A 72089-nucleotide genomic window follows, 5' to 3' on the forward strand; every position below is an offset into this window, starting at 1 on the left:
AAAAATGAAAATAGTGACTAAGGCTCAGATCCATCTGACCCTTGTAGGACCCCATCTTCAGTTGTTATGTCTATATTGTGTCTGTTTTAGATTCTGTTCTAGTGCTGCCCATAGCCAAGGTAACTAACTCTTGTTTAATTGGGGGCTCGCTGACGGTTTTAGAGATTTAGTACATTGTCATCATGGTAGGTAACATGGCAAAATGCAGGCAGACACTGGAGCACTAGTAGAGAGCTACATCTGATCTGTAGGCATAGAGGCAGGTATAGAACTGTGCCTAGAATGGGCTTCTGAAACCTCAAATTCCATGGTCCAGCAGGGCTTTACCTCCTAATCCTTTTCAAATAGTGCCATTCTCCAAGGTCTAAGCATTCAGGTACATGAGACTACAAGGGCCATTCTTATTCAAACCACCATATAGTTTATTACCAAACAAGGTCACTGTTCTAGGAGACTGGGGCTTCAGTTCAGGATATAGCTGGTAGAATAAAAACCAAAGTCATTAAAAACATCAACATAAAAAATGGCCCTTCTGTAAATCAGAGGAGAATCTTTCTTTAAAAAAAAAATGTCATCTTCTGGATGAACTGCAGTGTCATAGTCAATTTGTTTGACTATCATAAGAAAGTTACAAGGAAGGATTCGTTAACTTCCCATCTCTATTTAAAAAATTGTTTTTTAAAACTATTATTAATGTTAATTAAATCATTTATTTTATACCCAGATCTCATCTTCCCCCCATTCTGTTCCCAGTAACTCCTTCCACTGCCCCCCTGCTATCCACCCTTCCTTCCCTTCTCCTATGAAAAGATGAGGCCTCCTACAAATTTCAACAAGCTTCAGCATATCAAGTTGCAGTAAGACTAGGTGCATCTTCTTTTTTTCAAGCTAGATGAAACATTACAGTCAGGGGAAGAAGACCCAAAGGTAGGCAATATATTCAGCTAGCGTCTCTACTCCTGATTTTGCAGTACCACATGAAGACCAAGCTATGTGACTGTTACATGTTTAGAGAGGGCCTAGGACCATCCTATAAGACTGGCTGATAGCTCAGTCTGTAAGAGCAATTTTAGGCTAATATAGTTGAATCTGTAGGTTATCTTGTGATACCCTTGACCACTGAGGCTCCTTCAACCCTGACTCCCTCTTCCACAGAATTGCCCAAGTTCCACGACACTTCCAGAGGACCCTGCTATACCACTCCTATACCCAGAGGATTCTCCAGCATACAATAAGGACACATGCTCCACTATGTTCATAGCAGCCTTATTTATAATAGCCAGAAGCTGGAAAGAACCCAAATGTCCTTCAATGGAGGAATGGATACAGAAAATATGATATATTTACACAATGGAATACTACTCAGCAATTAAAAACAATGAATTCATGAAATTCTTAGGCAAATGGTTGGAACTAGAAAATATCATACTAAGTGAGGTAACTCATTCACAAAAGAACACACGTGGAATGCAGTCACTGATAAGTGGGTAATAGCCCAGAAGCTCAGAATACCCAAAACACAAACTATATATCAAATCACTCCCAAGAAGAAGGAAGGAGAGGGCCTGGATCCTAGAAAGGCTTGATATAGCATTGTAGGGGATTGCAAGGACAAAGGAATGGGAAGGGGTTGATTGGGGAATGGGCAGAGGGAAGAGGGCTTATGAGACTTAGGGGGAGGGGGGAACCATGAAAGGGAAAATCATTTCGAATGTAAACAAAGAATATAGAAAATAATAATAATTAAAAAAATGAATTGCCCAAGTTCCACTTAATGTTTGCCTGTGGGTCTTTGAATCTGTTTCCATAAGCTGCTTGGTGAAGCCTATATCTCTAATGATAGCTATGCTAGGCCCCTGTCTGAAAGTGTAGAAGAATATCACTAATTATGTCAGAGGTGGGCTCCCTCTCATGGCATGGGTCCCAAACTGGTCTAGTCATTGGTTGTCCCTTTCCACAAATTCTACTTCATCTATTGCCCTTGCACATTTTAAACTCAGAATAAACTAAAGGTCAAAGGATTGGTAGCTGGGTTGTTGTTTCAATCCCTCCACTGGAAGTCTTGGTTAATTAATTGCAGGAGATGGCCAATCCAAGCTCCACATCTTACATTTCTAAGAGTCTTAGCTACAATCACCCTGAGAGATTCCTAGGATTTTCAAATATCCTAAGTTTCTAGCACTTTCCAGAGAGCCTCCCCATCCCTAATCCAGTTGCTGCTAATAACACAATTGAGTAAGTGTCATTGTGGTATGGTGAGGCATCCTTTAAATCAGGAACAGAAGAACTGGATCTTGAGATAGAAATATTTCCAATTTTCTTAGAAGCCACCAAGTTGATTCCCAATGTGGTTGTACAAATTTGCACTCCTACTTAGAGGAGTGTTCTCCTTGAAACACATTTACATCACCAAGAACTGTGCCTTAGTTTCTGACCTTAAGTAGTCTGAGGGATGTCAAATCTCAGAGTATTTTTATTTGATTTTCCCTATGATGATGACTAAGGATATTGAAATTTTCTTTAAGTAGTTCTTGGCCCAGTAAGATTCTCCTCTTAAGAATTCTCTGTTCATATCTGTGTCCCATTTTAAAATCTGCATAAAATTTTATTTAGTTTGTTGATACCTAGTTTGAGTTCTTTATATAATTTGTATATCAGCACTCTGCCAGATGTAGAGTTAATGAAGATCTTTTCCCATTCGTAGGCTGCAGTTTAGTCCGTTAATGTGTTCTGTGCCTTAGAGAAGCTTTTCAGTTTCATGAGGTCCCATTTATTAATTGTTGCTATTAGTGTCAGAGCTGTTGGTGTTCTGTTCACAAAGTTGCCTCCTGTGCCAATGTGTTCAAGATTATTCCTTTCTTTCTCTTCTTTCAGATATCATGTGTCAGGTTTGAAGTTGAGATTTTATGTTTGATCCACTTGGACTTGCCTTTTGTGCAGGGTGATAAATATGGGTCTCTTTTCATTCTTTGATATGCAGATATTCAATTAGATCAGAGCCATTTGTAAAAGATGCTTTCCTTTTTTCCCTGATAGTGTGTTTTGGTTTCTTTGTCAAAAATCATGTTCTTGTCAAGGAAAGTGGATTTACTTTTGGGACTTTAATTCAATTGCACCAAACATCCTGTCTGTTTTTGTGCCAGCACCACATGGTTTTTATTACTATTACTATGTAGTACAGCTTGAAATAAGAGATGGTGATACCTCCAGAAATTCCTTAATTGTAGAGTATTTTCTTGGTTCTCCTGTTTTATTTCTTTGCTTGCTTTGGCTTTCCATATTGTCATATCAAGGTCTTTAAATAATTGTGTTGGAAATTTAATGGAGGTTGTGCTGAATCTGTAGATTCCTCTTGGTAAGATGGCCATTTTTACTATGTTAATCCTACCAATCCATGAGCAGGGGAGATCTTTCCATCTTGTGATACCTTCTCCAGTTACTGTCTTCAAGATGTTGAAATTCTATTCACACAGGTCTTACACTTGGCTTGGTTAGAGTTACACCAAGATATTTAATATTATTTGTGGCCGTTGTGAAGGGTGCTATTTCCCAAATTTCTTTCTCATAAAAGACGGCCCCATAAAGATGGTATGCATCTTTCTGCTGGCCCACTTCTCTGTGCCATTGGGGAGGAGTTGCAGTAAAGCTCCTCCTTGGATGCTGAGGGCCACATTCCAGGCCTGCTCCTGTTTCCCAAAACTTCATTGATGCCACAGCCCCCTCTGTGGAACTTATCTAAGCTACTGACCCAACTATTATGCTGGCAGATGCCACTGTGCCCACTACCAGTCACCCTTTCAATGAATTTTTAATAACTCTCAAGTATGTGCCATTTACTGGTCTACTGTGTAAACAATGAATAACATTCCCTACCTGAAATATCTGATCTATCATGATCTTTAGAAGTGCCCAACGCATGTTAAATGTAGAAGTAATAAAATACCACTTTGTCAGTAACTTTTTTGCAAAAAGTATGAGTGGAATGTTTGAAGCCCTCTGTGAACAGAGTTGTTTGTACATGCTCAGTAGTTTGAAGGAGGTGCAGGGAGGCAATTACACAGGCCATACAGATGGGTTTATATGGACCTTTCAGATGCCATTTCTATCTATTTGTGTTTTGTTTTGCTCTGTATTACATAAACTTGAATCCTGGACTGAGAGAAACAGAAAAGGATATAGACCAGAACATTACTGTTAGGAAAGCATTTCTGATTCCAGGCTTTGTAAGGTATACAGTCTGCTAGAAGCAGTGTACATAGGCAACGGAAACTGAAGTGCTTATTGGAAACATCGAATCTCTATACTTGAAAGACACAACAGACTTTGGTGTGGTATTGAGTGTCTTTAATTACAGGCTCAGGAAGTTGTTTCCATATGTTCCAGGGCAGCCAGTGCTATAGACACTTTGCCTTAAAACAATAAAAAGTATGTGTATAATGTACTGGTGGGATGTCACAGCAGGTGAAGGTGCTTGCAGTCAAGGTGGTGACCAGAGTTTGACCTCCAGCAATTGAAAGAAAGAAGAAAATTGACTCAAGATTTGTCTTTTAGGCTCCACACAAGCAAGGTAGCACACAAGGGCAAAGATGGATTCAATAACTCACAATTGTATGAACAATACACAACATGATAAAAACACAGGGCAGATACCACCATTTATGGAATGTTATTTTGTAGAAACCATTACATTGGCAACTATGTGTCTGTCTAGAGAAGAGACCCCAGTCTTCATCGGACTCTCCTGTCCTTGGCCATAGGTCCTCCTTCCCCTTCCATTCCATCATACTAAAAGGGGCTCATCGAAATTCACCACTTTTTGCTAGGAGATAGTATTGATAGTGAAGGCACACAGCACAGAGCTAACCCGATGGAGGGCCTTTGTAATCAATGCATCCTGAATGGCTTAGAATTTACCCATCATAGAAACAGACCTCAAATTAGCTACAAATTTTACTACAATAACACTGTGTCAAGTACATGATTTTTTCCTCATGCTTAGAGCAGTCCCCTGAGTTCAAAGAAACCCCACAACCTATAGAAAGGACACTGAAAATTCTTTAAAAAATTAAAGTTGAAGTACTAAGCCAGAATCCTAAAGGTCCTGTGTAATTCCAAAGCTTGAACACTTCCAGAAATATGGTATGAAGTGCTGGTCAAATATTCATCTGAAGGCAGCTTCTCTGCACACCCTTCAGGATGAAGAGCTGTGCCTTGCCCTCTCCCATATCTGTCCATCACCATAGGTTGAGGAGTACTCCTAATGAAACTATTCATGCTAAGGAGTAATCTACTCCCTTACCTATTTTGGTCCAAATCATTCTTCTACAATTCAAGGCTGGAAACCATTTTCTCTCCCAGAATGTTAAGTGTTAAAGAAAGAGACTCTAATGACTTTTGTGTCCCATGGTATACAGGCTAGTCATTGCCAGAAAGTCGTATTTTCCAGTAGTCACAGAGCTGAACATTATGAATGCTCCCCAACAAGGCTAGCATGTTCTGGTTTCAAAATCCACATTGAAATGTGCAGCTACCTATGTGCTAAAAAACTCTTTCCTCAAAATAACTGGCTGGCATGCACTCTGGGAGGCAAAGGCAGGCAGATTTCTAAGTTCGAAGCCAGCCTGGTCTACAGAGTGAGTTCCAGGGCAGCCAGGGCTATACAGAGAAACCCTGTCTCGAAAAAACCAAAACCAAAACCAAAAAAACAAAACAAAACAAAACAAAACAAAAATCCAAAAAAAAAACTGGCTGGCAACAGCATATGCCTAGGACTTTTCAGGCACAGTCTATGGCAGGCCTCCATATTTTAAAGACACCAAGCAACCAGGACAAATGCTACTGTTTGTGAATCACACAAACAGTAACAATAGATCAAGGACTCATTCCAGGCTTGACAGCCTCACTTCACTTTACCATAGGACTGTCACCCTGAAACCACATCACTGCGGTTTCTGACACACAAATCAATGGCACCTCTTAGATGTTCCTGTGTAGACAGAGCTGGCCCTGAAATTAGGTCTGCCTCTCAGATAAAGGAGCCATGGAAGCAGACAGGAGTACTAAAGAAACACCTGATACTGGACTGACTCTGCCACTTCCAGAACCTGCCAGGTGAAGCAGATCCCCTAACTTCTCAACCACCCTGGTTGCTGAACTCATTGTTAATTTCCACCTTGTGGGACCTACAAAGAGTATTGGCTTCAAGCGGGGTGGACATCTTAGCCGTTTCTCGGCCTCCTTGCTTGAATTATCAGCTTAAATACAGTCTTAGGTATCTTATGAATACAGGATCATAGTTCAAAACCCAAAAGCTTCAAGCCTGGGACTGGGAACTCAGAAAGGTAGATAGTGGAGAAGGGAGAGCTAATAGAACTACCGAGCAGCAATCCAATGTTCCTGTTGACCTTTGCTCACAGAAGCCTACTTTGTCTGTGTGTATTGGAGAAAGGGAGAATGTAGGATTATATCTTTTCAAGAAGGGACATAAACTTTGCAATTTGATATTCCCTTGTACCTTAGTTTCTATATGGCCAAGGAAGATTTCATTGTAAAAAATAGGACTGTAAAACAGAGATTTCATGAAAACACTTATCTGTATAAACTGAAACAATGTCTCCCCTCTAGATATGTAGACAATAAAAATATAATCCATCCTGCATAAAATTAAAGGTACAGGAGAATAATTGTGGTCGCTGGGAAGCAAGGCATCCTGGGAACTTGGACTGTAAGTTATATGAATGGACTGCAGAAGTAGATTTATAATGTTGAATCTCCCTCATCAGAGGATCCTAGAGTTTTAGATCCTAACAAAGATGAGCTACCCATGCCAAAGCCCTGAGAATCTCTTCTCATCCAAAACACTTTACTTATAATGAAACAGAGAAAATTCCCTAGCTTTGGAACATGAAGGCTCCAAGAGCTATCACCAGAGTCAAAAGAAAGACTCCACAAAAGGGCTCCTCAGAAACTGGTCAATATGGGGTAAGCTCCTTAGCAGGTAGGCAATGGTACTTCCCCATGACATCAACAGTGGTAACTTCCCTGGACAATCCCCTGTATCCAGGAAAACCCTAGAATCTTCTGTGATGTGACCAGTGCTGTAGTGACACCAGCTTCCTGTGGGGTATTCCTTCAGAGCCTACTGGGTTCAGAAGCCGGCATGCTGTCCATGCTGTGCAGGATATTTCAGAGGGAGAATAGAATACAGACATAGACCAGGCCTAGGCAGAAGAGGCAGAAGGAGCCTGGCCTTATGCCATGTTGGGAAACAAGAAGGAGGAAAAGGTCATGGGGAAGGCACAGTGAGTCCTGGCAAGGGTCAGGGAGCTTCTTGGAGGAGGTGGGTTTAAGCTGGTCCTTCCAGGAGTAGGGCTTATGACCTGGATCCTCAATATTACTCAAAGGCAGACACAGAGTAAAGAATTTCAGATGATTAGTTTTGCAGAGACCCAGGAATTGACAAGCCTGCAGTTGCTTTGCTGAAAGTTCTTAATTTTCTCCTCAGTGGCAAATTATGCCTGGGGAAGCGCTATAAGAATAGCAAAATATTGCTGTCAAGATAGAGTGTTGAAGGTGTTCATCCTCAATAGTTTGCTGTAGATTACATGAGCATTTGATGCCAAGGACAGAGAGGAATATTCCCTGTTCATGAATCAAAATCTCAGTCATTTTTGTATTGAACATACAAGATGTGGCCTGATTCACAGTCTAGGTTAGTTTAGTAGAGTGTGAGCTCACATCACACATTGTAAGAAGCCTGGACAGGTGTTGGCTTGTGGAACATGCTAGTTGCTAGTGTTATGGTCAATCTTTTTTGTGCTAAGCAGTATGGACTAAATACGTTGTCAGATATGAGCTGACAATGCTCTTCATTTATTCTAGCCTGGGCCAGCTTATGCATTTCAGGGCTGGGGGAACTGCAGTAGTGAGTGAGGCATATGTTTAGGTTGGTGGGAACAGGGACATCGCTGAGGATTCCAGCTTGAAGATGATTTACTGTTCTTTCAGGGATTCACTGTGTCTCTAGAATTTCCTCTTCTTTGGGTTTATGTTTGGGACTAAGCATAGTTTCTTTATTCCCTGTCCTATCATCTCTACAAGTTTACTAGTGTTGATCTACCTACAGGGTCTGTTGGGAAGGCATCATCAGAACCCTCCACCATCAATGAGGACGAGCAGAGAGTGAAGAGGTTGGACAAGCTCAAAAGGGATCTCCAGAAGATGGAAAATGAGGGGGACGAACTCCGGGGAATCCTGGCCCATTACAGTAACAAAGATTTGAACAACAGGTAGTCATTGTGCCCAGTTCTTTGCTGACTCTCTTGGGCCCTCTCTGTTCACCCCAGAATTACTCTTATCACAGGCAGCTACAGCTCCAGACTAACTTCATGCCCAAATTCACTCTGCTGATTGGATTTTCAACACAGAACTTGAAGTTCAGGTAGGAGTGAGATGGGGTCACAGGCTCTTCTGATTCCTCCAAAAGCAGAGCAGAGGCGGTGACATGAATCACAGTCTGGGGGTCAGGGGAGTGGTGGGAGCTCTCATCCTGCACCTTAAGAAGCCTGGACAGGTGTTGGTTTGTGGGTGAGGCTAGGTACTGTGGGTTTATGGTAAATCATGTATGTAATTAGGATGGAGGTGCTTTGGGTACAATTGGTCCTGTCAACAGCTAGAGGGGCCTGGTCCCACGTGCAGCTTCTCATTGTGTCTGGATTGGCTGCAGGTCATCGCTGCTTTTCTAAAATTTTGTACATGCTACTGTAAGATGATGCCACATCATTGTATTTATGAGGCATCTGATTGTGTTTGAGTGTGTGTGTGTGTTCCAGTTATAATGTACAGTGTGTGGAGTATAATGGGGCCTGAGGTTTTGCCTGACTCAGTTTCCAGGTAATAATAGTGATGAGGCCAGGGACCCTCACATTGAGCAGCACAGCACGTGACCTCTGTGCTCACTTTGGGTGTGCACTGAAAAATCCTGGTGTGTGTTACAAGCCTTTCCTTGTAAATACTGATTACAACCTTAGGGAATTTATGCAGCAATAGAACCAAGGATTGACAATTCCTTATCTAAAAACTAGAGAAGAGTCATCACAGGATTAAGGTGGACCCAGCCCTGTGGCACAGGCTTCTGGAAATTTCTTGGAGAGCTAGTCTATTCCTTCAGGCCCTCTCAGGGGGCTAAAGCAGGTCAGCTCCCCTCCTTTACTTCTCTGGCTCTACTGGTCCCAGGCCAAGAGTAATAAATTTAATAAGTACCTAGAAGAACCAGTACCCAGGAGCAAGGGTGTAGCATATATGGGCAGGGGTAGTTCACAATTCAGCTTCAATTGACGTAATACTTGTATCCTTAGTTCGCATGCATAGCCTTAGAAGGACTTTTCCATCACCAATCCAACCCCCCAAAATGAGATATTCCTACTCTCATCTTGGAAAGGATACTTATTGTGATTGTCTGCCTTTGCACTATTTTTTCCAAGGCCAGCAACAGGCTGTAGAACTGTTCTTAAAATATGCAGCAGTAGAATGCTGCTTAGCATAATTATTATGTTTGGGTTTTGGTTAGAATTTTGACTGTTTGGGGAATTTGTTTTCTTTGCTTTTGTTTGACATTTTGGTATGTATTATCTTTTTGTTACTGTATTGAATTTGCTGTTTTGCTAAGTCTATATACTGTATATATTGCTCCCCACTTTAAGCTGGTACTGAATAAAATTAACATATTCTTATGAATGAAATATAATCTCTAATTTTTCTCTCATAAGAACCTACTGTATTCATGTGTGGTTCACAGTCCTCTAACACTAGAAGTATCAAGTGGGATTAGACATTTTTAAGTATCATGTGACCTAGGCTTCAAAATTAGCACAGGAAATTGGGCTTTTAATGTGGATAGTGTGTCAAACTCTGTGGATCCCAATGTCATGATGAAAAATGTATTCATGCTGTGTCTTTATAGTCATGAATTTTGCTACAGTTATAAAGTACTGCTCTGTGGATGATCATGCGGAACAACAATAGCTGAATCACAACAGTATTTCTCTAATACCTCCCAGGAAATAAAAATATTCACCTTGAGAACTTAGAAATCTTCTGCATCATAAATGGAGTGGTTTGAATAAAAATGGCCCTCAAAGGCTCATACAGTTGAATGCTTGCTACCTAGTTCATGGAACTGTTTTAGAAACACTAGGAGCTATGTCCTTGCTGGAGGAGGTATGTCACATAGGTGTGCTTTGGGGTTTCAAAAGCTCATGCCAGTCCAGGTCTCTGTCTCTGTCTTTGAATCTGTCTCCCTGTCTCTGTGTCTCTCACTGGCTGTTTTTTCACTCTGTGTCTGTCTCAGTCTCTCCCTCTCCCTTTCCCCCTCCCTCCCTCCCTACTCCCCCATCTCTCTCTCTCTCTCTCTCTCTCTCTCTCTCTCTCTCTCCTCTACCTCCACCATGTGCGTTCTTCTACTTCTCTATTGCCACGCCTGCCTGTATGCATGCCTGTCGGCCTGCTGCTTCTCTCCCCACCATGATGATCCTGGATCACCCTCTGAAAGTGTAAGCATCCAGCCCTAATTAAATACTTTGTTTATAAGATATTCTGGTAAAGGTGTCTCCTCAAAGCAATAGAATACAGCAAAAGAAACTCTTAATCACTTGAAGTGTCAGCCTACAGGATGGAAGAGAAATCTTCACCAAGAATACATGTAACAGAGAGTTTCTAAATAATATGATGGTGTAAAGGACTAAACTCCAGGAAACCTGCCATGTTAAACATTTAAACATTTTATGTTTAAACATGTCAAAATGTTCTACAGCTGGACACCTCTATAGCTACCTTAAATTCCAACTCGATAGCATCAATGCCAATCCCAATTACAATTCTAGTATTTGCTGCATGCGAAGCAGCAGTAGGATTAGCTCTTCTAGTAAAAGTATCAAACACATACGGAACCGATTATGTACAAAACCTAAGCTTACTACAATGTTAAAAATTATTATTCCATCATTAATACTTCTCCCATTAACTTGACTTTCTAGTGCAAAAAAAGTATGAACATATGTAACCTCCTACAGCTTTTTAATTAGTCTAATTAGCCTGTCAATTTTATGACAAACAGACGAAAACTATTTAAATTTCTCACCTATATTTTCCTCAGATCCACTATCTACCCTATTAATTATTTTAACAACTTGATTATTACCACTAATACTCATATCCAGCCAAAATCACCTAAAAAAAGAAAAAATAATATATCAAAAGCTCTACATTTCTTTACTTTCCAGCCTACAAATTCTACTAGTCATGACTTTTTCAGCAACCGAACTAATCATATTCTATATTCTATTCGAAGCCACCCTCATCCCCACATTAATCATTATTACACGATGAGGAAACCAAACAGAACGCTTAAATGTAGGACTTTACTTCTTATTTTATACATTAATTGGTTCAATTCCCCTACTAGTTGCTTTAGTCCATATTCAAAATTTCACAGGCACACTCAACTTTACAGTTTTATCATTAACTACTAACTCCCTCAATACCTCATGATCAAATAACATTATATGACTAGCATGCATAATAGCATTTCTCATTAAAATACCATTATATGGAATTCACCTATGACTCCCAAAAGCCCATGTTGAAGCTCCAATCGCAGGATCTATAATCCTAGCAGCTATTCTACAAAAATTAGGAAGCTATGGAATAATACAAATCTCCATTATCCTTGATCCTCTAACCAAATATATAGCCTATCCATTTATTCTCCTCTCTTTATGAGGTATAATTATAACAAGTTCAATCTGCCTACGTCAAACAGACCTGAAATCACTAATTGCATACTCCTCAGTAAGCCATATAGCCCTAGTTATTGCATCTATCATAATTCAAACCCCATGAAGCTTTATAGGAGCCACTATGTTAATAATTGCACACGGATTAACTTCATCATTATTATTCTGTCTAGCAAACTCAAACTATGAACGTATCCACAGCCGAACTATAATTATAGCCCGAGGCCTGCAAATAATCTTCCCACTTACAGCAACCTCATGACTAATTGCAAGTTTAGCTAACCTTGCTCTCCCTCCATCAATTAACCTAATTGGAGAATTATTTATTACAATATCACTTTTCTCATGATCTAATTTCTCTATTATCCTCATGGGAATCAATATTATTATTACAGGTATATACTCAATATACATAATTATTACAACCCAACGAGGAAAATTAACCAACCATATAAATAACCTTCAACCATCACACACACGAGAACTTACACTTATAAGTCTCCACATTATCCCCCTAGTCCTATTGACTATCAGCCCAAAACTTATTACAGGACTAACGATATGTAAATATAGTTTAATAAAACATTAGACTGTGAATCTAAAAATAAGAACTAACCCTCTTTATTTACCAAGAAAGTATGTAAGAACTGCTAATTCATGCCCCCATGCTTAAACTCATGGCTTTCTTACTTTTATAGGACAAAAGTAATCCATTGGTCTTAGGAACCAAAAATCTTGGTGCAAATCCAAATGAAAGTAATAAACACCATTACATCTTCTATCTTATCTATTTTTATGATGCTACTTACACCAATTTTAATATCTATAACTAGCCTATCTAAACATATTAATTTTCCCCTTCATGCAACGCTATCAATTAAATTCTCATTCTTTCTAAGCTTGCTTCCACTAATAATATTATTCTACTACAATGCAGAATATATAATTACTTCATGACATTGAACAACAATAAATTCTATTGAATTATCAATAAGCTTCAAGATAGATTATTTCTCAATTATATTTATATCCATAGCATTATTTGTTACATGATCAATTATCCAATTCTCATCATGATACATACACTCAGACCCTAACATCAACCAATTTATCAAGTACATATTACTTTTCCTTATTACTATACTAATTTTAACCTCAGCTAATAACCTATTCCAACTATTCATTGGATGGGAAGGAGTTGGAATCATGTCATTTCTACTTATTGGATGATGATTCGGACGAGCAGACGCAAATACAGCAGCCCTACAAGCAATTTTATATAATCGAATTGGAGATATTGGGTTCATTTTAGCCATAACATGATTCTGCCTAAATATAAATTCCTGAGAACTACAACAAATTATGCTTACAGACAATAACAGTATGATTCCCCTTCTAGGTTTATTAATTGCAGCAACAGGAAAATCAGCCCAATTTGGCCTCCACCCATGACTCCCATCCGCCATAGAGGGTCCAACACCAGTATCAGCCCTACTTCACTCCAGCACTATAGTAGTAGCAGGCATCTTCCTACTAGTTCGTTTTCACCCACTGACATCAAACAACCCTTCCATTCTAACAATAATACTATGCCTTGGAGCCCTAACCACCCTATTTACTGCCATCTGTGCCCTCACCCAAAACGACATTAAAAAAATTGTAGCATTCTCTACATCCAGTCAGCTAGGACTAATAATAGTAACCCTAGGAATTAACCAACCCTATTTAGCCTTCCTTCATATCTGTACTCACACATTCTTTAAAGCTATACTCTTTATATGCTCAGGATCAATTATTCATAGCCTAAACGATGAACAAGACATCCGAAAAATAGGAAACATGATCAAAACTATACCATTCACATCATCTTGCCTTACAATTGGAAGCCTAGCCTTAACAGGAATACCATTCCTCACAGGCTTTTATTCAAAAGACCTAATCAGTGAAGCTATAAACACCTGTAATACCAACGCCTGAGCCCTATTAATTACACTAATCGCTACATCAATAACAGCCATATACAGCATACGAATCATTTACTTTGTAGTTATATCAAAACCACGGTTCCCACCAATAATCTCAATTAACGAAAACAATCCAGACCTTATCAACCCAATTAAACGTCTGGCATTTGGAAGTATTCTAGCTGGATTTTTCATCTCTTACAACATCCCACCAACTAACATCCCAATTCTCACAATACCGTGATACCTAAAATCTACAGCTCTAGCAATCTCCATTTTAGGATTTCTAATAGCCCTAGAACTTAATAACCTTACACTAAACCTTTCAACTAACAAAAAAAAAAAAAAAAAAAAAAAAACCCATACTCATCATTTTCTACATCACTAGGGTACTTTCCACTAATTATTCACCGAATTTTCCCCGCTAGTACTCTAATATCAAGTTTTAAAGTATCACTTAACCTCCTAGATTTATCATGACTAGAAAAATCTATCCCAAAATCCACTTCAACTATCCACTCCCACATTTCAAAACTGATAACAAATCGAAAAGGATTAGTAAAATTATATTTATCATTCTTAATTTCCCTTCTTCTAGTAATCTTAATTTATATTACTAGTCTCGAGTAATTTCAATAATAATAAAAATTCCAGCAAATAAAGACCACCCAGCAACTACCATCATTCAGGTAGCACAACTGTACATAGCCGCAACACCAATTCCTCCCTCTAACATTACACCTACATCATCAATCTCGTATATTAATCAATCATTTAAACTATCAAAATTTACCAACTCCACCTCACTATAATAACTTAACATATACATAATTAACAACTCCATTGACACTCCAACAACCAAAATACTAAAAACCATTCAATTAGACCCTCAAGTCTCAGGGAACTCCTCAGTAGCCATAGCAGTAGTGTATCCAAACACTACCATTATCCCACCCAAATAAATTAAAAACACTATTAGCCCTAAAAATGAACCACCAAACCCTAAAACCATTAAGCATCCTACAAACCCACTAACAATTAATCCAAGACCACCATAAATAGGAGAAGGTTTTAAGGCCAACCCAAGACATCCAGTCAAAAATAATAGACTTAAAACAGAAATGTAATTTATCATTATTTCCACACAGCACTTAACTGCGACCAATGACATGAAAAATCATCGTTGTAATTCAACTATAGAAACCTAATGACATACATTCGAAAAACACACCCACTACTAAAAATTATTAACCTCTCTTTCATCGACCTCCCAGCCCCATCTAACATCTCATCAAGATGAAACTTTGGTTCCCTATTAGGAATCTGCCTTATAATCTAAATCCTCACAGGCCTATTTCTAGCAATACACTACACATCAGACACAATAACAGCATTTTCTTCGGTAACCCATATTTGCCGAGACGTAAATTATGGGTGACTGATCCGATATATACATGCAAACGGAGCTTCAATGTTCTTTATTTGCCTATTTCTACACGTAAGGACGAGGAATATACTACGGATCCTATACTTTCATAGAAACATGAAACATCGGTGTAATCCTTTTATTTGCAGTCATAGCCACAGCATTCATAGGATATGTTCTCCCATGAGGACAAATATCCTTCTGAGGAGCAACAGTAATTACAAACTTACTGTCAGCAATCCCATACATCGGAACTACCTAGTAGAATGAATCTGAGGAGGGTTCTCAGTAGATAAAGCTACATTAACACGTTTCTTCGCTTTCCACTTTATCCTTCCATTCATCATTGCTGCCCTAGTAATTGTTCACCTTTTATTTCTCCACGAAACTGGATCAAATAATCCAACAGTCTGGGTTACCTCACTTAGTATGATGTTTTCTAGCTCCATCCATTTGCCTAAGAATTTCATGAATTCATTGTTTCTAATGGCTGAATAGTACTCCATTGTGTAGATATACCACATTTTTTGCATCCACTCTACTGTTGAGGGATACCTGGGTTCTTTCCAGCATCTGGCAATTATAAATAGGGCTGCTATGAACATAGTAGAGCATGTATCCTTATTACATGGTGGGGAATCCTCTGGGTATATGCCCAGGAGTGGTATAGCAGGATCTTCTGGAAGTGAGGTGTCTAGTTTTCGGAGGAACCGCCAGACTGATTTCCAGAGTGGTTGTACCAATTTGCAACCCCAACAGCAGTGGAGGAGTGTTCCTCTTTCTCCACATCCTCTCCAACACCTGCTGTCTCCTGAATTTTTAATCTTAGCCATTCTGACTGGTGTAAGGTGAAATCTCAGGGTTGTTTTGATTTGCATTTCACTAATGACTAATGAAGTTGAGCATTTTTTAAGATGCTTCTCCGCCATCCGAAGTTCTTCAGGTGAGAATTCCCTGTTTAACTCTGTACCCCATTTTTTAATAGGGTTGTTTGGTTTTCTGGAATCTAACTTCTTGAGTTCTTTATATATATTGGATATTAGCCCTCTATCTGATGTAGGATTGGTGAAGATCTTTTCCCAATTTGTTGGTGGCCGATTTGTCCTTTTGATGGTGTCCTTTCCCGTACAGAAACTTTGTAATTTTATGAGGTCCCATTTGTCAATTCTTGATCTTAGAGCATACGCTATTGGTGTTCTGTTCAGAAATTTTCTCCCTGTACCAATGTCCTCAAGGGTCTTCCCCAGTTTCTTTTCTATTAGCTTCAGAGTGTCTGGCTTTATGTGGAGGTCCTTGATCCATTTGGATTTGAGCTTAGTACAAGGAGACAAAGATGGATCAATTCGCATTCTTCTGCATGCTGACCTCCAGTTGAACCAGCACCATTTGTTGAAAAGGCTATCTTTTTTTCCATTGGATGTTTTCAGCCCCTTTGTCGAGGATCAAGTGGCCATAGGTGTGTTGGTTCATTTCTGGATCTTCAATCCTGTTCCATTGATCCTCCTGCCTGTCACTGTACCAATACCATGCAGTTTTTAACACTATTGCTCTGTAGTATTGCTTGAGGTCAGGGAAACTGATTCCCACAGATTTTCTTTTGTTGCTGAGAATAGTTTTAGCTATCCTGGGTTTTTTGTTATTCCAGATGAATTTGTTAATTGCTTTTTCTAACTCTGTGAAGAATTGAGTTGGGATTTTGATGGGTATTGCATTGAATCTGTATATTGCTTTTGGCAAAATGGCCATTTTAACTATATTGATTCTGCCAATCCACGAGCATGGGAGGTTTTCCCATTTTTTGAGGTCTTCTTCCATTTCCTTCTTCAGAGTCTTGAAGTTCTTGTCGTAAAGATCTTTCACATGTTTGGTAAGAGTCACCCCAAGATACTTTATACTGTTTGTGACTATTGTGAAGGGGGTCATTTCCCTAATTTCTTTCTCAGCCTGCTTATTCTTTGAGTATAGGAAGGCCACTGATTTGCTTGTGTTGATTTTATATCCTGCCACTTTGCTGAAGTTATTTATCAGCTGTAGGAGTTCTCTAGTGGAGTTTTTTGGGTCACTTAGGTAGACTATCATGTCATCTGCAAATAATGATAGTTTGACTTCTTCCTTTCCAATTTGTATCCCTTTGACCTCCTTATGTTGTCGAATTGCCCGAGCTAGTACCTCAAGTACAATATTGAAAAGATAAGGAGAAAGGGGGCAGCTCTGTCTAGTCCCTGATTTTAGTGGGATTGCTTCAAGTTTCTCTCCATTTAGTTTGATGCTGGCTACCGGTTTGCTGTATATTGCTTTTACTATGTTTAGGTATGGGCCTTGAATTCCTGTTCTTTCCAAGACTTTAAGCATGAAAGGATGCTGAATTTTGTCAAATGCTTTTTCAGCATCCAATGAAATAATGACACACCTGAAAGTCCTGGAACAAAAAGAAGCCAATTCACCCAGGAGGAGTAGAAGGCAGGAAATCATCAAACTCAGGGCTGAAATCAATCAATTGGAAACAAAGCGAACCGTACAAAGAATTAACGAATCCAGGAGCTGGTTCTTTGAGAAAATCAACAAGATAGATAAACCCTTAGCCAGACTGACCAAAGGGCACAGAGAAAGTATCCAAATTAACAAACTTAGAAATGAAAAGGGAGATATAACAACGGAAACTGAGGAAATCCAAAAAAATCATCAGAGCCTACTACAAGAGCCTGTACTCAACACAACTGGAGAATCTGGAGGAAATGGACAATTTCCTTGACAGATATCAAATACCAAAATTAAATCAGGACCAAATAGATCATCTAAACAGTCCCATAACGCCTAAAGAAATAGAAGGAGTCATAGAAAGTCTTCCAACCAAAAAAAGCACAGGACCAGATGGTTTCAGTGCAGAATTCTATCAGACCTTCAAAGAAGAGTTAACACCAATACTCTTCAAACTATTCCACAAAATAGAACCAGAAGGAACACTACCCAGTTCCTTCTATGAAGCCACAATTACGCTGATACCAAAGCCCCACAAAGATCCAACAAAGAAAGAGAACTCCAGACCAATTTCTCTTATGAACATCAATGCAAAAATACTCAATAAAATTCTTGCCAACCGAATCCAAGAACACATCAAAACGATCATCCACCATGATCAAGTAGGCTTTATCCCGGGAAAGCAGGGTTGGTTTAATATACAGAAATCCATCAATGCAATCCACTACATAAACAAACTCAAAGAAAAAAAGCACATGGTCAAAATGATATTTTCTATTCGCCTACGCAACCCTACGATCCATCCCTAATAAACTAGGCAGGGTCCTAGCCCTAATCTTATCTATTCTAATCCTAGCCTTACTATCATTTCTTCATACTTCCAAACAATGTAGCCTAATATTTCGTCCAATTACTCAAACCCTGTACTAAATCTTAGTTGCCAACCTTCTTGTTCTAACCTGAATTGGAGGCCAACCAGTAGAACACCCATTCATTATCATCGGACAACTAGCCTCAATTAGCTACTTTTCAATTATCCTAACCCTCATACCTATCTCAGGAATCATTGAAGATAAAATATTAAAGTGAAACCTATGTCCTGATAGTATAAAAATTACTTTGGTCTTGTAAACCAAAAATGAAGAACTATCTTCTCAGGGCATCAAGAAGAAGGACTGCCTCCCCACCATCAACACCCAAAGCTGATATTCTTGTTAAACTACTTCTTGAGTACATAAATTTACATAGTACATTATTACATTTATGTATATAGTACGTTAAATTATATTCCCCTAGCATATAAGCAAGTAAATTAAATTAATGTATTAGCACATAACTCATCTTGATTTTACATATAACCTTCCATAACATGAATATTATCAAATTACATTTATAATTAATGCTTAATAGACATATCTGTGTTATCATACATACACCATTCTGTCATAAACTCTTCTCTTCCATATGACTATCCCCTTCCCCATTTGGTCTATTAATCTACCATCCTCCATGAAACCATCAACCCGCCCACCTAATGCCCCTCTTCTCGCTCCGGGCCCATAACACTTGGGGGTAGCTAAACTGAAACTTTATCAGACATCTGGTTCTTACTTCAGGGCCATTGAATGCATTATCGCCCATACGTTCCCCTTAAATAAGACATCTCGATGGTACTGGTCTAATCAGCTAAGACTTCCATAACTGTGGTCTCGGGCAGTTGTTTTTTTTTTATTTTTAGGATGCTGTGACTCAGCATAGCCGTCAAGGCATGAAGGGCAACTTATCATGTAGCTGGACTTCAAGTGAAGGATCATTAGTCCACATAACCAAATCATCGAAGGCTAATATCTTAATGCTTGTTAGACATATTACTTTATTTCACTTAATTTTTATAATTAAATTTTTAATATCAATGGATTTATTTTCCAACCCCCCCACCCCCAACTTTAATGCCAAATCCCAAAAACATTAAAGAACTTTAACTAGATTCCCTCAAGTTATTTTCTATTCTAGTGGTTCACGAAAAAAGTCTTAGATTTTAGTATAGAAAAATTTTTATTAAAATTTTTCCATCCCTACCAAAACTAACTTTACAGAAAACCTCCTGACACTAAGCTTTATCTAAGTTGATGTAGCTTAATAACAAAGCAAAGCACTGAAAATGCTTAGATGGATATTTTATCCCATAAACATAAAGGTTTGGTCCTGGCCTTATAATTAGTTGGAGGTAAGATTACACATGCAAATATCCATAAACCGGTGTAAAATCCCTTAAACATTTGTATAAAACTTAAGGAGAGGGTATCAAGCACATTATATAGCTTAAGACACCTTGCCTAGCCACACCCCCACGGGACTCAGCAGTGATAAATATTAAGCAATGAACGAAAGTTTGACTAAGCTATACCTCTAAGGGTTGGTAAATTTCGTGCCAGCCACCGTGGTCATACGATTAACCCAAACTAATTACTTCTCGGCGTAAAACGTGCTAACTAGAAATTACAAATAGAACTAAAATCCAACTAATATGTGAAAATTCATTGTTAGGACCTAAACTCGATAACGAAAGTAGTTCTAATAATTCTACTCTGCACGATAGCTAAGATCCAAACTGGGATTAGATACCCCACTATGCTTAGCCTTAAACTTAAATAATTCAACAACAAAACTATTTGCCAGAGAACTACTAGCTACTGCTTAAAACTCAAAGGACTTGGCGGTACTTTATATCCATCTAGAGGAGCCTCTTCTATAATCGATACACCCCGATCTACCTCACCATCTCTTGCCAAATTCAGCCTATATACCGCCATCTTCAGCAAACCCTAAAAAGGAATATAAGTAAGCACAAGAACAAACATTAAAACGTTAGGTCAAGGTGTAGCCAATGAGATGAGAAGAAATGGGCTACATTTTCTTTACAAAGAACATCATGATGCCCTTTATGAAACTAAAGGACAAAGGAGGATTTAGTAGTAAATTAAGAGTAGAGAGCTTAATTGAATAGAGCAATGAAGTACGCACACACTGCCCGTCACTCTCCTCAAACTAAATTGATTTTACAATATAAATAATAACGTAAATAATAATTTATGAGAGGAGATAAGTCGTAACAAGGTAAGCATACTGGAAAGTGTGCTTGGAATAACCATAGAGTAGCTTAGTAACTAAAGCATCTGGCCTACACCCAGAAGAATTCATACAATGGACTCTATGAACTAATTCTAGCCCTAACACAATTTAGTATAATAATTCTATTACACTATAAATCAAAACATTCAGTATTAAAAAAGTATTGGAGAAAGAAATGTTAACATAGGAGCTATAGAATAAGTACCATAAGGGAAAGATGAAAGAATGATTAAAAGTAAAAATAAGCAAAGATTAAACCTTGTACCTTTTGCATAATGAGTTAACTAGAAAAATTTCAACTAAAAGAATTTAAGCTAAAAACCCCGAAACCAAACGAGCTACCTAAGAACAACTTTATGAGTTAACCCGTCTATGTAGCAAAATAGTGGGAAGATTTTTAGGTAGAGGTGAAAAGCCTATCGAGCTTGGTGATAGCTGGTTACCCCCAAAATGAATTTCAGTTCAATTTTAAATTTGCTGAATAAATCTAAAATTTTAAAGTAAATTTAAAACTTAGCCAAAAGAGGGACAGCTCTTTAGGAACAGAAAAAACCTTGAATAGTGAATAAACTAATTAAATCAAACAAACCATTGTAGGCCTAAAAGCAGCCACCAATAAAGAAAGCGTTCAAGCTCAACATTGTATTTGAAATAATTCCATAAGTAAAAATAAAATCCTATATTAAAATTGGGTTAATCTATTATTATATAGATGAGATACTGTTAATATGAGTAACAAGAATTCTAGTCTCCTTGCACAAGTGTATAACAACTCGGATATCCATTGTTAATTATCAAACTATAGGAAAAACTCAACAAATAAATCTACCTAAAAATTTATTATTAACCCAACACAGGAGTGCTATAAGGAAAGATTAAAAATAATAAAAGGAACTCGGCAAACTAGAACCCCACCCGTTTACCAAAAATATCACCTCTAGAATACCAAATATTAGAGGCATTGCCTGCCCAGTGACTAGAGTTTAACAGCCACGGTATCCTGACCGTGCAAAGGTAGCATAATCACTTGTTCCCTAATTAGGGACTAGAATGAACGGCTAAACGAGGGTTCAACTGTCTCTTATTTTTAATCAGTGAAATTGACCTTCCAGGGAAGAGGCTGGAATTCTACAATAAGACGAGAAGACCCTATGGAGCTTTAATTTATTAGTTTAATTAAGTCAACATATTTAACCTACGTGGGACAACAGATAATAATATAAAAGGCAAATGGATGGAGCTAGAGAACATCATACTAAGTGAGGTAACCCAGACTCAAAAGGTGAATCATGGTATGCACTCACTAATAAGTGGTTATTAACCTAGAAAACTGGAATACCCAAAACATAATCCACACATCAAATGAGGTACAAGAAGAAAGGAGGAGTGGCCCCTTGTTCTGGAAAGACTCAGTGAAGCAGTATTCGGCAAAACCAGAACGGGGAAGTGGGAAGGGGTGGGTGGGAGGACAGGGGGAGAGAAGGGGGCTTACGGGACTTTCGGGGAGTGGGGGGCTAGAAAAGGGGAAATCATTTTAAATGTAAATAAAAAAATTATATCGAATAAAAAAAAAGAGAGACAATCCTTACCCTCAAAGTTGATCTAATAGAAGGGACGGACATAGGCTACTTAAGTGTTACACAGGAGAAAGACACTGTTAATGTCATAGTGTTGGGAGAACACAAGGCCAGAGGCATTTGATTCCAGCCTTATTGTTCTTCTTTGTCTTATTATCATCTTCCATTTCTTTTCTAGAAATAGTGCCTGAATTTTAGGATTGTTCCAAGCATGGATGCCTCCAGAGGTGCTTGCTAACAGCGAATGCCCTAATTGCTGCTCTTTTGTTTCTTATGATATATCATCCCCGGTGTGTTGAATGCTTTCATGTATCTGTTTACCTGATTGGACCCCAGTTCATTGAAATGAAGGACTGACTTTTCTTGACTGGGTGCTCACAACTGCTAACAAAGTAGAAGCAATTCACGGCTTATGACTGAAATAATCAATCTTCATCAATTGTTTCAAAGTCTACATGTCAGATTAAGTTTGAGATGCAGCCAAAATTCTACTAACACGTTTATATAAACTAAGTTGATGAAAACTGTTGGGGCGCATGGGTTATTAGCCATAGGAACTTGAACAAAACTGAAAGAATGGATTCTGGATCAACTGCTAACAGTTTCAGCTGTACCCTGGTATGTTTTATTTCATGCTCATGGTCTCAATGTGGTATAAATATCATCGTCAGATGACAATCACATTAGCAAACTTTTTGTCTTAAAAAAATATGTATTTCCCAAAGCAAATGCCATTATAATAATTTAAATCCTTGACCAGTTTTCTATATATTATAGTGAATTTTAATTTTTTCCTGTTTTATTTATTTATTATTATTTTCACCAGGATCAGTTTGCTTATGTATAAAATTCTCCACAAAGTCTTGTTCTTTTCTCTCTTTTTAATATTAAACATTGTTGAGGTTGGAGACATGGCTAACAGCTTAAGAGTACCTGCTGTTCTTTCAGAGAAACAAGCTTTAATTCCCAGCACCCACATGGCGGTTCACATCTATAAATCCAGTCCCCATGCTCTCCTCTGAAGGTACCAGGAATGGATGTAGTGCACAGACATACATGTAGCTGAAACACCCACAAATAAAAAATAATAAAATAACTAAAACAAAAACAAAAACAAAATAATAATATAAACTTAAAATTTCGGTTGGGGTGACCTCGGTGAAAAAAAAATCCTCCGAATGATTATAACTTAGACCAACAAGTCAATGTTCATACTGAATCTTATTGACCCAATTTTTGACCAACGGACCAAGTTACCCTAGGGATAACAGCGCAATCCTACTTAAGAGTTCATATCGACAGTTAGAGTTTATGACCTCGATGTTGGATCAGGACATCCCAATGGTGCAGAAGCTATTAATGGTTCATTTGTTCAACGATTAAAGTCCTACGTGATCTGAATTCAGACCGGAGTAATCCAGGTCGGTTTCTATCTATTCACAATTTCTCCCAGTACGAAAGGACAAGAGAAATAGAGCTACCTTATTAATAAGCGCTCTTTACCTAATATATGAAAAAAATCTAAATATAGTAAGGCTGTTAATACATTTATCTAGACAAGGTTATTAGGGTGGCAGAGCCAGGAAATTGCGTAAGACTTAAAACCTTCTTCCCAGAGGTTCAAATCCTCTCCCTAATAGTGTATTTTATTAATATTCTAACCCTCCTAGTTCCAATCCTTATTGCTATAGCCTTCCTAACACTAGTAGAACGAAAAATCTTAGGCTATATACAATTACGAAAAGGCCCAAATGTTGTTGGTCCTTACGGAATCCTTCAACCCTTTGCAGATGCCATAAAACTATTTATTAAAGAACCTATACGCTCTCTAACTACATCAATTTCACTATTTATCATTGCCCCAACCCTTTCACTAACACTAGCCTTAAGCCTATGAATTCCATTACCTATGCCACACCCACTAATTAACTTAAACCTAGGCATTTTATTTATTCTAGCAACCTCAAGTCTTTCAGTTTACTCCATCTTATGATCAGGATGAGCATCAAATTCAAAATACTCCCTATTTGGTGCCTTATGAGCAGTAGTACAAACAATTTCATATGAAGTCACCATAGCCATTATTCTTCTATCAGTCCTTTTAATAAGCGCCTCATTCTCACTACAAACACTCATTTATACCCAAGAGTCTATTTGACTTATTATCCCGGCCTGACCAATGGCTATAATATGATATATCTCAACCCTAGCAGAAACTAATCGAGCCCCATTCGACCTCACAGAAGGCGAATCAGAATTAGTCTCAGGATTTAACGTCGAATACGCTGCAGGTCCTTTCGCACTATTCTTCATAGCTGAATACACCAATATTATTCTAATAAATGCCCTAACATCCATTATTTTCCTAGGACCTATATTCATCATAAATTACCCAGAACTTTACTCAACAAATTTTATAGCAGAAACCCTAATCTTATCAACTACATTCTTATGAATCCGAGCATCCTATCCTCGATTCTGCTATGATCAACTTATACACCTGCTATGAAAAAACTTTTTACCACTTACACTAGCACTATGCATATGACATATCTCCATTCCTATTTTTATAGCAAGTATCCCACCATACATGTAGAAATATGTCTGACAAAAGAGTTACTTTGACAGAGTAAATTATAGAGGTTTAAACCCTCTTATTTCTAGAACTACAGGAATTGAACCCGTACTTAAGAATTCAAAATTCTTCGTGCTACCAATACACCCAATCCTAATATTACAGTAAGGTCAGCTAATTAAGCTATCGGGCCCATACCCCGAAAACGTTGGTTTAAATCCTTCCCGTACTAATAAATCCTATCACCATTATCATTATTTACTTAACAATTTTATAGGTCCAGTTATCACAATCTCAAGCACCAACCTCCTACTCATATGAGTAGGACTAGAACTAAGCTTACTAGCAATTACACCTCTTCTAATTAACAAAAAAACCCACAATCAACTGAAGCTGCAACAAAATACTTTGTAACTCAAGCAACTGCCTCAATAATTATTTTACTAGCTATTATTTTAAACTTTAAACAACTAGGATCATGAGTATTCCAACAACAAACAAATACTATATTACTCAACCTAACCCTTATTGCACTATCAATAAAATTAGGACTAGCTCCATTCCACTTCTGACTTCCAGAAGTAACACAAGGAATTCAACTACATACAGGACTTATCCTCTTAACATGACAAAAAATTGCCCCACTATCAATCTTATTCCAAATTTATCAACTTCTAGATTACACAATTATTCGCATTCTAGCAATTACATCAATCTTTATGGGAGCATGAGGAGGATTAAACCAAACACAAACACGAAAAATGATAGCATACTCATCAATTGCACATATAGGATGGATAGTAGCTATTCTTCCTTATAATCCCCACATGACACTACTCAACCTAGTTATTTATATTGCAATAACAATCCCAATATTCCTAGCAATAATGTTAAACTCATCAACAACAATTAATTCAATTTCACTTCTATGAAATAAAATACCAACTATCCTAATAATAACCTCCTTAACCTTACTATCCCTAGGAGGCCTACCCCCACTAACAGGATTTCTCCCAAAATGAGCCATTATTCTGGAGGCAAGAATAAGTCCGTGAGCTTGTGGATAGCCTAGTCTATGTACAAGGTTTTGGGACAGCCAGGGTTATGTACAGTCCCTCTCTCATTCCAATGTTCTGTGGAACAGAATCTTCAAAAGAAGAAAATGTAATGGATAACAAATATGTTTTTAAATGTTCACTATCCTTATTCAGCAGAAAAATGCAAATTAAAATCACTTTGGCATTCCATCTTACCCCAGTCAGAATGAATACTATCAATAGAGGAAATGACAACAAGCGTTGGAGAACATGGATTCACATGTACAGTCACTATGGAAATCAGAACAGACACCCCTGAAAATATTCCTAGAAACAAATGAACCATAAGAACCAGCTGTACTATTTGTGGTGGTTTCAATGAGGCCACCAATTGGCTCATAGATTTGAATACTTTGTCACAAGGGGGGTAGCACTATTTGGTAGACTTGTGGGAGTGGGCTTATAAGTTTCAAAAGCCCAGCTCAGAGCCAGTATTCCTGCTTCCTGCAGATCCAGATACAGAAGTCTCAGCTCTTTTCCCAGCACCATGTCTGCCTGTGTTGCCATGCTTTTTTCAAGAAAATAATGTACTAAACTTCCAAAATTAAAGCAGGCCCCATTTAAAGGTGTGCTTTAAAAAGAGCTGTCATGGACATGATGTCTCTTTATAGCAATAGAACACAGATTCAGACACTTTTCCAGGGCATATACCCAAAGGACATTATCCTATGACAGAGACCCATGTGTGTTCATATTCCTTGATGCTTGATTCACGGGAGCCAGGATATGAAAACAAACTAGATGTCATATAACTGATTCAAAGACAATGAAAATGTGGTTCATATAAACAATGGAATTAAGCTGTGAAAAAAAAAAAGTATTTTACAGGTAAATGGACGGAGCCAGAAGTAATCATTCTGAGGGATATAACCCAGACCAAGAAAGACAAAGGCCACATGTTGTACATTATGTGAATGGTAATATTGACTCTTTAGAGATGTGATTTTAAATTGGAGTACCCATAGGAGATAATGTCCTAGTGAGGTGTTATGGAAGTACATTTCTATAAAATGTTAGAATACAGATTTTCTGAAGGAGAAAAAGGAAAAATTTCATCAGAGTTAAATGTGATGATAAATTTTGGAGGCATGTGGTCATTTGAATATGCTTGATCCTGGGGGAAGTACACTTAAGAGATGTAGCCTTGTTGGAGTAAGCATGGCCTTGTTTGAAAATGTGTGTCACTGTGGAGGATGGGCTTTGAGATCCTTCTCCTACTCACCTTTAACACAGTCTTCTGGGTAGCTTCAGAACAAGATATAGAGCTCTTAGCTTCCTCTCCAGTGCTATGTGTGCCTAGATGCTGCCATGCTTCCTGCCTTGATGATAATGGACTGAATCTCTGAATTTGTATGACAGCAAAATTGAACTGTTGCTTTTGACCTGGTGTCTCTTCACATCAATAAAATCAAAACTAAGATGTAAGACAGTAGACCATGTCGGGAAATTGGTAAAGCTGAATGGGTTGGAAGTCCCTGAACCCAGAGTGGACAGACAAGGGTTCACCTGCTTCCTACCATAAACCAAAGTTTACAGAAACCAAAGTTTCTATAAAGCAAAGGACACCATCAAAAGGTCAAATCGGCAAACAACAAATTGGGAAAAGATCTTCACCAACCCTACATCAGATAGAGGGCTAATATCCAATATATACAAAGAACTCAAGAAGTTAGACCCTAGAAACCCAAATGATCCTATTAAAAATGGAGTACAGAGTTAAACAAAGAATTCTCACCTAAAGAACTTCGGATGGTGGAGAAACATCTTAAAAAATGCTCAACTTCATTAGTCATCAGGGAAATGCAAATCAAAACAACCCTGAGATTTTACCTTACACCAGTCGGAATGGCTAAGATTAAAAAGTCAGGAGACAGCAGGTGTTGGCGAGGATGTGGAGAAAGAGGAACACTCCTCCACGGCTGGTGGGGTTGCAAATTGGTACAACGACTCTGGAAATCATTCCGACGGTTCCTCAGAAAATTGGGCACGTTACTTCCGAAAGATCCTGCTATACCACTCCTGGGCATATACCCAGAGGATTCCCCAGCATGTAATAAGGATATATCCTCCACTATGTTCATAGCAGCCCTATTTATAATTGCCAGATGCTGGAAAGAACCCGGGTATCCCTCAAGAGAAGAGTGGATGCAAAAAATGTGGTACATATACACAATGGAGTACTATTCAGCCATTAGAAGCAATGAATTCATGAAATTCTTAGGCAAATGGATGGAGCTGGAGAACATCATACTAATTGAGGTAACCCAGTCTCAAAATATCAATCATGGTACGCACTCACTAATAAATGGATATTAGCCTGGAAAACTGGAATACCCAAAACATAATCCACACATCAAATGAGGTACAAGAAGAAAGGAGGAGTGGCCCCTGGTTCTGGAAAGACTCAGTGTAGCAGTATAAGGCAAAACCAGAACAGGGAAGTGGGAAGGGATGTGTGGGAGAACAGGGGGAGGGAAGGGGGCCTATGGGACTTTCGGGGAGTGGGGGGGGCCAGAAAAGGGGAAATCATTTGAAATGTAAATAAAAAATATATTGAATAAAAAGAAAAAAAAAGGAGGCAATCTCTCTCATTCACAATACCAGGAGGAAAACAAAAGTAACTGGAATTAACAATAATCTTTCTTTAATATTTCTCAACATTAATGGACTCAATTCCCCAATAAAAAGAAATAGGCTAAGAACGTGGAAATACAAATAGTATGTAACATTTTGCTGCAGACAAGAAACATTCCTCAGTGGCAAAGAGAAACACATCTTTAGAGTAATGTGACCCAAAAAATTTTGAAGAATATAATCCCAAGAAGCAAGTTGGAGAAGCCATTGTAATGTCCAAGAAAGTAGACTTTCAACCAAAAGTTATCAAAAGAGATGGGAAAGGACACTTCATACTCTTCAAATGAAACATCTACCAAGAGGAAGCTTCAATTCCGAACTCCTCTGCCTCAAGTGCAGATTTATAAAAGGATCTTTGCTAAAGCTCAAAGCACACATTGAACCTCACATAATATTGGGATACTTCAACACCCCAGAATCACCAGGGGAAAAGTCCTTGAAACAGAAAATAAACAGAGACCCAGAGTAACTAAGAGATGATATGAACCAAATGGACATGTTAGATATCCATAAAACATTTGACCACCAATCAAAAAAAAAACCCTGCTTTTTATCATGCTGTGGAACCTTGTACAAAACTGACTATATAACCAGATGCGAAACAAGCCTTAACAGATAGAAGACTGCATGAATAAAGGACATTTTAACATATAACCAGGGACTAAGACTGGTCTTCAAGAACAAGAACAACACACAGCCCATAAACTCATAGAAACAGAAAAACTATCTATTCAATGATAAATTGATCAGGGAAGAACTAAAGAAATTAAAGACTTTCTATAATTCAATGAAAATGGAAAAGCAGCATACCCAACATTTTTGGACACAAGGAAAGCAATGTGAACAGGAAAATCCACAGGACTGAGTGCCTGGGGGAACTGTGTGGTTAGCAACAAAAAAATGGCCAGATGCCAGGAAAGCAATAGTGTCCCAGGACCCCAGAGAGATGACATTAGCTGACATGCCCAGCAAAGGGGAGGGAGAACGTATGGAGACCATTTTCAGAGGTTAGGCATGGTCTCCCAGTTGAGGGAAAGTGCCACCCACCCATTTCCTAAATTGTAACATAAAATTGCTCCTGTCTAAAGAAAAGGCAGGGACAAAGAATGGAGCAGAGAATGAAGGAAAGGCCATCCAGAGACTGCCCTACCTGGAGATCCATGCCACATGCAGCTACCAAGTCCAGACACTACTGTGGATGCCAAGAAGTGCCTGTTGACAGTAGAGTGATACAGCTATCTCCTAAGATGCTCTGCTAGATCCTGACAAATACAGATGCCTATGTTTCCTGGCAACCCACAGGGAGCCCAGTGGAGAAGTTAGAAGATAGAGGGAAAGAGCTTAAGGGGCCTTCTTTGGCATCAAATGGAGAGGAAGCCCATGGTCTTGTGAACGCTTGATGCCCCATATAGTGGTATGTAGGGCTATGAAGCAGGAGTGGGGAGGTGGGTGGGGATGCACCTTCATAGAAGTAGGGTAAGGGGGGTGGGATAGCGGGTTTGCAGAGAGAAAACATGGTAAGAGGTTGAGATTTAAAATGTAAATAAATAAAATATCCTATTAAAGAAAAAATGAGTAAGTTGTTGATAGAGAAAACAAAAGGATTTGGAGACATCTTATACCAGGACCTTCAAAGAACGCCTGAAATTCTAGAAATGAAAACAAGCAAACATATTTAAGAGAATTATATGTCAGGAAACACTCAAACTCAGGACTGAAATAAAAAGCAAGATACAAAGAATCAAAAAAAAAACCCAAGAGCTGGTTCTTTGAGAAAATCAACAAGATAGATAAGCCCTTAGCCAAACCAACTAAATGATACAGAGACAGTACCTAAATTAACAAAATCAGACATGAAAAGGAAGATATAACAACAGAAACTGAGGAAATAAAAAACTTATCCTGTCTTACAAGAAAATGCTATGTTCAACAATTCTGGAAAATCTAGATCAGAAGGAACATTTTATTTTATTATTTTTAAAGGGATGATTGCTCTGCTGCATATATACCCACAGGCCGGAAAGAGGCATTAGAGCCCCTTAGAGATTGTTGTGTGCCCCCCTGTGTTGCCTGGAATTGAATTCAAGACCTCTGGGGGAGCAGCCAAGACTCCTACCTGCTGAGCTATCTCTCCAGCTGAAAACCACATACTAAGGCTAAATAAAGATAATGTACACTATCTAAACAGTCCCGCAACTCCTATGGAAATACAAGTTGTCATTAAAAGCATCCAAACCTTCATATAATCTGAAAATAGTGATAGTTTGACTTCTTTCCAATTTGTATCCGTTTTGACCTCCTTATGTTGTCTAATTGCTCTAGCTAGAACTTCAAGTACTATATTGAAAAGATATGGAGAGAGAGAGGACAGCCTTGTCTACTCCCTGATTTTAGTGGGATTGCTTCAAGTTTCTCTTCATTTAGTTTGATGTTGGCTACCAGTTGGCTGTATATTGCTTTTACTATGTTTATGTATGGGCCTTGAATTCCTGTTCTTTCCAAGACTTTTAACATGAAAGGATGCTGAATTTTGTCAAATGCTTTTTACTATACAGAGCAGCAATCCAATGTCCCTGTTGACCTTTGCTCACAGAAGCCTTCTCTGTCTGGTTGTAACTGAGGAAGGGAGAATGTGGGATTTTATCTTTTAAAGAAGGAAAATAAACTGTATAATTTGATATTCCCTTGTACCTGAGTTCCTATATTAATAACATGGAGCTTTCATTGCAAAATGAGGTCCTAAAACATATATTTTGTGAAAACACATGTCTGTATATATTGAAACACCATCTCCTCTCAAGGCATGTGCACAATAAAAAAATACAATTGAACTTGCATCAAATTAAAGGTCCAGGAGAATGATTATGGCTTCTGGGAAAGGAGGCAACATGGAGACTTGGATTGCACTTTTCATGAATGGACCCCAGGATCAGATTTATAATGGAGAAGAATCTCTCTCATTCAAGGATCCAAGAGCTTTAGGTCCTAGCAATGATGGGCCTTGACCATGCCAAGGCCCTAACAAAGTCTCCCCATCAAAAGTGCTTGACTTGTAATGAAGCAGAGAGAAATCCCTAGTTTTGTAAGGAGAATGTGCCAAGGGCTCTCCCCTAGGTCAAAAGAGGGGCTCCTGGAAAAGGTACCTCAGAAACTGGCCAATATGGGGCAAGGTAGTTAGCAGGTAGTCCATGGTACTTCCTCATGACATCATCAGTAGTCACTTTCCTGGACAATCTCTTGTATCCAGGAGAACCCTAGAATCTTCTGTGATGTCACCAGTGTTGTAGTGACACCAGCTGCCTGTGGGGCATTCCTTCAGAGCCCACTGGGTTCAGAAGCAGGCATGTTGTCCATGCTGCACAGGATATTTCGGAGGGAGAATAGAATACAGACAGAGACCAGGCCTAGGCAGAAGAGGCAGAAGGAGGCTGGTCTTCTGTCTTGTTGGGAAACAAGAAGGAAGAAATGGTCATGGGGAAGGCACAGTGAGTCCTAGGCAAGGGTCAGGGAGCTTCCTGGAAGAGGTGGGCTTAAGCTGGTCCAACCAGGAGTAGGGCTTATGATCTGGATCCTTGATATTACTCAATGGCAGACTCAGATTCAAAAATTTCAGATGATTAGTTTTGCAGAGAGCCAGGATTTGACAAGCCTGCAGTTGTTTTGCCCAGAGATCTTAATATCCTGAGTTGCATATTATGCGATGGGAAAATTCCGTGAGAATAGCAAAATATTGCTGTCAGGATAGAGTATTGAAGCCCTTCATCCTCAATAGTTTCCTGTAGTTTACATGACAATATGACACCAAGGACAGGGAAGGATATTCCCCTGCTCATGAATCAAGGTCTCAGACACTTTGGTTTTGTACAAACATGATGTGGTCTGATTCACTATATGGGTTAGTGTAGTACAGTGTGAGCTTGTATCACCCATTTTACGAAGTCCTGACAGGTGTTCACTTGTGGGAGATGTTAGGTGCTGGTGTTTATGATCAATCTTTTTATGCCAAGCATTATGGACTACAGTGTCAGATAAGAGCTTACATGGCCTCCAATGCTTCTTGCCTGGGTCTGCTTATACTTTCAGGGCTGGGGGACTGCAGTAGTGAGCGAGGCATATGTTTAGTGATGGTGGTTTGAAGTAGGCTTGAACATAGCTATGGAGTCCGGCTTGAAGATGATTTCCTTTTCTTTCAGGGATTCACTGTGTCTCTAGAATTTCCTGTTCCTTGGGCTTATGTTTGGGACTAAGCCTAGTTTCTTCATTCCCTGTCAATTTATCTCTACAAGTTTACTAGTGTTGATCTACCTACAGGGTCTGTTGGGAAGGCATCATCATAACCCTCATCAATGAGGAGGAGCAGGGAGTGAAGATGTTGGACAAGCTCAAAAGGGATCGCCAGAAGATGGAAAATGAGAGAGACAACTCCAGGGTATCCTGGCCCATTACAGTAACAAAGATTTGAATGACAGGTAGTCATTGTGCCCAGTTCCTTGCTGACTCTCTTGGGCCTGCTCTGTATCACCAGATTTCCTCTCATGACACAAGGTTACAACTCAAGGCTGACCTCATGTACAAATTTATTTTGCTGATTGGATGTTCAACACAGAACTTGAAGTTCACATGGGAGATGGTTGTCACAGGCTCTTTTGATTCCCGCAAAAGTATACCAGAGCCTGTGGCATGAATCACAGTCTGGGATAAGGGGAGCAGTGTGTGAGCTCTCATCCTGCATTTTTAGAAGCATGGACAGGTGTTGTTTTGTTGGAGATGCTAAGTACCATGTGATTATGATAAATCATTATTGTAGTAGACCTAGAGGTAATTCGGGTGTAACTGGCCCTGTCAATAGCTAAAGGGGCCTGGTCCCATGTGTTTTCTCTCATTGTGTCTGGATTGGTTGCAGGTTGTCACTGCTTTTCTCCAATTTTGTTCATGATACTCTGAGATGATGTTACATCATTTTATCTATGTGGCATTCTAATGGGTTTGGTTGTGTGTGTGTGTTGTGTGTGTGTGGTATGTGCTGTGTGTGTGTGTTTGTGTGGTGTGTGTGTGTGTGTGTGTGTGTGTGGTGTGGTATGTGTGTGTGTATGTGTGTGTATGTGTGTTTGTGTGTGTGTGTTTTCTAGTTACTATCTGAGGAGTCTGTGTATTGTGATGAGCCCTGAGATTTTGCCTGACACATTTTCTAGGTAATGATAGTGATGAGTTCACAGAGCCTCACTTTGAGCAGTACAGCAAGTGACCTCTGTGTTCACATTGGGTACACACTGAAAACTCCTGTTGTATGTTATAAAGCCTTTTCCCTGTAAATACTGATTATGTCCTTTGGAAATTTATGTACAAAAGATCCAATGATTGATAATTCATTAAACCAAAACAGAAGTGTCTTCTCAGGATTAAGGTGGTCCAGCACTGTGGCACAGGCTCCTGGAAAATTTTTGGAGAGCTACTCTATTTCTTCAAGCCCTCTCAGGGAGCTAAAGCATGTCAGCTCCCTTCTTTTACTTCTCTGGATCTACTGGCCCCAGGCCAGGAGTAATAAGTTTAATAAACACCTAGAAAAGCCAATACCAAGGAGGAAGGATATGGTTTATATGGGCAGGGGTAGTCCACAATTCAACTTGAATTGACTTGATCCCTGTGTCCTCAGTTCATAGGAATATCTGCTCCTTGGGCCATGCCCTCTCACAGGAACAACTTTGAGAAGTTCATGCTTACGATGCAATACCACCAAATGATGACTGACCTCAAGAAAATGCCACAAGAGATCACTGAAGCTTTGTCCAACTCCACAGAACTGACTAAAGAAAATCACTCATACTGGTGAGTGACTAACATGGACATGACACAAGCACTAGGCACAGAATGTGTCTGACCATCCTTGTCTTTGAAGCAAAGTAAGGACTCAGATTATATATTGTTTGCCTCTTAAAATGAATCCTGCCTCCTTCAAAGCAATGCACTAGGTTGTTTACCTCTTGGACCCATTTTGACCAAGTATGAAGAGTCTGTGAGCCCCCCCCCCCCAGCCTCTGTCCTTTCCAACTCAGTATCCTTGAGATAGGAGAGGTTTGCACCATCATGGAGATATCAACCAACAGTGAGTCTCTAGGGCTCTGAAAGGAGATTTATAATTCCGGTTGCCATGAAACATATAGAAATATTTTCAACATTTGTGTTGTCTTCTCCTCTCCTACTGAAGGTTTCCTCTCTAACTACAGATAGATTTTCAATACTGTGGATACCTTAGTACACATGGGGCCCATGTCCTCTTCTGGAAGATACATGAGAACCTACTGGTGCTACTGTTTTCAGAAATCCCTTGAGTCTTCTGGAATGTGGTTGTCCTCTGCATTTGAGTTTCCTATATATAATATTCCATGGCTAATCTGGACTATAGTCTGAGGCTGAGTAGAGATCAGGGCCCATGAAGGTGGTTGGTACATGGAGGAGTAGGAAGAAGATGGATGCTCTCTGGGAGTCGACAGTTTTGGTTTTGGCTCAGGATCAGTAATCACCAACTCCTGTGTGAATCTAACCATCAAAAGCACAAAGTCAAGATGTTGTAGACTGAGAACAGAGAACTGCTACAGGAGCAGATTGCACCGGAAGAAGACACCAAGCACACAAATATTTTGTGTATAAAAGACAGTGAGATTTTGAATGACTCCTGTACCAAGCAGCAGCAGGTAGGATGAATGAACATCAGGGACAGGTTGCTCTCTTGTTTAACCATAAACACAGGCAAGCCCATGTAACCATCCTGAACCTTATCCAGGCACTCTCCTATGTCTCATCCAGTTGTTCATTTCTCTGATCATTTACAAGACTTTCTGTGGAGTTAGCCTCTTACAGGACAATGGAGGATAGGCAAGCAGATCCTCCTTCTGAAGTAAAAGTTGCAGTTCATTAAGATGTATAGTTTGAACAAACATTACACACCTACATGCCATTATGTTAGAAAGGTACTATGTGGGTGCATCCCTTGTAGTAGAACAGAACTTTGATTGATAAAGTCAGGTCTTTAGCTCATTTTCTTTGTAGGAGTCATTTGGGTGCATTGGAAGATGGTCTCTTTACCCTGCCTAGATCTTAGTTCACACTGAAAGAGCCTGAATAGCATCTTCCAGTCCTGTTTTCTGTCCGTGTTGCTAGAATCCTTTCTTAGAGCTTATATTGTGGAGCTGACTGGATGAACAGGGATATGTAAAAGACTTCACTCAGGCTGAGAGTTGGTGTGATACTTGTGAGACTTCAAGAATAAAATGTCTCCAATTCTCTCAACACCTGCTAAGAAGTGTGTTCCCTATGCATATTCAGTCCTCAAGGGATGGATAGCAGAGTCCTGAGTCTCACTTGAAATATCAGGTTTTTATAGTTTATATTCAACTGTTCCTCCACCATTGTGGTCTTTTCAAACATTCCCGCTCACTTATGATTTCTGTAGAGTTTGTGTGTGTGTATGAGTGTATGAGTGTGTGAGTGTGAGTGTGTGAAATGCATGTTTGTAGAAATGTGTATATTGTTGGTTTTGTTGAGAGTCCATGTATTCACCAGTTGTTTTGTCTAGTCTTCCTGTAACAGTCTCTTCTTTCTTCAGTACAGATTCCTCCTCATAGTTCTGCAGTGTGCTCCATTTCAGAAAAATCATTGCCTATTAATTCACTAGCCTCCTTTAGACTGACATTTGGGATGTTTTTATATCTTATGAACTGCAATATGATGTAAAGTTCCTCAATAATAACCATGGAGAACTGTGTTTATTTTTACTCGCAGGGTCATTTGAGAAGTAGCTGGTAGGTTTAGAGAACAGAATATGTATCATCCTGCAATTTCCTGAAGGATGATCTTGGAACCCTCTGTCTTAGGACCCTGAATCATGTGTAGATATAATTGTGTCAGTAGAGCTTTAATATACTTATAGGATCAGCAGACATCTTCAAGGAAATCATCCTAAATGGTAATAGAAAACATCTTTAATGAGAAAAGTCCTCTGCCATTTCATTTTGCATCAGGGAAACATCAAATACAGCAGCCCAACATCATGCCTCTCCACCTATCTTATTAGAAAATAAGGAGACAAGATGTTGTAAACTCCGATTTTCAAGGGTTTGTAAAGGAAAAAGTATTTGGGTATAGAAATTGATTGTAGGAAAACAAAGGACTGTGGTACATGGAGAAATGCAGGAGGCTGATCTGTCAAAAATCTATGTGTCTGAGAATCATAAAGGCTGGCTTAGTCATTGTGTCCCTTGTCTGCTCTTGGGACAAGAGCACAGTGAATCCTGCCTGTGCACTGGAAGGTTAGGCTGCTCAGTGCATCTTCTCAGCATCCTGGTTATGGAGATTTACTAGTTGCCTGGGCTCATAGCTTTGGTTCCAAAGTCAAACAGGCTATGGAAAATGGAGGGCCTACTGGAAGATGCCACTCATTTTGGAGCCCCTGAGACACAGTGAGTAAAAGGCAAGAACAGGCTGGTCCACTTCTCTCCATTGTGCCTTCACTGGATATATAATATGCATGAAATATTAGAGAAATATTCTATTTTAATTTAACTCCAGCACAGAGTGTAGTTCATAGTTCAGTATCAAGCAATTTTTTAAACTGAGAAACACATCCAGGCCCAGGTGCTCTTTTGTCCTTCTACTTTGGGGATACACGAATGACCTCAGCTGAAGGGTCTTACTGCATTGCCCTGCTAAGTAAACCTGGAGTTGCTTGAGAGCTGACATGGCAAGTTCTCAGCAGGCTTTTTTCCTCTTCCTCCCCTAGGTCTGAGAGATTCCAACAAAAGCTCAAATGGGGCACAGACCATGTCAAGATCTCCCTCAGACACAACTCTTCACCAGGAGCACTGAGTGTGCAAAGCAAGTGTACAACCATTGCATCTCATCCCTGCAACCATGGCCATCTTGGGCTGCATTTTTTCCTTTTTCCTTCCTATAGGTGATGATGCCTTTATTTTGTCTAACCTCTTGTCCAACAATGGTGCATATTTGGAAGGTTTCAGAGACGTGCTTAGGGACATCAAGATCTGCTGGGCATCCAGGAAGAGTCTGAGAAGGTCAATTTTTGCTGATCCCGATGGGTCATCAAGTATTATTTCATTGTGATCAGTCATGTGAACTTGACAGCTTTTGAGGTATGGTCTGTAACATGTCACATGCATAGCCTTGGAAGGACTTTTCCATCAGCAACTCTCTGCCCCCCAATGAGGTATGCCTACTTTCATCTTGAAGAGATTCTTATCATCACTGACTGCCTTTGCACTATTTTTCCACGGCCAGCAACAGGCTTTAGGACTCTGCTTAAAATCTGCAGCAGTAAAATGATGTTTAGCTTAATTATAATGTTTGGTTTTTGGTTAGAGTTTTGACTGTTTTGGATATTTGCTTTTCTTTGTTTTCGTGTGAAGTTTTGGTATTTATTTATTATCTTTCTGTTATTGTATATAATTTACTGTTTAGCAAAATCTATACAAGTTGACTCCCCACTTTAAGCTTGTATTGAATAAATTAATGTATTATTATGAGTAAAACATAACCTCTAATTTTTCTCTCATAGGAACCTACTGTGTTCGTGTGTGGTTCATAGTCCTCTAACACTAGAAGTATCAGGTGGGAGTGGACATCTTCAAGTATCATGTGACTGAGGCTTCATAATTAGGTCCTAGCCAGGCAGAGCTACACAGGGAATTGTGCTTTTGATGTGGGTAGTGGTTGTCTTAGTCAGGGTTTCTATTCCTACATAAACATCATAACTCAGAAACTAGTTGTAGAAGAAAGGGTTTATTCTGCTTACACTTCCACATTGCTATTGATCACCAAAGGAAGTCAGGGCTGGAAGTCTAGCAGGTCAGGAAGCAGTTGCTGATGCAGAGAACATGGAAGGATGTTTCTTGCTGGCTTGCTTCCCCTGGCTTGCTCAGCTTGCTCTCTTATAGAAGCCAAGAACACCAGCTTACAGATGGCACCACCTACAAGGGCCTCCCTCATTGATCACTAATTAAGAAAATGCCCCACAGCTGGATCTCACAGAGGCACTTCCATAACTGAAGGTCCTTTCTCTGTGATAACTCCAGCCTGGGTCAAGTTGACACACAAAACCAGCCAGGACAGTGTGTCAAACTCTGTGGATCCCAAAGTCATAATGAAAAAAATATCCAGGTTGTATCTTTATAGTCATAAGTTTAGCTACAGTTATAATGTACTGCTCTGTGGATGATCACAAGGAACAAAAATAGTTGAAACACAACAGTATTTCTCTAATACATCTCAGGAAATAAAAATATTCAGCTTGATAAATTAAAAATCTTGTGTATCATAAATGGAGTGGTTTGAATAAAAATGGCCCTCAAAGGCTCATATATTTGAATGCTTGCTACCTAGTTCATGGAACTGATTTAGAAACTGTAGGGGATATGTCTTTGCTGGACAAGGTATGCCACTGGAGGTGTGCTTTGGTGTTTGAAAAGCTCATGCCAGCGCCTGTCTCTGTCTTTGAATCTATCTCTCTGTCTCTGTGTCTCTCACTTTTGTCACTCTGTCTCTCTCAGTCTCTCCTTTTCTTTTTCCCTCTCCCTCCCTCCCTACCCCACATCTCTTTCTCTTTCCTCTGTCCCTCCCTCCCTCAGTCTCTCTCTCTCTCTCTCTCTCTCTCTCTCTCTCTCTCTCTCTCTCTCTCTCTCTCTCTCTCTCTCTTTCTCTCTCTCTCTCAAGAAACAAATTGGAGAAGCCATTGTAATGTTCAAGAAAGTAGAATTTCAACCAAAAGTACTCAAAACAGATGGGAAAGTACACTTCACAGTTATCCAAGGAAACATCTACCAAGAGGAAGTTTCAATTCTGAATTCCTCTGCTTCAATTGATATAGCAACCAGAAGTTTAAAAGAAACTTTGGTAAAGCTCAAAACACACATTAAACCCCATAATAATGGGATACTTCAACTCCCCAGACACACCAGGGGACAGGCCTTTGAAATAGAAATTAAACAAAGACCCAGTGTAACTAAGAGAAGTTATGAGCCAAATGGATATGGCAGATATTCACAATGCATTTCACCTCCAATAGGGAAAAAAAATTATACCTTCTGTACTGGCTGGTTGTATGTGTCAACTTGACACAAGCTGGAGTTATCCTAGAGAAAGGAGTTTCAGTTGGGAACATGCCTCCATAGGATCCAGCAGTGGCACATTTTCTCAATTAGTGATCAAGGTGGAAGGGCCCCTTGTGGGTGGTACCATCTCTGGGCTGGTATTCTTGGGTTCTATTAGAGAGCAGGCTGATGAAGCCAGTAAGACACATCCCTCCATGGCCTCTGCATCAGCTCCTGCTTCCTGACCTGCCTGAGTTCCAGTCCTGACTTCCTTTAGTGATAAACAGCAGCATAGAAGTGTAAGCTCAATAAACCCTTTCCTCCCCAACTTGCTTCTTGGTCATGATGTTTGTGCAAGAATAGAAACCCTGATTAAGACACCTTCTTTTTATCATGCCATGGAATCTTCTCCAAACTGACTATATAACCAGATGCAAAACAAGCCATAACAGATACAAGAAGATTGCATGAATAACAGACATTTAACATAAAACCAGGGACTAAGACTGGACTTCAAATACAAGAACAACAGAAAGCCAACATACTCATGGAAACAGAAAAAAAAATGTATACTCAATGATAAATGGGTCAGGAAAGAAATCAAGAAAGAAATGAAACACTTTCTATAATTCAATGAAAATGAAGAAGCAATATACCTAACATTGTGGGACACAAGAAAAGCAGTGTGAACAGGAAGGAGAACAGGGGTTAGCAAGCAAAAAGTCCCAGATGCCAGGAAAGCAATAGTGTCCCAGACCCCAGAGGGATGACATTTAACTGATGAAAAGATAATGAGTATGTGGTCCATATAAACAATGAAATTGAGATGTGAAAAAATGAATTTCACAGGTAAATGGATGGAGCCAGAAATAATCATTCTGAGGGATAGAACCCCAGACTCAGAAAGACAAATGCCACATGTTGTGTCTTATGTGGATGGTAGCACTCAATCTTTAGAAATGTGTATTTAAATTGGAATACCCATAGGAGGTAATGTCCTAGTGAGGTGTTATGGAAGGATATTTCAATAAAATGGTAGAACACCGATTTTGCAAAGTAGAAAAAGGAAACAGTGGGAAAGAAAGATTTAAATGTGGGACATTGTAGAGGGGTGTGGTGGTTTGAATGCTTAACTCTGGGAGTGGGACTTTTAAGCGTTGTGTCCTTGTTGAAGTAAGTATGGCCTTGTTGCAAAGTGTGTCACTGTGGAGGGGTGGAGTTTTAGACCTTCTGCCTACCCGCCTATAAGACATTCTTCTGAGTGTCTTCACAGCAAGATACAGAGCTCTTAGCTTCTTCTCCAGTGCTGTGTCTGCCTCGATGCTGCCATGCTACCTGCCCTGAAGATAACTAAACCTCTGCACCTGTAAGCCAGCCCCAGTGAAAAGTTTCATTGGTTCTGGTGTCTCTCCACATCAATAAAACACAAACTAAGATGTGACACAGTAGGTCATATCAGGAAATTGGCAAAGCTGATGGGTTGGAAGTCCTGGAAGCCAGACTAGACAGCAAATGATTCACCAGCTTCCTACCAGGCCTCTGTCATATGAACAAAATCTCTGCATAGGAACATGTCCTAGGCTCCTTTAGATAATAGAGTTCTCCATGCTACTGAAGTATCTAGAAATTGGTAGGGTTCTGCCAATAAGCTTACCTTCCTGGATGTTCTTTCCTTACAAGGTATTTAATTACTGATCCAACCTGAGGAGATGGTTTGCACACATTTCCATGATAAGCACTCACTAAACAGTTCAGAACCAAAGACTGTCTCTCTCATTAAGAACAACTATGGGGAACATGGAGAAAGCCTTTGTCCACAGAGCCTTGCCACTTAAGTCTCCTGCAGAAGACCCCTCCATATTCCTGGATTAGCCCCCACTGAGCTAAGCCAGAGTTCCCCATTCCCCTGCTTCAGGGCTTATCCTCAGTCTGCTGGCCTCCTCTGTTCTCAGCTCCTCCATGACATGTAGCAGTGACTTCGTGTCCAAGGATCTGAGAATCCCTTTCCTTAGTCTCTTTGCAGGCCAGCACCCCAATTCTGCTGCCAACTCCCTAAGACCCTTAGAGTCTGGATGCCCAGGAGTTTGGAAGCCCCTGGCCCTAGGTTCTTCATCATAGGCCCATGGACACCAGATGCTTCCGTCAGTACTCTTCTGTGTGGTTTGCAGGTTCAGGGGGACTACAGGGAATCAAGAAACACGACCTTCAACCTCCCTCACCAAAGGCATCCCCCCAAGCAGTGTATCTGCATTTCCATCAAGGTCAATACCAGACAGTGGGCTTAGGGTAAATACAGTCTAGCATTTCTGTATTTGGTTGTCCCAGTAGCTTTCCCACACCTGGGCTCCAAGGCAAGAAGCAAAACCACACTAAAGCAAGATAGGATGGAGGTGTGATAACTGAGTGAAGCCTTTTGAAAGGCCATATGGAAACCTACAATGGGAGAAGCTTTATAATATACAAACCCATATAAAGGAGGTTTAAATGGAATTACCCGGGTATAGTCTGACAATACATCTTCTAAACATCATAAACAATCAAATGAAAAGCCCAGGGCCAGGTTTTGGGTTATCTTGTTTGTGTTGTTCATCACTGAATTCTCATAAACACTCTCCAAACATTATATGTTGTTGCCAGAAGATGGAAATTGGCACAGCCATCAAGTCAGGCACCTATCAAATTATTTTTGTATGTGTGTGTTGAGAACACACCAATTCCTCTTTAGCAGTTACTTTGAGATATGTGGCCAATTGCTGCCCACCACAGTTCATCTATAGAATCGTGGTAACCAAGATTGCAACTCCCAGTCCACCATCACCCTCTCAACATCTGCCCCAAGATCTGACAACTGTTATTTGCTTTCTGCTTTTCCAAGTGCATGGTACTGGAGAGGGAGCCCAGGACCTCAGGCACATGAAGCAACTACCACTAGAGTGTACTGCAGTACACTACACTATCTTACACCACACTATACTATGCAACACTACATTACACAATACAGTATACTACATTATATTGCACTACACTACACTATACTACACTGCACTATACAGCACTACACTAGGCAACCCTAGTACTCCTGTGTCTCTGAGATAAACTTTTGTCTTTCCACTGTGGGAAAACATGTTATTTATATTTCCACACTGGATTTAGGAAAATATGTTTTAACCAAGATAACATTTTTGTTTATCTAGCAGGATAGTTGCCAAAGGTAAGTTCACAAGGCTTTTTAACTGGCATGCAACTTTGTGCTTTTGTGAAGATTCAGTACAAGAATATAATGTACAACTATCAAATCATTTATCATTTCTTTTATTTGGGACCTATGAACTCCAATTTTTAGTTTGACCTAATGTTTTCTTGTTTTGGTTTTTGGTAGAAGCAGCTCCTGATTCTTTAATTTTATCCTGACAGGCATAAAGTCCATTACCATATCACCCTGAACACACTTATCTCATCAGATACCTATAAAGTTGCTAAATACTCATTTGCAGAAAGATTATGGATTATGGAGAAAACAGAGTATGTATGTGAAGATACTTTTCATCAAAATAGTCAGAATATAAAAGCTCTTAATTTGTTCCTGGTTTATTTTAAAGCACCATCTTACCTGAGCAGAGCAGTGTAGGACTGTTATCCTGGTATTTGGGATGCTGGGGCAAGAGTTCATGGCCAGCTTCGGCAACATGGCAGGACGCAGCAGCCTAATTAAACTGAAAAAAGAGCAAGTGTCTTACTATCTGGTACAAAAAGCACAGCTACCAGCTTTGAATACATAGTGAGCAGCATGTAAATGTCTTTGACAAACAAGTACTTGCTGTAACCATAAACTTCCTGTCTGTGATGGATAGCTTTCATTGTCATTTGGGCCCAACCTTGGTTCATCTGGGAGGAGAGTCTCAACAAGAAATTGTCCAAGGGTGGCCTGTGGATACATCTTTGGGGGTGATTCTTAGTCAAATAAATTGACTGAGTCCTCCCCAGGAGCTCTTCATCTTTTTGAAAAATTAAAAAGCCCTTGAACAAACAGCAGAGACACAAGTCTGGTGCATTCTACAGGAAACAAACAGATCTCCTGTCAGTGGTAGTTGACACCACATTCCCTCAAATAAACTTCAGCAAATGTTTTAGAAAAGCCATTTGAAAAGTCCCACATTTATTTGTGGAGCTACCATAACCATGTACAAAGTGGATGCCTTAATCAATACAGAATGTTTATCCTCAATTCTGGAATTCAGGAGTTCAAAATCATGGGGACTTAGTTTCTTTTCCTGTTGCTGTTACTAAATACCCTTAGACAAGGACCATCTTACTGTACTGCCCAGGCAATGTGCAGGGACCAGTGTCATGAGTGCTTCAGCTGGTGAGGAGCAGGGACAATTGTAACACTTTCATGGCCCCAGGCCCAGCTCTCCTCACTGGCACACGGTTGGGGAGGTGGGGGAGAGCATCTCTCCTGTGGCCATGTCACCTCATAGCAGACAAGTGGCAGAGTCATCTCTGTTGTGCTCATATTCTTGGGGCTGGCTCACTGTTGCTTCTGCAACCTGGCCCAGCTCTGCTGTGCTGCCCAGGTGATGTGCTGGGCCTGATGCTCTGAGAGCCACAGCTGGTGAGGGGGTGGGTAAGCTGTCCTACTCTCTTGTCTCTGGGGGAGCATTCCTGTCTACCTCAGATGGCAAAGGGTAAAGACAGAAGGGCCTCTCCCCTGCATTCAGGCCACCTCACTGCAGGTGAGGGTGGCAGGGCCAGATCTTCTGTTGTGAAATGGGAACATGTAAGGGATGTAGAATCAGTGCGCATGCGGCAGGCAGGACAAGTTCCTGAACAGAACACCAATAGTTAGGCTCTAAGAACCAGAATCGACAAATGGGACCTCATAAAATTGCAAAGCTTCTGTAAGGCAAAGGACACGGTCAATAGGACAAAACGGCAACCAACAAATTGGGAAAAGATCTTTACTAACCCTTCATCCAATAATATCCAATGTATACAAAGAACTCAAAAAGTTAGCCTCCAGAGAGTTAAATAACACTATTAAAAAGCAGGGTACAGAGCTAAAGAGGGAATTCTCTACTGGAGGAAATATGAATGGCTCTAAAGCACCCAAAGAAATGTTCAGCATCCTTAGTTATCAGGGAAAAGCAAATTAAAACAACACTGAGATTCCACCTTACACAGGTCAGAATGGCTAACATGAAAAACTCAGGGGACAGCAGATGCTGGAGAGGATGTGGGGAAAAAGAACACTTCTCCATTGTTGGTGAGATTGCAGACTGGTAAAACCACTCTGCAATCAGTTTGGCAATTCCTCAGAAAATCAGATAGTACTACCTGCAGACCCAGCTATACCACTCCTGTGCATATACCCAGAAGATGTTCCTATATGTAATAAGGACACATGCTCCACTATGTTCATAGATGCCTTATTTACAAGAGCCAGAAGATTAAAAGAACCCAGATGTCTCTCAACAGAGGAATGGATACAGAAACTGTGTTATATATACATAATGGAGTACTACGCAGCTATTAAAAACAATGAATTCATGAAATTCTTAGGCAAATGTATGAAAGTAGGAAGTGTCATCCTGTATGAGGCAACCCAATCACAAAAGAATACACATGGTATGCACTCACTAATTAGTAGATGTTAGCCCAAAAGCTCAAAATAAACAAGTTACAATTCACCTGGCACAGGAAGCTTAAGAAGAAGGAGGACTTATGTGAGGGTGCTTTGGTTCCTTGAGGAAAGGGTTCAAAATACTCACGAGAACAATAAGGGAGACAATGTGTGGAGCAGAGACCGAAGAAAAAGCCACCCTGGGACTGCCCTAACTGGGGATTCATACTATAAACAGTCAACAAACCCCAACACTACCAAGGACAACAAGAAATATATACCAAAAGGAGCATGCCATGGTTGTCTCCAGAGGGCCCCTGCCAGAGGCTTACAAATACAAAGGCAGATGCCAGCAACCAACTATTGGGCTGGGCATGGGGGTCTCCAATGGTGGAGCTGGAGGGTGGTCGAGAGGATCTGAAGGTTCTTACAGCCCCATGGGAAGTAATGATTTCGGCCACCCAGACGCCCGAAGACTCCCAGGGACTGAACCATCAACCAAGGGGCACACATAGTTCTAGCCAAAAATGTGGCAGAGGAAGGCCTTGTTGGGCACAGTGGGAGGAATGGTCCTTGGTCAGGTAAAGGCTCAACAGAGGCCCCAACAAAGGGAAACTGAGTGGGGAGGAGGTGGGAGTGTCCTGGGTGGAGGGGCATATACATGGAAGCAGGGGATTTAGGAGGGTTTGGGGGTTTGGGGGAGGGGGGGAACCGGGAGAGGTTTTACCACTGGCAATGGAAATGAAGATAATATTCAATAAAAAAAAACAATTAGTACTCATGAGCGCATGTTTATGCCTGTGTGCCTGTGTGTGTGTGTGTGTCTCATGAGGCTCATGCGTTTCCTATATCCCTCCATCTGGTTGAGCATGAAGTTGTGATTTTTCTTTTACTGCTCTAGCACCGTGACTTCCTGCCTGTCTGATGCCATATATTCCAATTCCAAATACACATTTAATGATTAATTTGTGTTTCCAACTTGACTGGATTAAGAACTACCTGGAATGTTAATGAGGTAAACCTACAGATGTGTCTCTGAGGACATTTCCAAAGAGGATTAACTGTGTAGGGAAAATTGACACTGCCAACTAGTGGCACAGTTTGATGGCCTGGCATCCCAGACTTATAAAAAAATAAAAATTTTAATGTGGAAAATTAAGTGATATAAATTTCCCCTGTAGAACAGATTTTCACTTGTGCCAGAAATTTTGTTATATTGTGCTTTCCTGGAAACTTACTTTTTTCTTGATTTCTTCTTTGATAATTCATAACTCCATAATGAGTTGTTTAATTGCCATGAGTTTTGTACAAACAAGAGATGTGTTTGCTGTTGACTTTAAGTGTTACTGTACTATGCTGCAATGGGATATATGGAGTTATTTCATTTTTGCTCAATTTTGTTTTGTAGCCCAGGATCTGCTCTATTTTAGAGAAGAGCCCTGGGTTATTGAGTAGAATGCATATTCTTTGGTACTTGGGTAGAATATTCTACATGCATCTATTAGGTCCATTTGATGTGTGATGTCATTTGATTCTGATGTAACTCTCTTTATCCTTTGTCCAAATGACCTGTGTTCTGGAGAGAGTAGAATACTGCAAAACCCTCATTATTATTCAATTCGTATTATTCTGGAGTAACCAGATGAAACAAAAAATGTTAAACCATGGGCTAATAGGAGACAGGTAATAGGAGACAGGAACAGGAAAATGGGAGAAACAGGAAGAGGTTTAATTTGAGAGGGAGAGGTGAACAATACAGAAGGACAGGGGAATAAGTAATACTCAAGTGCTTGAGATAGCTTTAAGGATTCAGATTACTTTATATTTACATAGAATTGTGTAACACATACACACTCACACACACAAACACACACACACTGAGACAGAGACAGAGAGAGAGAGAGCAAGAGAGCACTATACCACTGGGCTACAAGTCTTCATCAAGAGCCATAGGTTATCTACTATAAATATTCAAGTACAAGGTCTGATAATTGTCACGAGATTCCAAGACTCTTTCAAAGAATTATGGACTATTGATGCTGTGGGGCCAGGGCACTTGGGGCTGAAGGAAGCAGGCCTGAAGCAAGAGTCTGTTGAGGCCTGTCCAAGCCCTGGACATCTCATCCTCAGATTGGCAGCAATAGGATTGCTCCCTCCCTGCCCATATCCTACCTGTTCCAATGCATGTAGCCCTGTGCCTTGCCTTTGCCCACCATGGGAGGTCACTTAGCCAGGTAGCCAGGTTAAACTTCCTTTTACCTTTTAAGGTCACATCCAGGAGCACCTCGAATTACATCTTATGCTACAACACAATCCCTATATCTTACACTGATGCCATATCTCAGATAAAGGGGCAGAAATGTTTTAAAAGCCTGAGGACTAGGAAGTTTTCAGTAAGACTATGTCTTCTTGATATGACATGGAAGCTACATCCATGTCCCTCAACAGAGGAATGGATACAGAAAATCTGGTACATTTAAACAATGGAATACTACTCAGCCATTAAAAGCAATGAATTCATGAAATTGTTAGGCAAATGGATGGAACAAGAAATCAGCATCCTGAGTGAGGTAACCCAATCACAAAATAACACACATGGTATGCTGTCACTGATAAGTAGATATTAACCCAGAAGCTTGGAATACCCAAGTTACAACTCACAGATCAAATGAAGCTCAGAAAGAAGGAAGAACAAATTATGGATACTCCGGTCCTTCTTAGACAGGAGAACAGAATATCCACAGGAGGAGATACAGAGACAAAATGTGAAGCAGAGCCTGAGGGAAAGACCGTCCAGATACTGCCCCACCTAGGGATTCAACCCATATAGTTATAAAACCAGACACTATTGTGGATGCCAACAAGTGTTTGGTGACTGGAGCCTGATATAACTGTCACCTGGGAGGCTCTACCAGTGAAGGAAAAATACAGAGGGGGTACTCTCATCCAAACATTGAACTGAGAATAGGGTCAGTAATGGAGGAGCTAGAGAAAGGACCCAAGGATCTGAAGGGGTTTACAGCATCCATAGGAGGAACAACAATATGAGCCACCCAGTATCCCCTGGAGCTACCAGGGACTAAACCATCAACCAAATAGTACACATGGAGCTACCTATGGCTGCAGATGCATATCCAGTGAGGATGGCCTCATTGGACATCAAAGGGAGGAGAGGCTCTTGGTCCTGAGAAGGCTAAATACTCCAGAATAGGAGAATACCAGGGCAGGGAAGGAGGAGTTGCTGGACTGGTGAGCAGGGTGAGGGGAGATGTGTTAGGGGATTTTTGGGGGGAGAAACCAGGTAAGGGGACAACATTTGAAATGAAAATAAAGAATATATCCAATTAAAAAATTTTTTTTAAAAACTTGCCATAAAAAAATATCTCACAAAATCTCAACAAGGCAACCGATGTCCTTGGTCTTTAATGAGCTGGAGGAGGTGCTCATCTGCTGAATGCCTGGTGCTCAAACTAGCCTGGCAACCCTGTGCCCTGGCCACCCACCAGTGACCCGCATGCTGCAAGTGGCACATCCAGGGCATGCCTCCCCGGGACTCCCTCTCTTCGGCCAGGGTACCCTGCTCGCCATGAAACCTTGGCAGCGAATTGATCTCTGTTCGCCTGGCCCAAGACTGGCAGGCCAAACAGGGCTGCCCCCTGCACCCTCTGCATTGCATCTCATGCCTTCTGCTTCCCATGACTGCTTAATGGGGGTCAACTGCACCACCACCACCACTGCAGCCAGCAGGCAGCTCAGTGTCTCCTGGGTGTGCAACTGCCAGGGCTCTTTGTTCCCAGCATGGAGATCAAGGAGCTAGAGTTCATGGAGATCTTGGTCATCCTCATAATGATGATGGTGATGGTGGTGATGATGATCATGTACCTGCTGAGACACTACAAGCTGTCAGCCTGATCCTTCCCCAGCTGACACAGCCAGGCCAGGGGAAGAGATGACAGACTGAATTCAGAAGGGTGCCTCTGGCCCTCAGAGAGTAAGCTGACAGGAAGAATGCAGGAGCTGCAGGTTTATGCCCAGCCTCAGCCCACTGACTGCCTTGCCTTGATTCCCTTTGTCCAGCGGAGCAGCTTCCAGCCCACCTACCCCTACCTGCAGCAGGAAATCACCCTGCCCCCCACCATCTCACTCTGTGATGGGAGGGCCCTGTCCTCCCAGCAGTAACTAAGTAACTCAGGGGCATCAGTGCCACCTGCTATAGCAGTGGTGGGTGCATGGAGGGGCTGCCTCCCCCCTACAGTGAGGTCATTTGTCACCACCCGGGCTCCTCCTCCCAGCACCAGCAAGGTAGCAGGCAGTCATCTTCCCTGCTAGGTGGGGCCCAGCTCCATCACCCTCACATTGCCCCACAATGTCCTCCCATGTCTGCCTGCATTTTGCCATGCTTTCCAGAATGATGACAATGTGGTGAGATAAGAGGAGAAGGAGAAACAGAAAGGTCACCCCCTCTAGGAGTGAGACCAGGGCACCTGTAGGCAAAACCACAGAAAATATTCCGCACCTTCTAAGAGAGAAGAGAGAGGAAGTCCGGGGAAACAGACCATGTGGCATGTGGTAGTTCTCCTGTCTCTGAATAAATGTTTACGTGTTCTGTGTGGTCTGAAAGCAGAAGCTCAAGAAGCCTGCAAAAGAAAAAGGAAAAGGATACCATGTTTCTTTGATGAGCACTGTGTGTCTTGAAGGCAAAAGAGAAAATGCTCCACTAGACTTTTCTTCACTGTTCTTAGTTGAGCTCCATAGGTGAATGCTTAATTTCTTCTATGATGGCTTTACTTAACTTTAAAGACATATTTACACAAAATCTTTGATTAAGATGTGCAATATTATATACACACACACACATACACACACACACACAGAGAAAGAGAAAGAGAGAGAGAGAGAAAGAGAGAGAGAGAGAGAGAGAGAGAGAGAGAGAGAGAGAGAGAGAGAGAGAGAGAGAGAGAGAACTCTGTATGTGGGAGAACAGGAATATTTTTAATAGTATTTTTGTTACATTTATTTAATGTGAATTTGTACTTCAGTTCCTTTTCACTGACATGTGCCTTAAACATGCCTGAACATATTAAATACAATGTTCAATGACTTTCCAATGTCAATCAACCAAACATCAAATCTGTTAATGCCAGATCCAGCTAGACTTTATGTTAATTAAACAGTGTTCACATAATTCAAAAGATACAACTGAATTCCCTCTTTTTTTCTTTTTCTGTTCTGTAAATTATTTTATATATTTACATCCCAAATGCTGCCCCTCATCCAGCCTCGCAGAGTTCTTCCCCCATCCGTGCTACCTCTTCAGCTCTGAGAGGGTGACCCTACTGGGCATCCCCCACTGTGGGGCATCAAGTCTCTATAGGATTAGACATCCTCTCCCCTAGTCTAAACAAAACAACCCTCTGCTATAGAAGTGCCTCAGGCCTCAGCCCAGCCCCTTTTTTTTTTCTGGAAGGTGGCTTGGTCACTGGGAGTTCTCAATTGTCCAGGTTAGCTGACACTGTTGGTCTTTCTGTGAGGTTGCCATCCCTTCATTTCCTTCTCCTAACTGTTCAGCTGGAGCTTGACCATGGATACTTGTATCAGTCTCAGTCAGCTTCTAGGTAGATCCTCTCAGAGGACAGCCATGTTAGGCTCTTCAAGCACAACAGAATATCAGGAATAGTGTCAGTATTGGTGCCTGCCCTTGGGATGGATCCAAACTTGGTGCATTTGTTCATCAGGCATTTGTCCAGTCTCTGATCCATCTTTGTTCCTGCATTTCTTTTAGATTGGAACAATTTTTGGTCAAAATTTCTGTAGGTAAGCTAGTTTCCCCATGCCTCCACTGTGGGTCCTGGAGTTGGTATCTTCAGGTTCTATATGACCACCATTGGGCACTTCTGCTAAGGTAATCTGCATTGAGCCCTGAGAGCCTCCCCAGTCCCAAGTCTCTGGGACTTGCTATAAATGCCATCCACTCCTAAACCTAATCCCGCCTCCAGCATCTACATATTTCCATTCATTCTCTGGCCTTCTTAGCCTCTTTCTTGTCTCTCCTACCTACTCTCCATTATGCTCCCCTCTCCCTCCCTTCTCCTACCCAGGTTCCTCACTCCCTCTGCCTCCAGTGTCTGTTTTGTTTCCCCTTCTAAGTGAGATTCAAGCATCCTCACTTTGGCCTTCCTTCTTGTTCAACTTCTTTGGGTCTGTGAGTTGTATTGTGGATATTTTGTACTCTTATATCCACTCATTAATAAGTACATATTATCCATGTCTTTGTGGGACTGGGTTACCTCATTCAGGATATTTTCTAGTTCCATCTATTTGCCTGCAAATTTCATGATATCCTTGTTTTTAATACCTCAATAGTATTCCATTGAGTAAATGAACCACATTTTCTGTTTTCATTCTTGTGATGAGGAACACCTGAGTTGATTCCACTTCTTGGCTATTACAAATAAGGCTACAATGAATACACTGGAGCACATGTCATTGTGGTATGATGGAGCATCTTTTGGGTATATGCTCAGAAGTGGTATAGCTGGGTCTTAAGGTAAAACTATTTCTAGTTTTCTGAGTACCCAATAGATTGTTTTCCAGAGTGGTTGTTCAAGTTTGTAATCCTGTAGTCTGCCAGCAGCTACATGTGAACCGGGTTACCTGTTAAGAGAATTTTGAGGTTACAGGGACAGGGAGGCGGAGAGAGATGTGAGTCAAGGCGGGAATTCCGGTCAAGACTGGTTTTAATAATTTTTAAGGCAAGTTATATAGTATTTTGGGGGATCGGCCACCCCCCCCCAGAAGTTGGTCGCTTCAAAGGCGTTCCTATGAATTCTCTGGCTCCAGGTCTCAGCGGGTCGCCTGCCTTCAGACTGGCGAGTCAGGTAAACACTGGCTTGGGGGCTGTGTCCATAGTCCAGGTGCGGAGCCTATTGTTCACAGGAACAAAGGCTGGAGGTAGCCATCAGAAGAGTTTGGGAGCTTGCCAGCTTAGTTGCGGGGGGGTTGGGGGGGGGGTGGGGGTGGGGGGGGGGAGGAGACATAATCCCAACAGCAATGGAGGAGTGTTCCTCTTTTTCAACATCCTCAACAGCAAGTGTTGTCCCTTAAATTTTGATCATTGCCATGCTCATTGGTGTAAGGTGGAGTCTCAAGGTTGTTTTGATTTGCATTTCCATAATGACTAAGAATGATGAACATTTCTTTAAGTGTTTCTCAGCCATTCAAAATCCTCTGTTGAGAATTCTTTGTTTAGCTCTATACTCCAATTTTAATTGCATTACTTGGTGTTTTGGAATCTAACTTCTTGAATTCTTTATATATTTGGATATTAGTCCACTGTAGAATGTAGGGTAAATGAAGATCTTTTCCCAATCTGTAAGCTGCCATGCTGTCCTATTGATAGTGTTCTTTGCCTTATAAAAGGTTTTCAATTCCAAGAGGTCCCATGTTCATCTTAGAGCCTAAGCCATTGGTATTCTTTTTAGAAAATTTTCTCCTATGCCAATGTGCTCAAAGGTATTTCCCACTTTCTCTTCTACTAGATTCTGTGTTTAAAGATTTATGTTGAGGTCCTTGACCCAGTTGGACTTGCGCTTTGTGTAGAGTAATAAATATTGATCAATTTACGTTATTCTACATATAGACTGCCAGTTAGACCAGCACCATTTGTTGAAGGTGCTTTCTTTTTTCCACTGTATGGTTTTGGCTTTATTTTTATTTTTTTTTTAATATTTTTGTTTTCTATATTCTTTGTTTACATTCCAAATGATTTCCCCTTTCCCGGATCACCCCTCTCTGAATAAGAAAGTTATTCAAAAAGAAAGTTATTTTCTGAAATACAAGAGGAAAAAAGTGGCAATTTTTGAGTACCAACTCTGAAAATGTATATTACCTTGTAAAGAAAAAGAATCCTACAAATCAGGGGTTTAAAGCTATTTGTATAAATGTTGAGATTTTGCACTATTTTTTATATATCAGTGCTTGTTTGATGGAAACTTCTAGAGTGTGTTGAGACTTGGAGAAATGTTGAGTTTCAGCCTGAGCAGAGCAGCTATGGTGTGTCCCCCAGAGACCCCAGTCTCAGAGACCCCCACTGTGGAGGAAAGCCAGGTTCCCAGGGCCTCCTGCCAGCAAGCCAATGGATGTTTCTGTCCAGACAGACAGTGAACAGTTAAATATTCCCGGCTGAAGGGGAACTGTGTTGTCCCTCTAGGTTATAGCTGAGTCAGGATCCCCCAACCTCCCAAAAAGGCACCCAGGTACAGATGCCTTTTCCAACTTGAAAATAAACTGTTACCAAGCGGGGGAAGGGGGGGAGAAATCTGAACAATAGGGCTGCTCAAATAAGACCAAACAATGACAACAACAGCTGACATGCCATGGGGATGGAGTGGTTTCACAAGGCTCCAGCTCTAAATAAAGAACTGTGTTCAAAAAGCCACAATGAGAAAGGTAGAATTAGCATTCCACGGATGAGCCCTCTGACTGGTTATGTAATACCCGGTAGCCATCCCTACCAACATCAACAAATAGGCCACAGTAAATGGACCTTGAATTGTGTCTTGGGTATTCCAAGCTTCTGGGCTTTTACCTAATTATCAGTGACGGCATACCATGTGTATTCTTTTGTGATTAAGTTACTTCACTTAAGATAATATTTTCAAGTTTCACCCTTTTGCCTAATAATTTCATGAATTCATTGTTTTTAATAGCTGAGTATGATTCAATAGTGTAAATACTCCACATTTTCTTTATCTATTCCTCTGTTGAGGGGCATCTGGGTTCTTTCCAGCTTCTGGTTATTATAAATAGGGCTGCTATGAACATAGTGGAGCATGTGTCCTTACTAGATGCTGGGGAATCCTCTGGGTATATGCCCAGGAGAGGTATAGCAGGGTCCTCCAGTAATATCATGCCCAGTTTTCTGAGGAACTGCCATACTGATTTCAAGAATGGTTATACCAACTTGCAATCCCACCAGCAGTGGAGGAGTGTTCCTTTTTCTCCACAACCTCTCTAATACCTGCTCTCTCCTGAGTTATTTTTAACTTATCCATTCTGGCTGGTTTGAGGTGAAATGTCAGTGTTGTTTTGATTTGCATTTCCCCGACGACTAAGGATGTTGAACATTTCTTTGGGTGCTTCTCAGCCATTTGATATTCCTCAGGTGAAAATTCTTTTTTTAGCTCTGTACCCCATTTTTAAAAGGGTTATTTTGCTCTCTGGAATCTCTGCCCTCTGTTGGATGGAGGAGTGGTAATGATCTTTTCCCAATTTGTTGGTTGCTGTTTTGTTGAATTGACAGTGTCCTTTGCCATACAGAAACTTTGTAATTTTATAATTTTATAAGGTTCTATTTGTCAATTCTTGATCTTAGTGCATAAGCTATTGGTGTTCTGTTCAGCAAATTTTCCCCTGTGCCCATGTGCTCAAGGGTCTTCCCCAGTTTCTTTTCTATTTCTTTCAGTGTGTCTGGTTTTATGTGGAGGTCCTTGATCCAATTGGACTTGAGCTTAGTACAAGGAGGTAAGAATGGATCAATTTGCCTTCTTCTGCATCCTAGCTACCAGTTGAACCAGCACCATTTGTTGAAAAGGCTATCTTTTATCTACTGGATGGTTTTAGCTACTTTGTGACCACAGGTGAGTGGGTTCACTCTGCCAGAAAATATTTGCAGGGTTCTGGTAACTAACCTTTACCAGCTATCTGACTAATATATACAATAGTTTTTCAATTGCTCAGAACAAAACATGTTATAATTAGACTTGACATCCTGACCTGATTTATATATGCAATATGTCAGATTTATAGCAAAATAAAGGTAACCAGAGATAATTCTCCCAGAATTGGCCACATATGAGGAGCCAGAGATATGTTTAATTGTGGGAAACTGACTTCAGTGATATGTGGCCTGGTAGCAGAGGATAAGAGTACATGCTTTTTTTTCAATGATACTTTCTCTGGTTAGGTAAAAGGTATATTCACTAATCTGAAAATGCTCAAAACCTTGCCAGGTACTGGAATTTTACCACTCTTTTGGAATAGTTTCAGATAATAGCTGAGTGTTCATAGCCAAAACTTGTCAATTACTGGTAAATGATTTATAAATAGATGGAACCTTCATTGTGCATGCAGACATCACAATTCTGGTCCCATGGAAATAAAGGAAAGTTCATTAATGGGCACACAACAGAACTCTCAGCAAGAGTCCATGGAATGGGAGATGGGCTTCCTTCTTAATTTGGGCCTCTTCTATCCAAATACAGGGAGGGATTCATGCTTAAAGTATTTGTTTGGAATGCCTCTCCAATTTTATTCCAGGCTCAGAGATCATCAGTTAGCCATACTCTATTTCTTTTTCATTGTTTTGGTCCTCCAGTTCTCCATAAGCAATATTTATCTGACCATCTGCGAGACAGACTGGACTTCTTCTGATTTCCCCAACATCTCTACAGACACCTTTGAACCTTGTTATAGTGATTCTACATGGCTGAAGGTGGTAGTCAAAGAAAACAATCAATTTAGAAAGGACTTACATGATGTTTCCACTCTTACACCTAAAAGGTTAGATGGTATTTTACCACAGATTTGGCACACCCAGGTCAAGAAGGCAAAAACCACAGCTGACAATGCCAAAAAGAGTCCCTCCTGAAATTATGGACCCATTAAGATTGGGTTTCACCGGACCTGAGTTCTTTCTAACCCCTATCCATCCTATTCAGTCTTAGGTATCTTTTGAGTGCAGGATCATATTCCAACCCACAAGAGCCTCAGGTGGAACTAGGAACTCAGACAGATAGATGCTGGAGAAGGGAGAGCTAATAGGACTACAGAGCAGCAACCCAATGTCCCTGTTGAGCTTTGCTCACAGAAGCCTGCTCTGTCTGGTTGTAACTGAGAAAGGGAGAATGTGGGATTTTATCTTTTAAAGAAGGGACATAAACTGTATAATTTGATATTCCCTTGTACCTGAGTCCCTATATTGATAAGAACAGGGAGTTTTCATTGCAACAATGAGATCCTAAAACACAGATTTCATGAAAACACATATCTGTCTATACTGAAACAATATCTCCTCTTAAGACATGTGAACAACAAAGAATACAATTGAACTTGCATAAAATTAAAGGTCCGGGAGAATTATTGTAGCCTCTGGGAAAGAAGGCAACCAGGGGACTTGGACTACATGTTACATACAAGGACCACAGAAGTAGATTTATAATGGAGAAGAATCGCCCTCATCCAAGGACCCTAGAGCTTTAGGTCTAGCAACCTTGTATCCATGAGAACAGTAGAATCTTCTGTGATGTCACCAGTGTTGTGGTGACACCAACTGCCTGTGGGGTATTTCTTCAGAGCCTACTGGGTTCAGAACCAGGCATGCTGTCCATGCTGCGCAGGATATTTCGGAGGGATAATAGAATACAGACAGAGATCAGGCCTAGGCAGAAGAGGCAGAAGGAGGCTGGTCTTCTGTCATGTTGGCATTTAAGAAGGAGGAAATGGTCATGGGGAAGGCACAGTGAGTCCTGGGCAAGGGTCAGGGAGCTTCCTGGAGGAGGTGGGCTTGAGATGGTCCTTCCAGGAATAGGGCTTATGACCTGGATCCTCAACATTACTCAAAGGCAGACCCAGAGTCAAGAATTTCAGATGATTCGTTTGCAGAGGCAGGAATCGACAAGCCTACAGTTGCTTTGCTGAGAGATCTTAATTTCCTCCTGAATGGCAAATTCTGTCAGGGAGAAGCTCTATGAGAATAGTACAATGTTGCTGTAAAGATAGCGAGTTGGTGATTGGAGAATGAGTGAAGAGAAGAAGGTTTTATGGGACATATGGGGAGTGGGGAACTGGGAAAGGGGAAATCATTTGGAATGCAAACAAAGAATATGGAACCTTCATCCTAAATAGTTTACTGTAGGTTACATGAATATGTGATGCCAAGGACAGAGAGAGATAATCCCCTGTTCATGAATCAAGGTCTTAGACTGTTTTGTTTTGCAAAAACATGATGTGGCTTGACTCATTATATGGGCTAGTGTAGTGACTGTGCTTACATCACCCATCTTATGAAGCCCTGACAGGTGTTCACTTGTGGGAGATGTTAGGTGCTGGTGTTTACGGTCACTCTCTTTGTGCCAAGCATTATGGTCTACATTGTCTGATAAGAGCTGCCAATGCCCTCTAATTCTTCTTGCGTGGGTCTGTTTATATAATTCACTGCTAGGGGGCCTGCAGTAGTGAGTGAGGCTTATGTTTAGTGAAGGTGGTTGGAAACAGGGACATAGCTGAGCAGTCCACATTGAAGATGATTTCCTTTTCTTTCAGGGATTCACTGTGTCTCTAGAATTTCCTCTTCCTTGGTCTTATGTTTGGGAGTAAGCATGGCTTCTCTATTCCCTGTCTTATCATCTCTACAAGTTTACAAGTGTTGATCTACCTACAGGGTCTGTTGGGAAGGCATCATCACAACCATCCAACATCAATGAGGAGGAGCAGAGAATGGAGCGGTTGGACAAGCTCAAAGGGGATCTCCAGAAGATGGAAAATGAGAGAGACAAACTCCAGGAAAATCTGGCACATTATACTAACCAGGATTTGAATGACAGGTAGTCGTTTTGCCCAGGTTTTTGCTGACTATCTTGGGCCCTCTCTGTTAACTTCAGGTTTTCTCTTATCACAGGAGGCCATAGCTCCAAGCTAACCTCATGGTCAAATTTATTTTGCCAATTGGATGTTCAACACAGAACTTGAAGTTCATAGGAGATGTGGTCAGAGGCACTTTTGACTGCTCCAAAAGTATATCGAAGCATGTGGCATGATTAACAGTCTAGAGGGAGAAGAGGAGTAGTATGCGAGCGCTCTTCCTGCATTTTTAGAAGCCTGGACAGGTGTTTGTTTGTGGGAGATGCTAAGTACTGTGTGTTTATGTAAATCACTTTTGTAATTGACCTAGAGTTGCTTTGGGTACAATTCGTCCAGTCAAGAGCTACAGGAGCATGGTCCCAGGTGCTGCCTCTCATTGTGTTTGGATCGGCTGTCTGCTTTTCTCCAATTTTGTTCATGATACCCTGAGATGATGCCATATCATTGTATTTATATGACATTCTGATTGTATTTGTGTGTGTGTGTGTGTTTTCTACTAATGATCTGTGGAGTTTGTGTTGTGTGAGGTGGTTTTGTCTGACTCAGTTTCTAAGTAATGGTAGTGATGAGGCCAGGGAGCCTCATTTCCAGCAGCACAGCATGTGACCTCTGTGTTCACCTTGGGAGAACATTGAAAACTTCTGGTGTATATTATAAAGCCTTTTCCCTATACATATTGATTAAGTCCTTTGGGAATTAATGTACAAAAGAACCAATGACTGACAATTCATTATCTGAAAACAGAAGAAAAGTCATCACAGGATTAAGGTGGACCCAGACCAGTGGCACAGGCTCCTGGAAAGTTGTTGGAGAGCTAGTCCATTCCTTCAAGACCTCTCAGGGAGCTAAAGCATGCCAGTTCCCTTCTCTTACTTCCTTGGCTCTACTGTACCTAGGCAAAGAGTAGTAAGTTTAATAAGCACCTGGGAGAACCAGTACCAAGGAGGAAGGATGTGGCTTATATGGGCTGGGGTAATTGACTATTCAGCTTGAAGTGATGTGATACTTGTATCCTTACTGAATGGGATTATTTGCTATTTGTGCCCTGCCTTCCCACAGGAGCAACTTTGAGTCATTCATGCTTAATATGCAATACCACGAAATGATGACCAACCTCAAGAAAATGCCACAAGAGCTCAGTGTGGCCTTGTCCAAGTGTAAGGAGCTAAGTAAAGAAAATCAAATGTACTGGTAAGTGACTACCATGGTCATGACCCAACTATTAGGCACAGAGTGTGTCTGCCCATTCTTGTCTTTGAAACAAAGTGAGGGCTCAGGTTATATATACTGTATACCTCTTAAAAGGAATCCTGCCTCATTCAAAGCAAGGCTCTAGGTTTTTTACCTCCCCTCAAACCATTGTACTGTACATTTCAGAATTCATGAGATAGAAAAGATTTGCACAATGATGGGGATATCAATCAACCTTGAGCTTCTTGGGGTCTGAAAGTAGATTTATAGGTCTGGTTTCCATGAGACACATAGGAAGATTGTGGAAATTTTGGGTATATTATCCTTTCCTAAAGAAGATAGGCTCTCTAACTACAGGTGGTTTTTAACACCATGAACACATTAGTACACATGGGGCCCATGTCCTCTTCTGGAAGATACATGTCTCCTATTGCAGTCAGTGTTTTCAGAGCTACCTTGAGTCTTCTGTAATGTGGCTGTCCTCTGCATTTGAACTTCCTCCATGAGATATTTCATGGCTAATCTGGACTGTAGACTGAGGCTGTCTGGAGGTCAGGGCCCCTTGAAGGGGGTTGGTACTTGGAGATGTAGGAGGAAGATGGATGCTCCCTGGGAGTCACCATATTTTGTTTTTGGCTCAGGATGAGGAATAAACACTGCCTGGGTGAATATAACCATCAAAAGCACAAAGTCAAGATGTTGTGGACTGAGAACAGACATGTGCTGCGGGAGCAGATTGCACTGGAAGAGGACACCAAGTTAACAAACATTTTGTGTATAAAAGCCTTCAAGATATTTTATGACCTACTACCGAGCAGTAGCAGGTAGGATGAATGAAGCATCACGGGCAGGTTTCTCTCCTGTTTAACCATAAACAGAGTCAGTTCCCTTTAAGCATCCTGAAACTTATCTAGGCGCTCTACTATGTCTCATCCAGTTGTTCATTTCTCCTATTAACCACAAGACTTTCTGTGGAGTTAGCCTCTTGTAGGACACTGGACAACAGACAAGTAGATCCTCCTGCTGAAGTTAAAGCTGCAGTTTATTATGATGTATAGTTTGAACACACATTTCACACCTACATGCCATTATGTTAGAAAGGGTCTGTGTGGGTGCCTCCCTTGTAGTAGTACAGAACTTTGATTGATAAAGTCATTTTGTTAGCTCATTTGCTTTGTAGGAGTCATTTGAGGGCATTTGCAGGATGTTCTCTTTATCCTGCCTAGAGATTGATTCACACTTAAAGAGCCTGAGTAGCATCCTGACAGTCCTGATTTCTGTCAGAGTTGCTAGAGTTCTTTCCAAGAGCTTATATTGTGGAGCTGATTGGATGAACAAGGATGTGTGAAAGACTTCTCCCAGGATGAGGATTAGTGTGAGAGATATGAAGCTTTAAAACTAAAATTTCACAAACTCATAGTCTAAGATGTGTGTTCCCTAAGCTTTTTTAGTCCCCAATGCATGGATAGCTGAGTCCTGAATCTCACTTGAAACATCAGTTTTTCATATCTACATTCATCTGTTCCTCTAACATTGTGGTCTCTTTATAGATTCTAGCTCACTTTTGATTTCTGTACAGCGAATGTATGTGCATGTGAGTGAGTATATGTGTATGTGTGTGTGTATGTGTGTGTGTGTGTGCCCACATGCATGTGAAATACAAATGTGTATATTGGTGGATGTGCTGAGGGGCCAGGTGGTTTTGTTCAGTCTTTCTGTAACATAGTCCCTTGTGCCCAGGTCTCTCCCTGAACTTGAAATTATCTTAAGCTGCCTGACCAGCATCTTGGAATATTCTGTCACCTCTTAGACAGAGCTACTTGTATCCTTTGGTCTCTAGTTATTGTCACAATGTTCATCTGGACATAAAGAAGAATAACATGGTGGCTTTCGAGATATATATATATATATATATATATATATATATATATATATATATGTATGTATGTATATTCTTTGTTTACTTTCCAAATGTTTTCCCCTTTCCCAGTTCCCACATCCACATATGTCCCATAAGCCCTCTTCTCTCCACCCATTCTCCAATCACCCCCTCCCATTTCTCTGTCCTGGTACTCTCCTATGATGCTGGATCAAGCCTTTCCAGGACCAGGGACCTCTTCTTCCTTCCTTCTTTGGAATCATTTGATATGCTAATTATGTCTTGAGTATTGAGAGCTTCTGGGCTAATTAATATCCACTCATCAGTGATTGCATTCCATGTGTATTCTCTTGTGATTGGTTTACCTCACTTAGGATGGTATTTTCCAGTTCCAACTATTTGCCTAAAAATTTCATGAAATCATTGTTTTTAATTGCTGAGTAGTATTCCATTGTGTAAATATACCACATTTTCTTTATCCATTACTCCATTCGGCATGTTATGTAAATATTTTATTGTTTTTGCTTCTTCCTTTTCTTTCTGTAAGCATCAATATTTTCTCATGGAGGAATCCAATGCCTTTTCTGCCAGGTGTCAGACACACTCCTTGTCCCACTGTTCCTGTTCATGGGCTTTCTTTTCATCAGGCTGGAATTATGAGCAAGAAGGAGGAGGGTGTTGGCTCTTACTCAACAAACCTGGGCTCCCTGTAAGCCACCAGTGAGTTTTCAACCCAATGATGCCTTATTAAAGAATCAGAAACCACATGTCCAAAACTTAAAAGTGAATAATTTCATATTTAGCTCAGCCCACCCTTCCCAAATATGACTATGTGAACTCAGATGACTTCTCCTAGTCTTTTCCTCATACATCACAACTTACAGACCCTGGGATTGGAGGCCCACCCATGTGAGGAAGAACCACAAGGAAGACACAGTACTCTTGGAACCAGAGCAGGATGTGGCACACAAAAGTGAATTTCAACAACAGCTAGCTGCAGACATGAGATAAAATAGGGCTCGAAGGATCTGGATTGTCCTATTTAAAAGGATCCTTAGGGACCTGAACACCAGACTCTGATTGTAACATGGATGTGTGGAGCACTTGTAGGTCAAGGGGCACCAATTCAGTATTTCAGGTGTCACAAAAGTTGATTGCCTGGCCTGGTGGGAAAGCAGTGTGGTTAGCCGAGGGACCACTAGGCTACACCACCTGGGTTCTCATGCCAAGCCATCTGCTGATCCTCAGAATCCAGTAGCCCCAGAGACCAAGTGTCTTCCTGAAGTTCCATGTCTGGGTCCCTCCACTGCCTTGGGACCTTCACACACTGCTCTTTGTCTCCATACCTTGTGGATGGCATCAGCTGTGGCAGAGGCCACACAGACCCTGGGATCAGGGGCTTTCCATGCCTCTTCCACTCCTGCCCCGCCCTCTCCTCCCACCCCAGTTGGCCACCATTAGCTTGTCACTCTAGAGGAGTTCCTGCAAACCTAATAGCACCCCTTCCAGATCTAAGGTATAGAGTGGTGCCTCAGGATACTACTTGTGGAATTATCTAGGAACCAGGTCCTCATCTTGGCCCTGTGGCTCCTCCCTCAGAGGGTCTTGGGCTACAACCCCTCCTAAGACAAAAGGCAATGCCCCAATCTAACTCTTTCTTAATTAAAGTCATTGCTAATAAATAAAGTCAATTCCCATTCTTCTGTATGCTGACCTCCAGTTGAACCAGCACCATTTGTTGAAAAGGCTATCTTCTTTCCATTGGATGTTTTCAGCCGCTTTGTCGAGGATCAAGTGGCCATATGTGTGTGGGTTCATTTCTGGATCTTCAATCCTGTTCCATTGATCTGTCTGCCTATCATTGTACCAATACCAGTTTTTAACACTATTGCTCTGTAGTATTGCTTGAGGTCAGGGATACTGATACCCCCAGAATTTCTTTTATTGTTGAGAATAGTTTTAGCTATCTTGGGTTTTTTGTTATTCCAGATGAATTTGAGGATTGCTCTTCTAACTGTGAAGAATTGAGTTGGGATTTTGATGGGTATTGCGGTGAATCTGTATATTGCTTTTGGCAAAATGGCCATTTTAACTATATTAATCCTGCCGACCCATGAGCATGGGAGGTTTTTCCATTTTTTGAGGTCTTATTCCATTTCCTTCTTCAGAGTCTTGCAGTTCTAGTCATACAGATCTTTCACATGTTTGGTAAGAGTCACCCCAAGGGAATTGATAAATCCTTGACTCCTTGTACTATGCTCAACTCCAAATGGATCAAGGACCTCCACATAAAGCCAGACACTCTGAAGCTAATAGTAAAGAAACTGGGGAAGACCCTGGAGGACATCGGTACAGAGGGAAAGTTCCTGAACAGAACACCAATAGCTTATGCTCTAAGATCAAGAATTGACAAATGGGACCTCATAAAATTACAAAGTTTCTGTAAGGCAAAGGACACCATCAAAAGGGCAAATTGGCAACCAACAAATTGGGAAAAGATCTTCACCAACCCTACATCAGATAAAGGGCTAATATCCAATATATATGAAGAACTCAAGAAGTTAGACTCCTGAAAACCAAATAACCCTATTAAAAATGGAGTACAGAGTTAAACAAAGAATTTTCACCTGAAGAACTTCGGATAGCGCAGAAGCATCTTAAAAAATGCTCAACTTCATTAGTCAATAGGGAAATGGAAATCAAAACAACCCCGAGATTTCACCTTACACCAGTCAGGCTAAGATTCAAAATTCAGGAGACAGCAGATGTTGGTGAGGATGTGGAGAAAGAAGAACATTCCTCCACTGCTGGTGGGGTTGCAAACTGGTACAACCAGTCTGGAAATCAGTCTGGTGGTTCCTCTGAAAACTGGGCACCTCACTTCCAGAAGATCCTGCTATACCACTCCTGGGCATATACCCAGAGGATTCCCCACCATGTAATAAGGATACATGCTCTACTATGTTCATATCAGCCCTATTTATAATTGCCAGAAGCTGGAAAGAACCCAGATATCCCTCAACAGAAGAGTGGATGCAAAATATGTGGTATATATACACAATGGAGTACTATTCAGCCATTAGAAACAATTAATTCATGAAATTCTTAGGCAAATGGATGGAGCTGGAGAACATCATACTAAGTGAAGTAACCCAGACTCAAAAGGTAAATCATGGTATGCACTCACTAATAAGTGGGTGTTAACCTAGAAAACTGGAATACCCAAAACATAATCCACACATCAAATGAGGTACAAGAAGAACGGAGGAGTGACCCCTTGTTCTGGAAAGACTCAGTGAAGCAGTATAGGGCAAAAGCAGAACAGGGAAGTGGGAAGGGTTGGGTGGGAAAACGGGGACGGAAGGGGGCTGATGGGACTTTCGGGGGGTGGGGGTATAGAAAGGGGGAAATCAATTGAAATGTAAATAAATATATCAAATAAAAAAAGAATTTTGAGAAAAATAAATAAAGTCAAACTATATAAATATATTAAAATTAAAATTCTTTGCCTTCCATGGCCTAAATGACCCCCTAGAAATTCATGGTGTATCTTATTGGTTTCACCAAGATGATTCATGGAATCCTAGGGTGCATCCCTCTGCTGATACTGTTATGCTGAGTATATCACGGGCATGGCTTGCTTCAGTACAGATTTCCTCTCATCATTTTGTAGAGTGCTGCATTTCAGAAAAATCATTGCCTGTTAATTCACTTGCCTCCTTCTGACTGACATTCAGGATGTTTTTAAACACATGAACTATAATGTGTTGTAAAGTTCCTGGATAATAACCGTGGAGAACTGTGTTAATTGATACTACCAGGGTCTTCAGAGAAGTAGCCAAGGTAGGTTTAGAGAGCACAATATGTTTCATCTTGGAGCTTGCTTAAAGATGATCTTGGAACCCTCTATGAAAGAACATTGAAACTTCCATGGGCCAGTGTGTTTCTGCATAACTTATAACATACTTGTAGTATCAGTAAATCTGTGCATGGACAAAGTTCCTGACAAGGAAATAAGTACTGTATGAGCAACAGAACCTCCGTTAGTCTAAGAGCCTTGTACACAGCTTAGGTTCCACTACTTCAAGTAACAGTAAATGTGCTGAAACATAGCAGTCTTTTTCTAGATCTGTGTGGGGTGGTGATAGGGATGTTTATATGTGTTTGTGCTTTTGCCTGGGTGTGTCTTAGCATATTCATGTTGTGTATTTGAGTAATGGAAGGTCTTTGTTGTAGGTGCCTGTATATATACAAGTGTGTACTCATGGATTTTTGTATGTATGTGTTTGTGTGCGCATTTGTGTGAAGACCTGCACTTGTGTCTGTACATATATGTATATATTTATATGTATATATTCACATATTCACTAGGTAAGTAAACATCTTTAATGAAAATAGAAAACACTGTTAATGAGAAAAGTCCTCTCCCTTTTTATTTTGCATCAGGGAAACTTCAAATACAGCAGCCCATCATCAGGCCTCTCCACCTAGCTCATTAAAAAATAAGGAGACAAATGTGGCGTAAAGTCAGATTTTCAAGGGTTTGTAGAGGAAAAAGTATTTGTGTGTACTGAAATCATTTTAAGGAAAACAAAAGACTGTGGTACATGGAGAAATGGAAGAGGCTGCTGTGTCAAAATCTATGTTCCTGAGAATCAAAAAGGCTGGGTTAGTTATTGTGTCCCTTGTCTGCTCTTGGTGAATCCTGCCTGCATCCTGGAAGGTCAGGCAGCTCAGTGCATCTTCTCAGCATTGCAGATTGTTTTCTTTGTTGCCTACTATCATTTTCTTTCCAACTTTGACTACATTTGACTCAGGTTTCCATGGCCATGGAATTTGTCCAGGGTGTTATTATTTTAATGATTGAGTTCCTTGGTATTGCATCTGTATCAAGCCAAAGGACCATATATATGGTGAAGTGCTAGAACAGGGCTGCCTCAGACACTTGAGAGTCTGAAGCACAAACCCTGTGTTCTCTCTCTAGCCCTCTGTTACTGCTGTTATTCAAAATAATTTGCTCTGAGTTAAAATCATCCTCAAGGAGTGCTGGGAGAAATGAATATCCTCAGACATTGCTGGTGGTGTCAAATGGTGTATCCCTTTGAGATTCCATGTACAACTTTTCAGGAAGTTGAACTGCAATCCCCAATGAGCTGGCAATTCCAGAACCAGAAGTAGTTATCCACAGAGAAATAAAGGTGCATCATGGTTTTAGGGGTATGTTTCATATCAGCCCCAAACTATAAACTATTGAGCTGTCTATCAGTCAAGGAATAAACATTACACTCTGGTTTGGTAATTTTGTGATAATACATACAGCCATTCGCCATGAACTAATAATCCTTAATTTTCTCACAATATCCCTGACAGGATCTCCTTCAGGGAGGAAAGTTTCCCTCTGCATCCTGGTTATGGATATTTACTAGTTGCCTGGCTCATCGTTTTGGTTCCAAACTCCCACAGGCTATGGTAAATGGAGGGCCTACTACTGGGAAATTCTGCTCACTTTGGACCAATGATGACCATGGAAGAAGAGACAGGACCAGGCTGGTCCACCCCTCTCCAGTGTGCCTTTACTGGGAACCAAGCCTACTGTACACAGTTTTAAGAAGATGCTAAGCAGTTTTGGCTAACAGGCCAAGACCTCAAAGTTACATCTTTTGTTTATTAGGGGAAAGCCCATTATTGAATGAACTATCTATAGGCTATGCCTACTATGTTTTTATCCTGTTCAATATTCTTTTCTTTTTCTTAAAAAAAAAAAGATTTATTTTTTTCATGTATGTGACCACACTGTCAGTCTCTTCAGACACACCAAAAGAGGACATTGGATCCTACTAAAGATGGTTGGAAGCCATCACGTGGTTGTGGGGAATTGAACTCAGGTCTTCCAGGAGACCAGTCAGTGGTCCTAAAATTTGAGCCACCTCTCCAGCCTTTTATTTTCAATTCCAATTGACTTATGCCTTTATAGTATACTCAGTAATGTCTTTTATTTTCATTACCTGAGAATTCAAGCATGTTTCAGCAATGAAATACAGTTCTTTCTGTGAATATATGTGCTTGTGTGTGTGCGTGGTGTATGTGTGTGTGTGTGTGTGTGTGTGTGTGTCTGTGCGTGCAAAGCTTGTGAGATGCAGAGTCATTTAGATGTCTCTGAGATGACTTGTCAGGACCCAAGTAAATTTCCTATACCTGGAAAAGTGTTTTATTTTTGGTGGGAGTCTCTGTCATTCTTCATGGCTCTGCCTCAGTCAGCTAGGAGAACCTAAGTTGAAAAGAACTTCTGTCCATGAAATAATTGTGATCCATGGAGTTTCTGGTGATTCTCTACTCCTTCTTTCCTTTTGAGCTCTCTGGTATGACGAGAGACACTTGTCCCTTAAGTTTCCCCACAAATAATCCTAAAGGACCCATAAACATAGCAGGGGTATCTCTTTTTTTTCTTCATCAATATCCCTTTTAGACGTCAATGCTTACTCTTGGGAAGATTTGCATGCAGCACACACTTGCTGATTATAGTATCTCTTCAGCGTGCATGGATTTCCTGGAAGATGGATTCTCTGGAGATTCACAGATGTATGAGTTGACTGTGGAACCCAGTAAGGATTCTGCAATGTAGATATAATAAGAGCCTTTACTTCAGTGCTGGGTAGTTTTCTGAGAAGGCCTGTGAATAATTTTCAATTCAGACATTGTACCACAGTTATATTTCAATATACCATGAATGAACTATTGGAAAAATGTGATATTTTACTTTAAGTCCACCACCATGTGTAGTTCATAGTTCCCTATCAAGCAATATTTTAAAGGTGTGCAAAACATCCAGGCCCAGGTCCTCTTTGGCCATTCTCCTTTGAGGATATAGGACATGACCTCAGCTGAAGGGTCTTACTGCATTGCGCTGCTGAGCAAACCTGGTGTTTGCTGGAGAGCTGACATGGCAAGTTCTCAGCAGGCCTTTTTCTCTTCCTCCACTAGGTCTGAAATATTGCAACAGGAGCTCAAATGTGGGAAAGACCCTATCAAGATCTCCCTCAGACACAACTCTTCACCAGGAGCACTGAGTGTGGAAAGCAAGTGAACAACTATTGCATCTCATCCCTGTAACCACGGCCATCTCGGGCTGCATTTTTTTTTCTTTTTTTACTTCTTATATGTGAAGATGCCTTTATTGTGTCTAGCCTCTAGTCCATCAATTTGCAGGTTTGGAAGGTTTCAGAGAGGTGCTTGGGATATCAAGATCTGCTGGGCACCCAGGAGGAGCCAGACAAGGTCAATTTTTGATGGTCCTGATGAATTATTTCAAGGTGATCAGTCATGTGATCTTGAAAATCTTTGAGGTACCATCTGTCACATGTCTCTTGCATAGCCTTGGAAGGACTTTTCTACCAGCACCTCCCTCCCCAAAATGAGGTATGCCTACTTTCATCTTGAGGAGATTCTTATCACCACTGACTGCCTTTGTACAATTTTTCCAAGGCCAGCAACAACAGCCTGTAGGACTGTGCTTAAAATCTGCAGCAGTAAAATGCTGCTTCACTTAATTATTATGTTTGGTTTTGTGTTAGAATTTTGATTGTTTGGGGTATTTAGTTTTCTTTCCTTTTGTTTGAATTATGGTGTTTATCTTTTTGTTACTGTATTTAATTTGCTGTTTTGCTAAGTCTATATATTGTATACATTGACTCCCACAGTTTAAGCCGGTATTGAGTAAAATTAATGTGTTCTTATGAATTAAACATAGTCTCTAATTTTTCTCTCAAAAGAACCTACTGTATTCATGTGTGGCTCACAGTCCTATAACAGGAGATGTAGCAGGTGGGAGGGGACATCCTCAAGTATCCTGTGGCTTATACTTCATAATGAGTTCCCAACCAGGCAGAGCTACACAGGGAATTGTGCTTTTGATGTGCATAGTGTGTCAAACTCTGTGGATCCCAATGCCATGATGAAGAAAGTATCCATGCTGTATCTTTATAGTCATGAAGTCCACCACAGTTATAATGTACTGCTCTGTGGATTATCATGTGGAACAACAATAGTTGAAACACAACAGTATTTCTCTAATAACTCCCATAGTCAGCTTGAGAAATTAAAAAAGCTTTATCATAAGTAGAATGGTTTGAATAAAAATGGCCCTCAAAGGCTCATATATTTGAATGCTTGCTACCTAGTTCACGGAACTGTTTTAAAAACACTAGGAAGATATGTCCTTGCTGGAGGAGGTATGTCACTGGAGGTGTGCTTTGGGGTTTTAAAAGCTCAGGCCAGTCCCTGTCTCTGTCTCTGTCTTTGAATCTAACTCTTTGTCTCTGAGTCTCTTACTGCTTGTCTGTTTTATTTCACTCTGTGTCTGTCTCAGTCTCTCCCATTCCCTCTCCCTGCCTCCCTCTCCCACCTCTCTCTCTTGCTCTCTCTCTCTCTCTCTCTCTCTCTCTCTCTCTCTCTCTCTCTCTCTCTCGCATGACCCCTTCAGTACAGGGCCGTCAACTACAACTGAGGCTGCACTTTCACCAATGGCCTTCCATGGCCACTCACTGTGCCAAGCCTCAGCTGTTCTTCATGAACATTTCATGCCTTCAAAACAACTACAAGTGCTGTAGCAACTGTTAGGGGCGACTCTTACACATTACCTAGTACAGCTTCAACACAAAGTAGAACCTGGCAATCTCTGAAACACAGCTTCTTTGTGCTGTCAGCAAACACTACCCAGAAGATTTCTCCTCAGTGATGTTGGTTGCTTCGTTGTCACTACTAATTTCATAGCTCCAGCTCCAGCTACCCAGCATCAATTGTCCCAGTAGTATCCTTCTCCTCTTGACTATCAAGTAAGAGACACATGATTGAAGCAGCTTGAGTTCTGCTGCTTTCTAGTGCTGGAACATGGCCCCCTTCTTCCATGACATTATCACTAGCTTCCTCTTTTTTAACTCTTTCAATTCCCAAGATTGGCTGTCCTGCATCTTGCTCTATAGATTGACCCTGAACTCAGAGATCTGCATGACTGTCTCCTGGTGTTTATGAGTGTACCACCATGCCTCTGGACAAGTTTTTCTTCACATAGAACTTGTTTTGTTTATGGATGGCCTAGAACACAGAGATCTCCTTGAATTTATCTTCTGGGATTAAAGATGTGTGGCAACATGCCTGGATCTATAGGTAGCTGGTAGGATCTTGTACCAAAGTCCTGCTCCCTTAACTTGTATCTCTTGAATCCAAGATTCAATACCATTTCACTTCCTAATACACCATTAATACTTCAAACACATATTTTATATTTGTCTTTCTATGCTCCCTACACATGTTTAAATCCTTTTCCTGGGACTCACCAAGAAAACGATGTCTATGAAGGGCACTTTTAAGATTTCTGGTATAAATGCAATTAATCTGATTCTCTTCAGCTTAGCCTCAGGCAGACTCTTCAAAAAAGAGTTTAAAGTAGCCACATTATTAACCAAAATACCAGAAAACTGTCTCTAAGACATATTCTGAAATTATTCTCCACTGAAACCATGTAGGGCAGGTCTATACAGTTTAAATCATATTCAGCAACAAAGTCTTCCATATTCCTACCAGCATAGCCCAGTAAGCCCAAATTAAATCATTACACTGCTTTCCAAAGTCTCACAATCCACTTTCCTCTCAACCAAAGAATGGTCAGTCCTATCACAGCAATACCCCAGTACCTGGTAGTATCTTCTTTCTGAATTAGGGTTTTACTAGTTTGAACAGATACTTTGACCAAGACAAGTGTTATAGAGGACAACATCTAATGGGGAATGGCTTACAGGTTCTGAGGTTCTGTCCAGTATCATCAAGGGAGGAACATGGCAGCACCCAGGAATGCATGGTACAGGAGAAGTTGAAAGTGCTACATCTTCATCTGAAGGCTGCTAATGGAAGACTAATTTCCAGACAGCTAGAAATTAGTGGGTCTTGCCCACACCCACAGTGACAAATATACTCCAACAGGACCACAACTTCTGATACTGCTACTCACTGGGCTGAGGATATACAAACAATAAAAAATGTTGATGCAAATATACCCAATAAAATTCTCAGAAACAAAACCTAATAATGCATCAAAACGATCATTCACCATGATGCAATAGGTATCATCCCAGGGATGCAAGAATAATTTAATATGTGGACATCCATCAACATAATCCATTATATAAACAAACTAAAAAAGTATCATTTGATCATCCCATTACATCTTGAAAAAGCCTTTCAAAAATACACCACCCTCATAGTGGCAGGCATAAGTGTGGTTGGGATAGTGAGGGGAAATTGGGAAGGTGGATAACATTTGAAATGTAAATAAAGGTAACCAATAAAAAAGAAAAATAACATTAAAAAATCACAAATGTATGTATCCCTGTTGGATACAATGGATCCAATTAAAAAGGAGATCAGGAGCTACAGATGCAAGCATCAGCAACAGCATATGAAAGACAGAAATGAGAATCTTGGGCATAGTAGATACCATAGATGATATTGAAAAGTCAGCTAAAGTAAATACAAAGTGTAAAAAGCTCCTAATCCATAATATCCAGAAGATTCAGGACATAGTGAAAATTTCAAACCTAAGAGTAGTAGAAATAGAAGAGGGTGATTGTTACCAGTTCAAAGGAACAGAAAGCATCTTCAAGAAAATGATAGAAGAAAACATCATTAACCTAAAAACAGAGACAGCCATAAATGTCCAAGAAGGCTACAACACATAAAATCGATTGGACTGATACAGAAAATCATCCTGTCACATAATCATCAAAACAGTACATGTACAGAAGATAAAAAGAAAATATTGCAAACTGTAAGGGGAAAAGGTCAAGTAACTTACAAATGCAGACCTATGAGAATCACACCAGCATTCTCACCATAGATGATAAAATCCAGAAGATCCCAGACAAACATCATGCACAGCCTAAGAGAACACAAATGGCAGCCCTGGCTACTATATGAAGCACAACTCCTATCATC

The 72089-nt window shown here is 40.5% G+C and overlaps 2 pseudogenes; both read left to right on the forward strand.

The window, feature by feature from the left end:
• The first annotated feature begins 7147 nt into the window (after positions 1-7147).
• LOC127690765 (uncharacterized) lies at positions 7148-38273 on the forward strand (annotated as a pseudogene).
• Positions 38274-49088: 10815 nt separating this feature from the next.
• LOC127691129 (protein TMEPAI-like) lies at positions 49089-49861 on the forward strand (annotated as a pseudogene).
• Positions 49862-72089: the final 22228 nt, after the last annotated feature.

This window comes from Apodemus sylvaticus, chromosome 8, assembly GCF_947179515.1.
Source record: "Apodemus sylvaticus chromosome 8, mApoSyl1.1, whole genome shotgun sequence".
Classification (NCBI taxonomy): Eukaryota; Metazoa; Chordata; class Mammalia; order Rodentia; family Muridae; genus Apodemus; species Apodemus sylvaticus.